Source organism: Aquarana catesbeiana, linkage group LG13 (genome assembly GCF_042186555.1).
Source record: "Aquarana catesbeiana isolate 2022-GZ linkage group LG13, ASM4218655v1, whole genome shotgun sequence".
In the NCBI taxonomy this organism is placed as follows: Eukaryota; Metazoa; Chordata; class Amphibia; order Anura; family Ranidae; genus Aquarana; species Aquarana catesbeiana.
The window spans coordinates 189,086,296-189,158,384 of record NC_133336.1 but is presented as its reverse complement, the minus strand read 5'-3'; the positions used below and the strand labels follow the sequence as shown (position 1 = coordinate 189,158,384).

The following is a 72,089-nucleotide window of genomic DNA, read 5'->3' as shown; positions in this document are numbered from 1 at the left end:
TGTTTTCTTTCTTATTTTCGGATTTTCAAATTTACGAATTAACGAAATTACGAATTTTCGAATTGTGATCATAACGAATGACCCGAAAAACGAAAAGAAAAAAAAGAATGAAATTAGATCAATTATGTATTAATTAAAGCCTTTGAAAAAAAAAATTATGTTTTTTCTACATTTTGGATAGTGTGGGGAAGGTTTAGAACCCCATTCAGGTTTTTATTGCTATTCCCCTCCTTTCCTGTCTTATGGATGACATATGATTTCCTCCCTGTCATGTGCCTCGTGCATGCCCTAGGGACCGTGCTACGGCACAATCTGTCACTACGGGACACAGCGGATGACAGACCAATTTACCTATTTGGTTAAATATGGTGTTGCGCCAGGTAAATAGATACCAAACTTATCACACTTTAAAATTTAGCACGCTTGTGAAATGGCGACTCTTTATCAGCCTTTAATGGTTACCAGTTTAGAGTTACACAGGAGGTCCATGCTAGAATTATTGCTCTCGCTCTGACATTCCTGGCGATACCTCATGTGTGGTGCTATCGCTGTTTACGTATAGGTATGGGATCAATGTGTACGCTCGCCTTTGCACGCGAGCATGAGGGGGACGGGAGCGTTTTACATGTTTTATTTATTGGTGGGACAATGACAGATCAGCCACCGGCGGACACTGACAAATGTTAATGTCACAATGGTACACTATTACACTAATACAGATTTTTGTGTGCACTGGTACAGATGTGATGGGACACTGACAGATGTTTTGTGCACTGGTACAGATGTGATGGGACACTGACAGATGTTTTGTGCGCTGGTACAGATGTGATGGGTCACTGACAGATGTTTTGTGCACTGGTACAGATGTGATGGGTCACTGACAGATGTTTTGTGCACTGGTACAGATGTGATGGGTCACTGACAGATGTTTTGTGCACTGGTACAGATGTGATGGGTCACTGACAGATGTTTTGTGCACTGGTACAGATGTGATGGGTCACTGACAGATGTTTTGTGCACTGGTACAGATGTGATGGGGACACTGACAGATGTTTTGTGCACTGGTACAGATGTAATGGGGACACTGACAGATGTTTTGTGCACTGGTACAGATGTGATGGGGACACTGACAGATGTTTTGTGCACTGGTACAGATGTTTATGGGGGCACGGTGACAGATGTGTATGAGGACAGGGACAGTGGTGCTTAGTGTATTGTGTGGGGGGGATCTGTGACAGCTCTGTTTGTAAAATCATCCTTACACACAGAGCTATCACATACCTTGAATATTCCCTCGCTCCCCCCTCCCCCTCCCCTCGCACTGAGCTGTCACTGAGCTCAGCGGGGAGAACTGACACAGAGATACGTGTCTCTGTTTACACTGTATAGGCTGTGATTGGACACAGCCACCATGTGATCAGGAGGGCCAATCACAGCATCCATATCCGATCCTGTCTAGGCTGTGTCCTGTGATCAGCCTTGGGGCCACGCTGTGGGCACTTGTTCTGAGGGACGTTCCTGAACATCCACTCAGAAGGGTGAAAACCCACCTGACTTTTTATGTACAGTGGCCGGGTGGGGAGAAGTTAACTGAGGGAGGGCCAAGCCCCTGAAACATATCATTGTGATGGCATTATCTCCTTTGGTTTGACATGGTTTAAGTGCTCTCCAAGACCTCCAGTTTGCCCTCACCAGCCAACATTCTAGCGCTCTTCTGCCAGATGTATGACATCACATCCGGTTCCTGGACACGTGACTTTCCGATGCGCGTGCCATCTCAGTGATCTCATCGGCTGTAATGCACACACTTTCCCATTGTCCTGAGGCTCCTGGGCAGTGTAACCTATTCTTGGGTCCAGGATCATGTGTCATCACGTGTTTCTCCTCTTCACTGGTTTGGAGATGTATAAGTCTGGGCACTCCTGCATGTTATGCTTATTAACATTACATTAAAGTGAATTTAGATGTCATCTATTCCTGGGCTTGTGGCTCTACTGACTGCCACAGGGCTGGGAGCGCTCTTTTATTTGTTGTTTTGTGCTCATAGCTTATTGCTGGTTGGATGAGTAGTTGGAGCTGCCCTTACTGTGGTTACCTACATACATAGTTACATAGTTAGTCAGGTTGAAAAAGTCCATCTAGTTAAACCAAAAAAAAAATACAATTCCATATACACAATCCTTCACTCACAGTTGATCCAGAGGAAGGCAAAAAACCCCAGCAAAGCATGCTCCAATTTGCTACAGCAGGGGAAAAAAATTCTCCCTGATCCCCATTGCACTTGGTACTTGCATTTTTTTCTGTAATATTCTTTACAGCAGAACACACCCTGAGGGAGTGAATAAATGAAAGGTGGGGTAAGACGGTCGCTGAGGACGCCAATGACAAAACGCGTATGACAGAGCCACGCAATAAGGAGTCTGCCTGCTTGCAGTTTGTGACAGCGGAACTTTAATTCCACTTAAAGCCTTTCTCTTCCGGGTATCTAAAAAAAAAATGCAAGCCAGCTTGAAATGTTTTATCTTCCACAAAATTGTCATATTAACAGGTTATTTCTCTCACATGGCATATGCATACTTGCAACTACATCCCAAAATACATTCTTTTCTTTTCAATCTTATTTTAGTGAAAGGTGAGGGATTAACAAATGTATTAATCAAGTTACAAAATATAATACACATGTAGGTTACATACAGCAGTGAGGTAAACTTTTACGGATTATGTATAATCTAATGCATCCTAACTTTAGTATTCCTGTTGTAATAGTGGTGCATGGTAATATAATAACATGTTACATAGAAGAATGAATAACAACATGTGAGCGGGTTCCAACCTACAATTCTATACCGATTGTACACTAATCGGGATGATATGCTGTAGGGATCCCTCATTGTCTTAGGGTAAATATCTAGTTCACGGTTCTATACTGGGTATATGACCTCAGTTCATATGCTTGGGTGTTAGGTTCAATGCGGGAAAGAGAGCAAGAAGGTAAAGAGAAGAAGGGTTACATCAAGGAAGGGGTAAGGGAGGTTAAGGATCACTCCAGCATGGCTAATCGGTAGATGAGATTGGGTCCTCAGCAGCCCATAGAGTAAGGTCTTCGGAGTAACGAAACATTGACCATGATGTCCAGGTGATGGAGAACTGTTCCTCCTTCCCGGTTTCCTGCGGCAACAGACGTTCCAGATCTTTTATCCGATCCACTCCAACAGCCCATTCTCCCAAGGTAGGTACGGCCACTGTTCTCCAATGATGGGGAATCACCGTCCTATCTGCAGCCAGAAAGTGACGCAATATATCTTTTTTAATCGACTTGAGGGGTCCTGGGATCATAGATAGGAGGGCTACTTCTGGTGAGGGCTTAATTGAGGTCGCCATCAGCCTGCTGTATAAGTCAAAGACCTTTTGCCATAGTTTGCCAATAGAAGGGCAAGCCCACCAAATGTGGAGCATTGTTCCTCTAAAGGACAGGCATCTCCAGCAAGTGTCTGGCAAAGAAGGGTTAAAGCGTTGTATAGTCGCAGGGCACCTGTACCATCTTCTCAACAGTTTAAACCCTTTTTCTTGAGTCTTAGTTGCTAGGGAAATCTTATGCGTCAGGACGAAGCACTTTTGCCAATCAGCAGGTGAGATAGAGTGTTGTAAGTCTACTCCCCATTTCTGCGTATATGGTGGAAGGTCAGGGATAGATATGTTCAGTAGCAGGGAGTAAAGTAGGAATACCACGTGCGTCGGCAGGTCGGGTTGTAACAGCAGTTCATTGAAATTCGATGGGTCAGATAGGATATCCGATAAGGAAGAAAAGGTGCTTATGTATGACACAACTTGGCTTCTCTGTAGCCACATTGTTGGGTGTCTCAAAGCTGTCCGGGGAGGCGTGTCCATTCTTAGAGATGGGTCCGCATGAAGGGCCTGGTTCTCCCTATTCCAGGGTCCGAATCTCCTCCCACTGACAGCTGGAGGGAAAGCTGGGGTCCCAAAGAGAGGGGTTATAGGGCCCTGTGGGTTAGATATTTTACTAGTTGAAACTATATCACCTGAAGTGTCTGATGAGTAAGAGCAGTAGAGAGCGCAGCGTCTTTACGCTGGGCCATAGATGTCCACGGCAAAGCGCAAAGATCAATCTCATTTAGATGACTCTCCAGTTGAACCCAAGGTTTGGACAAGGGGTGATGAAACCAATCTATGATACGTGTGAGTACCGCCGCCTTGTGGTATACGGAGGCGTCTGGGACCCCTGCTCCTCCCCGGGCCTTCGGGAGAACCGTGGTATCATATCGTATCCTGGGATGGTCCACCTTCCATATAAACTTGGAGAAAATCTGACGGAGTCTCTTAAAGAAAGAGGTGGGGATGGTTTGAAAGAGGTATAAGAATCGAGGAAGAACATCCATTTTCAAGGCATTTACCCTACCCAACCAAGAAAGCCATTTGGAAGCGTAAATATTCAGATCTGCTTGTGTTCTGAGGAGTAGAGGGGTAAAGTTACTGGAAAAGAGTTGAGATGTGTCTGTTGGGATGTGGATTCCTAGAATAGAGGTGGAGCTTGTCTTGAAAGGGATGGAAGATGAGAGTTGTTGAAGGGCCTCCTTTGGAAGGGAGATATTAAGGATTTCTGACATATAATGGTTAACTTTGATGTTACTTACGTCTTCATATCTCTGGAGCTCCTGTATAATTGAGGGTAGAGATACTTGCGGTTGGGTCACAAACATTAGCAAGTTATCCACAAAGAGAGCAATTTTTGTATGGACAGGACCTACCTTAATACCATGGATAGCTGGGTTGTTCCTAAGGGCAATGGCCAGATGTTCCATGACAAGAACGTAGAGGAGGGGGGATAAGGGGCATCCCTGTCGTGTTCCATTGTGGATAGTAAACTTTGGAGATAGGGATCCATTTAGTCTGATTCTAGGGGAGGGAGAAGAATAGAGGGACATTATTCTGGAAATCATATTGTGGCCCAATCCTATCTGTTGCAGGGATAGGCAGAGGAATTGCCAGTCGACACAGTCAAAGGCCTTCTCCACGTGGACTGTAAGAAGGCACAATGGGATATTGTGAGTGCGGGCATGATCAGTGAGAAGTGTTTTCAGGGTATTGTCTCGTGTCACTCGTCCACTCACAAAGCCAACCTGGTCCAAATGTATTAGCTGGGGCAACAATGGCTGCATTCTATTTGCCAGCACCTTAGCAAACACCTTCAGGTCTACTCCTATCAACAATATAGGCCGATAGTTCGCACACAAAGTTGGGTCTTTGTCCGGCTTTGGAATGAGGGAGATGTGTGCTTCTAGTGTTTGCAGAGGGAACACTGATCCCTCGGAGAGGGAGTTAAACACTTTTGTTAAGATGGGGATGAGAAGGGGAGCAAATTGTTTGTAAAATTTTGGAGTAAAGCCATCAGGGCCCGGGCTTTTACCAGATGGGGTAGCTGCGATGGCACAAGCAACTTCGTCCTCCGAGATTGACGCTTCAAGGTCCTCTATCGTTCATCCAAAGTAGGTAATGCAGTCTGTGAAATATACAAGGCCTGGGCTTCTGCCGTAGTAGAGGGAGAGTCAATAGGGCTTGCTGCAGGTATGTTATACAGGGATTGGTAAAAATCTCTGAAAACCTGGCCCATTTTAGAAGGCGAGGAAACGGTTTCCCCAGATTTGTCCTGTATGTGGGATATAAAGGTGGTAGGTTGTTTAGTATGTAGTGTACGAGCCAACGATCTACCACATTTGTCCTGGAATTGGTATTGATGAAAGGCAAGTTTGTTCGCAAACGTACGGGCTGATGCTTCGTATAATTCCCTGAGCTGGGTGCGGGTGGCAGAAACCTCTGTAAGCTTTTCCACCATTGGAGAGCACTTATGGGTAGTCCCCAGTGTCCTAAGCTTATGTACTGCAGTATCTATCGCAGCCGAGCGTTCTCTCTTCAGGCGAGCTCCCATTTGTATAAAGCTGCCCACAAAACCGCCTTTAATGCCTCCCATTTAATGGGTGGTAAAGTGTCATCAGAAGCGTGATCTGCAAGGAAATTTGATATGGTCTCCGAGATCCGCTCGTCACACCCTGGATCTGTTAGTAGCGAGTCGTTTAGCCGCCATGTCCACTCTTTTACTGGGGTGGAGGGGATCGAGAGTATCAGGTATATGGGAGAGTGGTCCGACCAAACCATAGGGTCAATTTCACATTCCGGGGACCAATCTAGACAGCCATGGTCGATCAAAAAATAATCAAGGCAACTGTATGATTGGTGGACGTGAGAGAAGTGGGTGTAGTTTCGGGATTTAGGGTACAGTATCCTCCAGACGTCAATAAGATGCATATTATAGATGGCACGTTTCAGAGCCCGCAACTTAGGAAAGGATATAGAACAACGGGAAGTCGAGGAGTCCAGAAGTGGATCTAGAGGAGCGTTAAAGTCTCCTCCAAGCATGAGCTTGCCTTCCATGAAACCCGCCAAGGTCCTTAAGTATTGCAAGACTGATGGAATTTGGTGAGTATGAGGCAGGTATATGTTGGCTATTGCAAATTTAGTCCCCCATATGGAAATTTTCACAAAAATGTATCTTCCCTGGGGGGTCTGTCATATGATCGAGTAATTCGATAGGGAGTGACTTGTGGAAAGCAATAGATACTCCCTTAGATTTTTGTGTTGGGTTGGTGCTGTGAATCCATCTATTAAAGTATCTGTTGGAGCAGGAAGGGGTGGAGTCAAAGTGGAAATGTGTCTCCTGTAATAGAAGCACGTTAACCTGACGTGTGTGCATTTGGTAAAGGATTTGCCCGTGTTTGTTGAGACCGTTTACATTATATGAACAGAATTTCAGTTGTGGGCGAGAAATCACTGTGTGAGCCATGCTGGAGTGTGAAAAGCTATAAAAAAGGGGGGAAAGGGGGTAGAATATAGTGGGTTAGGGAAGAAGGCAGTAGGGGAGAGTATAGAACAGAAAGTGGAATGGGGAAGGGGGGGAGGGGAGAGGAGAATGTAAGGATACAGGAGGATGTAGATTTTAGATGGAAAGACACCTAAGAAGAAGCGTCCAGGGGTGCTCGCAAAGGCGAAGCACTGCGTGAAATGTCATGCTTTAGGCACAAACTGTGCCAGTCCTACTGTGGGAGAAAGGTTGAGATGGGTTGACCTGAGTCGTGATCCCGACAGCATATCAGGCATAGGTTTCGTGTATTTGGCAAACCTAATATATGACCCATATATGAGGCATATGGCAGCCGCTTCCGAGTGAAGTCTTCCTAAAAAGACGGTGTTGGCTCCCACCGTTACAGAAAAGGGGATGAGGGGAGATCCCTGTCATCTATGAGGGAGTATCAGGCTCTTATTCCCATTAAATAGATTGACCCAGTGTTACAGGGATTGCATATAGGATCCTATTCAATTACTAGCATATTATAAATATATAATCTCAGTCATAGGAAGAACAAATAAAAACATTCAACAAAATATGAGTGTTAATTCCGATTGTTTAACTTAGGAGGACATACAATATGTAATTATGTTGGCTCCATCTGACAGATAAAAAATAAAAGGAAGAAAGGGGTATCGGAGGATCGATCCTGGGAGGCACTCTAGGCCCAAGTGTGGTGCGTGCCTCACTTGCAGCTGAAAATTATCAGGACCGGAGGCCACGTCCCCTTCCTGAGTCGACCCCACAACTTCAGTTAACATCAACAGTCATGTATCACATAGGGGTTGGGGGGAGAACAACCTGAAACTGAGCGGAACATCATATGTAAAACATTTAGTGTATTCTGGCATGACCTGACGCCCATCACAGTGTGAAACAAAAAGTGTCAATTACCTGCATTCTCTCCCGAACCCCAGCCAGGCAATTGTATTGGAAAAGGGCAGGAAAAGAACTGATAGTTCCGTCTCCATGTAGTCAAACAATACCTGACCAAGTATGTTGGAGGGCATGGATCTCAGGCCTGCCAGGAATGCATCAGAGCCGTTAGGATCCCACGGTGAAATAAATGGTGTGGAGGAATGGGATAAGGCAGTTGTCTCCAGTGTACTATCGGGTCAATCTTCTGGAGAGGTAGGTTGCCTTATTCCAGAGCCAGAGGATACTGATCTAGACCTAGGATGTCTACGGCGTTGCGGGAATGGGCCAAGTCCCATCTGTCTTGATCGGTCGTCTGGGGGGTCCAGCCAGTTCAGGACATCAACCGATCTTCTTCAAGGAAGAGGAAGAAGTCAGGCAGCTGGTCTGGGTCTGATAGCATGAAGGGGTGACCCCAGGTATAGGAAGCCCCAGCTTGCCGTATGAGGTCAAGTCAAGTATTATATATATATATATATATATATATATATATATATATATATATATATATATATATATATATATATATATATATATAACACACACACATTTGTTATGTTTTTTTACTTTATTTCAGAGCATAAATATATATATATATATACACACACACACACAATCTGCTTTGAAGTAAAACAATTAACAAGTGTATATGCTGACATCTCACCAAAGCCCCCCCAAAAATATAAAATATATAAAAAACAGTGTAAAAAATTAAAAAGTAATTAAAAAAAAAAAAGTGTAATAAAATACTACTGACACCACTCTCCCCTGCCCTACCAACACTGTCCACTGTCCCAACCCTCACCCCTCAAAAAGCATTGTGAAAAAAAATTAAGAAACATATTAAATTGTAGAAAAATCAATTATTAAAAATAAAAAAAACTACTGACACCGTCCACTGCCACATACCACCCACCCCTTTCCCCAGAAGCACTGTGGAAAAATATTAAAAAGGTGATTTAAAAAATATTTTGCAGGGGGGGGGGGTTGGGTTGCGGGCGCGAAGTGCCACCTCCCTGAAATGAGTTTTTGCAGGTTGAGATGTCTGCATCCTTGATACTATTTTGATGTTACATTTTGAAAGAAGATGGACGCCAGCAGTAGGAAGGTGGCGGAGGCCATGTTGGTACACCCCGCACTGCTCAGCACTAAATCTTTAGCCTTTGGGTACTGAAAATGAACTCAGAGCCACACTCGGGATTACCGCCAGGGAGGTTAAAGCCTATGATGATGGACTTTTTGACATCCAAATACCTAATTACCAAAACATCAGATTAGGGAAGGTTTTCACAACAGGAGAGATGTGTAATTAACCATCTCTGGTTTTCAATACTCTGGCTAAGTGCTGATATGCCTTGTTTATTTTACTGCTAAAAAGCCAATATTTTGATGCTGACAGGTTTGGTATTCACTATGATTTAGTTCATTGTAAACTGTGGGGTTAGAGAAAGAATGTCTGGCACAAGTAATGGAATTAAATCCAGATGGTTTATCGCAGATTGGCAAATGAGGGTGACACCGTGTGCAACCGGACTTCCGTCCTCCATTTGGAGCCTTCAGAACTCATTATGTTAACATGTTTCCTTGCCTTAGGTCCTGGTACCGAGCCTGTTATTTATTGATGATATGAACATTTTTTGTAAGAATCAGCAACTCTAGCAGGAAGAATTCCCCGCCGGAGAGATTATAAAAATGCAGTATAGACCAATTTCCGCTGTTACTGAGTTGGCTAAAACTATTTTCTTGGGAAGTCTTTTCTACATTTTTGCGGCTCTTACTGTAAAGAAGTCTTTTTGTGTGCGGAGGTTAAACCTTTTTCTGCAGATACAAACTTTACTGCCACTGACTACCAATGCAAGGAAGGTGGTGTTCGGGTTAAATTTCACTGCCACTGACCTTTCACTGACACTGACTGCACTGACCACCTAGGGTAGGGGGGGTTACATTTCTGTGCCACTGCCCTGACCACAAATGGTTGGGGGGTAGAGTTAAAAATTACTGACCACTAATAGGAAGGTTAAATAGCATTCTTACTAAGCACCAGTGCAGGGAAGGTAGGGTGGGGGGTTAACAGCACTGCCACTAATACTGGAGGTTATTATTGCAGACACTGACACCAAACCATGAGGATAATAATTGTGGTCTATGACACCAATACTGGTGGTATTATTGCAGACATTGACATCAATGCTGAGGATTATTATTGCAGTCTCTGGCACCAGTGATGGAAGTTATTATCACGGCCACACTATTGATTGCATTGATTGCACTGATGCTGCGGGCATTAGCGGCTGGTGCTCAAAATTTTTTGGGGGGGGCGCAAACAAACTGAAAAAAAAACATCAATTGCAGCCACTGTGTCTAGCAAATGCAGCCACTGTGACATAAATTGCAGCCACTGTGCCACCCCACCCCCCTGCTCGCTGTCTGATCAGCACTTACCCCATCTTGGTGGCGGGTCAGGCAGCGGGTGATGGCGGCGAGCTGTGGGACAGGCAGCGGGTCAGGCAGCGGTGAGCTGTGTCCTCCATGCATCTCTTCTTTCTTCCTGCTAGGCATCCTATAGGAGCACCTGTCCTTTCAGCCAATCAGGTGATGGGTATTAGACCCACGCTTCCTGATTGACGGAGAGGTGGTTCAGTGTTAGAAAAGCAAATATTAATTTGCTTTTCAACACACCTGGGTGGGCTCCACCCTATTTTGAAGCCTATTAGAGCCTATGGCTCTAATCAGTTGCTTAAAAAAAACACCCCCGCCGCTGCAATTCAGGTGCCAGACACCTGAATAAGGGTTGGCCGTGGCGGCCATGGATAGATTAATGCTATGCATGAGTCTATCCATGATACATATAGGGGGGTGGCGTGATAGAGGGGGCGGCGCCCATGAACCCTTAATGGCGCCCACTGCTCTCACTCTGTGCCAGTAATCCAATGCAACAGGTAGCAACTGTACCGGGCTCCCCAATGAGACGAATCTTCCGCCATCCGCAAAAGTGATCGAGCTGCTGTATAGGCATTCAGATCAATTTTACCTTGTGGGAAATTGCAGGATCCTATAATAGAAAACTCGATTATTGCTGCAGGGATAACCAAGATATCACCCTTCACATCCAAGGACGTATAAATACCGTATTTATTGGCGTATAACACGCACTTTTTTCCCCTGAAAATGAGGGGAAAATCGTGGGTGCGTGTTATACGCCTATCGCCGATTGTAAGCTTTTCGGCCGCTCTCAGCGGCTTTTATCTTTTCTCGGCGGCTTTGAAAATGGCCCGCCTTCAGCAATTCTCGGCGGCTCTCGGCCATTCTCGACGGCTTTCGGCCACTTTCGGGCATTCTCGGCGCCTGTCGCAGTCCCGCGGGAGCCGCCGAAAGCCGAGTGCGTCCGAGAGCGGCCGAGAGCAGCCGAGAATGTCGCTAAAGCAGCCGAGAGCCGCCGAGAATGGCCGAAAGCGCCCGAGAACGGCGGCGCCATTTTTAAAGATGCACAGACTACAGATGGACACTAACAAGGCTGCAATGGGGACAAGGCTGCAATGGGGACAAGGCTGCAATGGGGGACAAGGCTGCAATGGGGACAAGGCTGCAATGGGGACAAGGCTGCAATGGGGGACAAGGCTGCAATGGGGACAAGGCTGCAATGGGGGACAAGGCTGCAATGGGGGACAAGGCTGCAATAGGGGACAAGGCTGCAATGGGGGACAATGCTGCAATGGGGGACAAGGCTGCAATGGGGGACAATGCTGCAATGGGGGACAAGGCTGCAATCAGGGACAACACTACAGATGGACACTGACAGTTGACAGCAGGGCAGGAAGTGAGGTTAAATCTATCTAACAGAGCCCCCAGATAACAGTTAAGGGAAGAATATTTACCTAGGTGGATGCTGCATCTGTCCCCCGCTGACTCTGTAGTAGGAACTGAGCGCTCAAACACCCTTTATCGCTCAGTTCTCCCTCTCCGCTCTAACCAGAGACCTGGAAAAGGTGTGTGTACCGCTCAATCTCAGTAGAGAGGGGGTATGTAAACGGTACATCCGAAGCTGCTGTTAGAGTGCCTGTCCTGGCTCCTGCAAGGGTTCAAGAAAAAAAGGGGTAGCCCCTGGGAGTTGCACATCTAAGGTGTCCTAAAGAGGTGAATGGAGTGGCAACCTCAGCCGGGACTTCAAACAGGTCATGACCCCAATGCTCTTACATTGAAATATACACTATAATACCAAAAGTATTGGAACATTGTTTTGTGCACTGGTGTGCAGTCATGTTGGAACAGGAAGGGGCCATCCCCAAACTGTTCCCACAAAGTTGGGAGTATGAAATTGTCCAAAATGTCTTGGTATGCTGACATCTTAAGATTTCCCTTCACTGGAACTAAGGGGCCAACCCCTGAAAAACAACCCCACACCATAAAACCCCCCTCCACCAAATGATTTGGACCAGTGAACAAAGCAAGGTCCATAAAGACATGAGGATGAGCGAGTTTGGGGTGGAGGAACTTGACTGGCCTGCACAGAGTCCTGACCTCAACCCGATAGAACACCTTTGGGATGAATTAAAGTGGATACAAGGTGAACTCAGCCTTTAAGTGTTTTGGGGAATTTTTTGTTGTGTGTTGTATTGAACTGGTCCACATAATGAGTTCAAACAAAAAACTTTAAGATTTACTATATTCTACCTAATTCCTGTTCTATTCAAAACAAAAAAATAAGTTTTGGCTGGAGTTTCAGAACCCAAAGATAGTTAAAACAGATCATGTATAAGAAAAAATAAAGTTTAGATGGAAAAATGTTTTCTTGCAACACTTAGCAAACAGCTAAGACTCTGAATTATTTACAAAGGACCAACTCCACTGGGGAGCTAAGAATACAACATCAGAGCCGAGGGACCAAATGAGTGTTATATAAGGCTGCATCTTACCTGTTTCTAGTTGCCTTCTAGTTGACTATTCTCCAATAGTCATGGAAATAAGGATATAAAGAAGATAGAAATTCAAAGCTGGCCAGTGATTAGTGTTCTCAAGCATATTATCTTTACCAATCTAGAAAGCTAAGATAAAATACAGATACTGAGTTGAAATAACTTTTCTAATTTCGATAACAACGTTCTGTGTTGCTTTTTTGATACGAAATTATAAGGTATTATTTTTATAGTATTATTTTCAAATAATTATATTTAATATGGATTTGAAAAGGGAAACATGAATTTTACAAGTTTATATATAGTCCTAATGTTTTCATTTAGTTAGGGTGAATTTATCTTCACTTAATGTTCTGGAGACGCAAAAAGAAATGCGAAAAGGAAATGCAAGAAGATTTCTGGAATGTTAATGGAATTCTTTACTTAGAAAGTTGTCCCTGTAACAAGGGTGGAATTGGAAGAATGGTCCTCTTTTCCCATTCAAATATGAAATTCTGGATTAACAACCTATAGAAAGCAGAAGTAATAGAGACGGTTTATCTATCCAGCTGCTACACAGATAGCATTAAGATCTGTCTCTTACACAGTACACAGATTGAGGAGTCAGGTCAGCAGAACTTTTCTTTGGTCTCAATTTCAACTCCCCCCCCCCCCCCCCCATGCAGTCTCCAGTACAGGTTCCTCTCACTGAGCTGTCATCATCCTTGCCATTGGTTACTAGGACCACTGATGGCAGTGCTCCTGCATTCACAGTTAGATGGAACTTCCTCTGTTTTACGTACCTGGTTGGAGGCCGGAGAGCTGAGAGGGCTTCCCTTGCAGCGAAAAGGTTTTGATAGGAGGTGCTGTGGCCAAAGAAGCACAGGTTGTCAGCTGTGCTAGTCTGAAGAGCTGAGATAATGATCACCTGATGAGGGCAGGACAGAGCAGGAATGACTGCAGGGCAGGTGTCTCTCAGAAGCAGCAGGTGGGTCTTGACAGCAGGGCAAGATGGAAAGCAGACTCAGGATCAAGGCTAAGGGTCATGCATAGTAGGTCAGTCAGGAACAGAGACAGATTGCAGAATCAGGAACAAGCCGAGGTCATACACAGGTAATCAGGCAGTAGCGAAGTCAGTATACCAAGCTGGGTCAGAGCCAGGAGTGGAGACAAGACAGGTCCAAGGCAAGCCGGGTCAGTAACAGGAAATCCAATAACAGCATACACAGGAACACAGGAGGGCTGACGGTCATCCAGCAACCAGTGAGCAGGGTTACCATACTTATAAAGGCCAATAGGCGCTGGAACTTATCACGTCCTGCGTGTGCCACCAAGCAGGGGAGCGCGAATAGTGCTGTGCAAATTCCAGTTCTTCTCTGGTTAGTCCCCTGACGCTCAGTCGAAACCTTACCAGCATCTTGGCTTCCACCCTGCTGTCACAGCTATGCTGTAAAGTAAGGACAGACTCTGATGGAGACTTTGATGTAAGAGGGAATCTTATGGGGACCCTGATGAAAAGGCAAACTCTGATGAGGACTCTGATCTAAAGGGGGGTCTCTGATGGGGATTTCAGTGTAATGCCCTATACACACGGTCGGACTTTCCGATGGAAAATGTGCGATCGGAGCTTGTTGTCGGAAATTCCGACCGTGTGTGGGCTCCATCGGACTTTTTCCAATGGAATTTCCGAGACACAAAGTTTGAGAGCAGGCTATAAAATTTTCCGACAACAAAATCCGTTTGCGTAAATTCCGACCGTGTGTGGACAATTCCGATGCACAAAGTGCCACGCATGCTCAGAATAAATTCCGAGACGGAACTGCTCGGTCTGGTAAAATTAGGGTTCGTAATGGATATAGCACTTTCGTCACGCTGCAATGTTTTAAATTGTTTAATGCAGCACATTCTCTTCCTCTTTATAATGCTAGAAGAATGAAGTTGTTTTGCTGCTTATATTCACACAGACGTCTCACAAACTTCTTTCTTTATTATTTGTCATGATTTCATGAATATAATATTTGTATTGTTCAGATCTAACAAATTTTTTGGGGGTTTTATGTTTTTATATTTTTGATAATTTGGTGTTTGTTTTTTTAATCAACATCTCTTGTTTTTGTGAGATTTTTTTTTTTTTTGGTGATCTCCATAATTATTTTTGTGGGTTTTGTGTGTCAAGTTACCACAACACCATTATTATATTGTATTTTAGAATCTCAAGAGTCTGCGTCTTTTGCCAGACCAGACTGAACCCAAGGCCATCACTCTCTGGTCTTCCTTAGACACTTCCTTCCAGGCTGTGGCTCTGGTGTTGGAAGTGTGGCAGGAGGTGGAGGAGGAGGACCTGGAGGAGGAGGAGGACCATGGTTGAACTCACAAACATGGCTTTGTCTTGTGAGTTCGCCCCTCAACCCCTTATTTAGGGATTGTAAGATGAGATACTCACACATTAGATGTTGGCCCTCCTCCATTTCCAGCATTTTGCATGTTGTAATATAGGCAAAGTCCTCTTGAACACTGTGGGGGGTTCTGAGGGCCACAGTTGCCTTCATAAATAGGCAAATTGCTGCCCCCTTAACATTACTGCTCTTCCTGTCACTTTTTTGTGGAAGGCGGAGGGGAGGGACCTGGGTATCGGGCAGGCTACTGTGCCAGGCCACCTCCTGGCTGCCATTTACCCCCGCCACCTCCTGGCTGCCACTTATCTCCACCACCTCCTGGCTACTACTTTTCTGTGTATGAAAAAGGGACATCGTTTTAGTTTTTGGTTCATCAATCACACACAAATTTCATCTCATGACTGTTGCAAATAGAATGTTAATAAATAGAAAAGACTATCATTCTGAGCCCAGCATTTTTCATTCTTGTCACAATCATTTGTGGCCACTACTGTCTATTGATATGTAAAACACTTTGTGAAATCAGAAATTAGTTATCAAAACTAACATATATTTAACATCATTAATTTGACAGCCAGAAATATTTAGAAGAATTCTATACCTGGCTCAAGCTGGGCTCCTCCACATGTTGCTGCCTGGAAGGCCCAGGTTGGGCATCTGAAGCCTCAGCTGGGGGGGGGGGGGTGTGGAAGGAAGACTGGAGAGTGCTGGCCTGGGTTCTCTCTGGTCTGCCAGAAAATGCTGTCATAGTACCACAGCCTGGGGACATAAATGTCATCTGCTGCAGCTGCTGATCTCTGGGAATCCTGGACCTTCTTGCGCTCCCTTAGATAAGTGCTCCTCAGGCCACCAATTTGGGCCTTCAAATAGGGGATGTCTGCTGTGGGGATCACTGGCTTCACAAATTCCACCAATTGATCCAACGCTGCCTTCCTCTTTATTTTATTGTTATAATAGGGGTGGTTTACCTGCCACAGACAGGGCAGGTCCCTGAACATATCAATGAATGTTGGCATAAAGTCATGATCATTGACTAGATCCATTTTCTCTGCAAGACACAACACAAGACAAACCCTAATGTCAGGCTAAACTCTCCTAATCTTGTCCCAATATAGGCCTCAATCTATAAGTAGTATAGGCCCAAGTTCAAAAGTTACCTTAGTTATCACGATCGGCGCTTCCGATACTCCTTCCTCCGCTCACAGATCATACGTATGACGCACGCGTGTTATGCTTTATATACACTGCGCATGCGTGAAACTCCGTCTGCCCCTGACGTTCTTTCTAGTCTATTCCCCGCCCCTTCTCTTTCGGCGCAGTGGGGGAGAGCACATGGTGGAGAGACAACAGGTGCATGATAATAGCAGCAACGAGGAGGAGGAGGAAAGCCCGGAGCCAGAAACGTCTGGATCCCGGAGGAGAAGATTTAAGGCCTCATATATGGCTTTTGTTGAGATGGTGGAGATGATGGACATCTTGAAGAGGGCCGACTATGACGAGAAGTATGGACCTTACCCCAACCCAAATGTCAGAAAGGCCAAGATCATCATCTAAAGTTGTGAAGAGTCTGCACAGAAATTTTGGGGTACGGCGATCCAAGGATCAACTGAGGAAACGGTGGTCGGACCTCAAATTAAGGGAGCACGATCAGTATAGAAGGATCAGGAGAGTGCTGCAAAAAAGCAAGTAGTTGTCCTGTGTTCCTATTCTTTCTTTTTATTACGTTCGTGCTGCTCCATGTGCTTTTCTTTACTGTTGTACATTTTAAAATGGCAACTTTCATGTTCATGGACACATTAATCATTGTTCGTTCAGCCACTAAAATACGATGTTTTGGGCAGATGCAGTTCTATACGGTTTTTCTGGCCTACTTCTATTAATAAAAGTTTGTTGTCTAGATGGGTTTGTAACTAGAATGAAATGCTAACTAGATTCTGTGTAAGGAGAGGACACTCAGCAGCTGTTTACACATCTGGACACTGGAGCACTAGTGTGGGACAAAAGAACACCCTTTTTTATTAGGGGGCCCCCACAGGTGCTCCAGTGAATAATATAGGGGTGTCTCCATCTGTGAAGCTTGCACAAAACAGGTATGTATTCAAGCTTTACAAAGGACAAAAAAATGTCTTCAGCTTGGAACTCTGACAAAACAGACAATTGTACAACACTTCCATGTAATGTTTCATATTCCTATTTCTGCCATCAAATATCTGTGTGCTAAGTATACCTATTTTTGTTCACATAGGGGAGAAAGACTCGGAGGACACCCGAGGAGACCACGGACCCCCCACCTCAGGAAGAAGGGGAAATCCCCCAAACCCAACCAGAGGAGGAGGAGGGAGACATTGTAAAAATTGTCACAACAGGTGAGTGTCTGCGACCACAGTTTCAGGTAAGAGATGGATGCCTGCATATTTATAATACATGGTGTTTTTTTTGGGTTTTTTTTGTAGGTAATCGGGATGTTGTGGAAGAGGAATGTCATTTCACCAGTGAAAGTGCCCAGATCCTCATCGGGAAGATAATGGGGTGTAATAGAGATTTAGAAAACCTAAAGCAAAACATCAATGATGTTCAAAACAAAATGAAGAACATCATTGATGTTTAGGGAGAATCTAAAACACCCAGAAATTCCTAAATTTCTTCTCTTTTTTTGACCAAATTTTTTTACGTATGTTAAAAGCCAAATTTAGAAGATGCGCACAGTGTGTCAACATGTGCTATCTGCTATTTTGTGGGTGCAACCCCTTCCTCAATAATAAAGTAGCTGAGAGGAAGGGGTTGCACCCACAAAACACGTCCATTGATCCCCCATGATGGCAGCTAGCACATGTTGACATTAGGCAATTTGTGTGCATCTTCTAAATTCGGCTTTTACAGGGGTGACATCGCCCCATCTACTGAACGCAATATCAAACATAGTTTGTACATACTCATGTCTGATATTGCCTTCATTTTATAAAAGTGGAACACATGCCTGTTTTACTTTAAAAGGCAATTTATGTGACCTAAAAAAATGTTATACGACAAACATGTTGGTTTGTTCTAAAACCCTTTTATAAACGCACATGTGATTGTGCTTTGATTAAAAAGATTGATAATCAATAATGTGTGGCTTCTTCTTTCAATGCTCAAAAGCATTTTTTTGGAGTAAAGTTTTCAGTGATAATGGGAGTTATTTACTAAAGGCAAAACCACTTTGCACTACAAGTGCAGTCTCAACTGCACTTGTAGTGCAAAGTGTAGTTTCTTTTAGTAAATAACAGCCAACAGTGCTTTCTAATTTTACACAATCACGCCATTTTTATGACTCCCCAATTTTTGGTCATGGTGTTGAAAATTATTAATATTTTTGTATGTGTGTGTGTGTAGCAGACCCCCAACATAATAATAGTTAGCCGAAGAAGAGATTGTCACCTCATGTGTCAACGAAATTTCGTTTGCACTGTTGAAGAAAAAGTCCAAAAAATTAGAACATTAATAAAAGATAACCGAGGAGACAGCTAAAAGAAAGCCAAGCAGTAAATCAAAGCAAATATTTTTTCCGTTTCAAATATATTTTTATATTGTCTGGCATATCGATGGCCCCCCTACCCGCAAAGTATTCCATGTATCTTATACGGACCTCGCGGGCACTCTGGGGGGGCAAGCCAGGACGGCCAGTTTCAAGCGCTGTCAAGGTTGGTTCATTAATATGAATTCCGGCCTCAGGCCCAACTGACGCAGCATAGTTTAAAAAATTTCTCCTTAAAAAGTTGTGGAGAACACAGCAACACAGGATGATGTGATTGAGTTTATATTCCGCCATGTATATGGGTGTAAGAAATAGGCGGAACCGGCTGGCCATTATTCCAAACGTATTCTCCACCACTCTTCTGGCTCTGGCCAGCCAGTAATTAAAAACCCTCTGGTCCAGGGTGAGGGTCCTCATAGGGAATGGCCGCATAAGATGGTCCCCCAGCTCAAACGCTTCATCCGCAACGAAGACAAATGGGAGTCCTTCCGCATTGTCTTCTGGAGTTGGCAAGCCCAAGCTGCCATTCTGGAGACACCTGTAGAACTCGGTCTGGGCGATGACTCCACCATCCGACATCCGGACATTCTTCCCCATGTCCACATACAGGAACTCGTAAGTAGCCAAAACCACCGCCTATATCACAATACTATTGAACCCCTTGTAGTTGTAATAGTATGACCTCGAGTTGGGGGGTGGGATTATGTGGACGTGTTTCCCATCAATTGCCCCTACACAGTTGGGAAAGTCCTACCGCTGGGCAAAGTGGGGGGCCACAGTCTGCCATTCCTGTGGGTTGAAAGAAAACTGTCAAGTCAAAATAAGAATAAAAAAATTTGAAATTTTGCACATAAACATTGAAAGCAGATTAGACACAAACATTCTTGGCCAACATTAGTATAACATTTATTTTAGGGAGTATTTAAAGACGAAAGTATAAGGTCCACCTATCAGATTCCTCACCCCCTCTGATGGCCGATTGTTAAAATTTTAGGGGGGGAGATGTTTTGGACAAGTAACCCTCTCCACTTCATTGAGAGATGAATGCCTAAATAATGCGTATTACTTTGGCCAGCCCCTCCTTACTTACACTATTGGCAGCCCACTGGACAGGTAAGAAGTGTCATAATAAATTGAAATACACACTATCCAAATTGGAGCACAATTTTAACATTCTGCAATTGCCTATCAAGATAATAATAGGATACAAAAACTTTAAACAGTACCATTTGAAAGTATTCAGGTAGGCCCTTGCACTACATGCTTTGGGGAATTCATCTATATATCTGACCACAAAAGAGGTATAGTGTGTATGGGTTTGGCAAAGTCAGCAGATAGAGGATTGTTATGGGTTGACTTAGCGGTTGGGGGGAGGGAGGGTTCCAAATGAGTTTGGGACTCAAAAAAAAAGCCTCTGGCACTCTGCCAGAATTTAAGGACACAAATAACATTTGTACACATTTTAGGGGGTGTTTAGGGTAAAGCACTATTATGGAGCTGACAAAATACATTGTTAAGTGAGTAGGCGAGGTGGATATAGGCCCAGGAGAGCATGCTGGGGAGGTAAGTGAAGGCAAATATGTATGAAGGACAAAAAAAAGTTAAAAAATTCCAGCATGCATGAGGACAAAGGGGACATTCACAGCATATTACAATCATGGTAATTAGGGAATGATGAAAGAAATACAATATATTATCAAACATTAAATACAACAAAATGTGATGTTAAAGGATAACAATCTTACCTTAATATAGTCCTTCTGCAGGACCTGGATGATGGCAGAACAGGTCTCTGGAATAATGATCCCCAGACCCTGGGGGGAGATGCCTGTCGAGAACTTGAAGTCCTGCAGCCTTCTCCCTGTCGCCAAGTACTGCAATGTGGCGACTAGCCTCTGCTCCGGAGTGGCTTGCCTCATGCAGGTATCCTGCCTGCTGATATAGGGGGTCAGCAAAGCCAACAAACGGTGAAAAATGGGGTCCGTCATCCTCAGAAAGTTCCTGAAATCGTCACGATTATTCTCATGGATCTCACGGAGCAAAGGCATGTGACAGAATTGGTCACGCTGGAGTAACCAATTCTTGGTCCATGAACTCCTCCCCATCCTGTTCATGGACTGGGCTTGTGTCAAAGTAAGAACCCCAACACCAAGCCCCCGCATAGTACAAACTCTACGATGAGCATGTACACGCAACATGGCTTCAAAATGGTTGGCTGGTCAGAACGAAGTAACAGAAGGCACTGAAAAACAGCAAGGCCTGTAAAGAGCGACCTGAAAATCAGCAACGAGCGGACAAGAACACAATGATAAATCAATGCGAACTCACTACACGCACTGAAGACCAGATACAAACCCACAAGCACAAACTGAACAACAGAAAAACGCTCTGAAAACCACGAGTCTGAAAAGCGCAAATCGTCTCTCACCAAACTTTTACTAACACCAGATTAGCAAAAGGAGCCCAAAGGGTGGTGCGCTTGGTATTGAACTGCCCTTTTATAGTCCCGTCATACGTATTGTACATCACCGCGTTCTTCACGTTCGGAAATTCCGACAACTTTGTGAGACCGTGTGTATGCAAGACAAGTTGAGCCAACATCCGTCAGAAAATATCCAATGGATTTTGTTGTCGGAATGTCCGATCAATGTCCGATCGTGTGTACAGGGCATAAGGCCGACTCTGATGAGGACTCTAATGTGAAGCCAATGTAGCCAAGGTGTGAAGTAACCTTGTTGCAGGCTCACAGGGAGCCCAACTTATCTTACACATAGGCTCGCTGCATTCAGAAAATGTCCCTGAACAGAGAGTCTAAACCTTCCTCATGCCATCCAAAAAAAAAAATGTTTTGAATCTACAGAACCACACAAATGTTTATGCAACTCTTAGCAAGTAGTGTAGACAGATGCTGAATATTCACAAAGGACCAGAAAATAGAGACTAGAAACAACCTGTCCACCTGTGGTAAATTCAGTTGATTGGACTTGATTTGGAAAGGCACACACCTGTCTATATAAGGTCCCACAGTTAACAGTGCATGTCAGAGCACAAACCAAGCCATGATGTCCAAGGAATTGTCTGAAGGCCTCCGAGACAAGATTGTATGGAGGCACAGATCTGAATAATTGTACAGAAACATTTCTGCAGCATTGAAGGTCCCAATGAGCACAGTGGCCTCCATCATCCGTAAATGGAAGAAGTTTATAACCACCAGGTCTCTTCCTAGAGTGAGCTGCCTGGCCAAACTGAGTGATCGGGGGAGAAGGGCCTTAGTCGGGGAGGTGACCAAGAACCTTATGGTCACTCTGACAGAGCTCCAGCGTTTCTCTGTGGAGAGAGGAGAACCTTTCAGAAGAACAACCATCTCTGCAGCACTCCACCAATCAAGCCTGTATAGTAGAGTGGCCAGACGGAAGCCACTCCTCAGTAATAGGCACATAACAGCCCTCCTGGAGTTTGCCAAAATGCACCTGAAGGACTCTCACAGCTAGCAACACAATTGTATACAATGAACAGCATGAAAGGAATCCATTCATTGTTTACAACTGTAATGTGATCTGCTGTGGTCCCAGCGATCACGTGGTATCGTCAGCGGGCCGGTACGTTGATCAAATCGCGCTAGAGTGCAGCCTGGAGGGGCCACGTGAGGCTCATTCTCTGGAAGACGTCATATGACATCCTCCGAGAACAATAGGGTTCCTACCTGAACGTCATTTTACAATGGCCCGGGCAAGAAGCAGTTAAAGGATAATTAAACCTACTATATATTGCAGCAAAACAGCTCCTAGATGTGATGACTTAGATTTCTTTTTTCAGGCTAAGAACATATTCAGCAAGTAATGAAATATCATAAATGTCCTTGTCTTTTCCTGAGAGCTGAACTTAAAGTGTTGTTTCCGCCTGTAAACTACTAGCCCAGCCTAGGTGGATACCTCCAGAGATACAATGGTAGAGTGAGCATAGCCACTCAGGGAGAGGAAGTGTGTTAAGTACACAACCACCAACAGTAAACAAAGGGAAAAAAAATGTCTGAAACAAAAAATCAAATGCAACCATTTAATTTAACTGGCTCCCGACCGGCTCGTGTACATATACGGGGGCAGAATTGCTCCCCTGTGCAAAACCCTGTACAGGTACAGGGTTCCTTTAAGAGCTGCTAGAGGGCACGTGTGCGCCCGCTGTACAGCGGGGGACCCGATGCGTGTGGCTGTCGGTTGCAATCGCCACCGGCCACACGCGATCGTGTGCACGAGCGCCAGCATGGGGATTTGTCCCTGTGCTGTCAGAGGAGAGGAGACATGTCGTTTGTTCCCACTATGTAGGAACAGAGAAATGTCTCCTCTCCTACTCAGTCCTATCCCCATACAGTTAGAACACGCTGAGGGAACACACAATTAACCCCTTGATCGCCCCCTAGTGTTAACCCCTTCCCTACCAGTGTCATTTACACAGTAATCAGTGCATTTTTATAGCACTGATCGCTATATAAATGTCAATGGTCCCAAAAATGTGTCAGAAGTGTCCGATGTATCTGTCGCAATGTCGCAATACCGCAAAAATTTGCAGATCACCTCCATTACTAGTCAAAAAAAAAAAAATTATAAAAATGCCTTAAAAATGCCATAAATCTTTCCCATAGATTATAGATTGTAGATATATATATATATATGCGCATATCTTTTGCGCAAACCAATCAATATATGCTTATTGCGATTTTTTTACCAAAAATATGTAGAAGAATATATATTGGCCTAAGCTGGTGAAGAAATAATTTTTTTTTGGGGGGGGGGGGATATTTATTATAGTAAATAGTAAAAAATATAGTTTTTTTTTTCAAAATTTACACTTTTTTTGTTTATAGCGCAAAAAATAAAAACCGTAGAGGTGATCAAATACCACCAAAAGAAAGCTCTATTTGTGGGGAAAAAAGGACACAAATTTTGTTTGGGTACAACGACTGCCCAATTGTCAGTTAAAGCGGTCTCCTGATGAAGTCATGTGCTGTGACGTAACGCGTAGGGAGTGGTCGGATGTTGAAGCAAACCAGAAGTGACGTAAATATGCACTGCATAAGCCTGTTTTATTTGCTCTTATGTAAGGATCCACTTGGCGTTTTAATAAACTGAAACTGTTTATACATATTACACTATGGGAGGCAATTCTTTATTCTCTCTTTAATGGTTGGAACCGCTAAATAACTGTATCTTTGGGAGGCCTGAAGGAGCAATGGATTATCAGTGGAGGGAGACTAGAGCCCGGGCGAGCACCATCAGCACTCTGGAAACCCCCCATATGGTCACCAAGTGGAGATCCGCTGCTGTGCACCCACTCCCATTATAAGATATCTTCAAGGCTAACCATACTCCATATGGAGGTAAGCGCTCTGTGAGCATTGAGCTTTTGTGAAAATCAGTATTAAGAAGAACCTGTTTTCATTTCTCAGAAGAGTTACTTCACTTTCACATGTTTGGACACATGTTTTTGTGCTATTTTATCAGACTTTAATACTGAGCATATTATTTGTATAGTTCACACCATGTATTGTATTAGTATCACCTCGAAATTTGATCATTTTTCCTCATTTATTTACTGTTTTGTGCATTGTGTTACACTTTAGGTCCAGCAGCATTTTCACATTATTTAGTTAGTTTGTTATTGTTCACGTAGTAGCGTGAGGGACCACACTTTGCATAAAGCGACGCAGTGCCAAATTGTAAAAAGTGCTCTGGTCAGGAAGGGGGTAAAATCTTCCGGGGCTGAAGCGGTTAAGGACTCATAATCTGTAAAATATTAAAATGTTATTTTTTGGTTTAGATACTCTTCAAAAGAATTTGGTAGATACTGAAAATTGTTGGGCAAGTCATGAATATTATACCATAAAGTTCAGTATTCTCAGTATGTATGACAAAAAATGGATTTTAAGGTGCATCCTCACAGGGTGACACTGTGGATGCACTGATAACAATATGCCAACGTCCCAATATTAATTGGAAAAGACTAAGAAATTACAAAAATGGACTTTGTAGGCACACAAATAAGATAAAAAGTATTGAAATGTAATACGTTTTACCTTATATGTGTGCCTACAAAGTCCATTTTTGTAATTTCTTAGTCTTTTCCAATTCTCAGCATGTAGCTGAGATCAAGAACACAGGAAAACTCAAAACAAACCTAAAAAAGTATTTTCCTGATAGAGTAGAAGATGGTTGGAACAGACTTCCATCAGAGTTAGTGAGTCAATAAGTAATAAATTAACTTAAACACTGGAATAAACATACAGTAGGCCTATACTCAAACAAATAGGTTATCAAGTAAAAACATGCAAAAATTAAAAAGGGCAAACTTAATTAACTAATCAATATTTGGTGGGCAGGAATAATTTAAACTAACAAGGTGTACAAAAACAGAGTTGAAGTTTTAAAGACATACAGTACATGGGCGTCCGCAGAACTTTTTTCAGAAGGGGGGCATCATTTTAAGGTCACCCATTCTCTGCCCTTTTTTGACAATGTAATGAAGGGGGGGGCTTACTCATTCATTATCACATAAAGCGCAGCCCAGGGTTCCCCATATAGATCCCCCTTTAGAGCAGGGCAAGTCACCCATAGAATAGACCCCTCTTTACTTATTCTTCTTACTCTTACCTTTTTTTCACCACTCCGCATTACATGGTGGGCACTGTACATTACACAGTGGGCACACCACACCTCACGTGGGCACAGCACACCATATGGGTACACCACTCCACATGACATGGGGGGCACAGCACATTACACAGAGGGCACACTACTCCGCATTACATGGTGGCAACTTTACAGCACAGCACATGACATAGTGGGCACAGCACATTACACAGAGGGCACACTACTCCGTATTACATGGTGGGCACCGTACAGCACAGCAGATGACATGGTGGGCACAGCACATTACACAGAGAGCACACTACTCCGCATTACATGGAAATGGTGGGCACTGTACAGCACAGCAGATGGCATGGCGGGCACAGCACATTACACAGAGGGCACACTACTCTGCATTACATGGTGAGCACTGTACAGCACAGCAGATGACATGGTGGGCACAGCACATTACACAGAGGACACGCTACTCTGCATTACATGGACATGGTGGGCACTGTACAGCACAGCAGATGGCATGGTGGGCACAGCACATTACATAGAGGGCACACTACTCTGCATTACATGGTGGGCACTGTACAGCACAGCAGATGACATGGTGGGCACAGCACATTACACAGAGCGCACACCACTCCGTATTACATGGTAGGCACAATACATGATATGGTGGGCACAATACATAACATGGTGGTCACTGCACTGTATATGACATAGGGGGAAGTAGCAGCCTGCCCCCCAGTACAATCATTTCACCCCCAAAGGCCAGTTTCTACACACACCCCCTGTTTACTGAACTCATTTTAGCAGCATGGTAGATCTTCTTCCTCCTGGGGTCCTGCAGAAGGGGGTGACATCAGCGCCCCTCCCCCACACAGCTGCCTTAAGCTCCCAGAGACTGAGAGGATCTGTGTGTGCAGATCCTGTGATAGGAGTCGGGCAGCACTGACAGCTTTAGCTCCCCTCCTCTGCCTCAGATTGTGGCGCCTGGGTGTAGTGCACCAGCCTCCGGGGGGGGGCACTTGACCCCCCTTGCCACCTCCTGCAGATGCCCATGATACAGTAAAAAGACGCCAGGGGTTAATGCACTCCATTGGTAACCAAAATATCACTATTGAGTGGATTGGCCTTTTAAAGAATACCAATATAGATGCATTTGAATTCTTAATCTCTTTCTTCTCTTAGAATGTTATGGAAGAAGTCAACCAAACCTCTACAGGAAACTTCATCCTCCTTCGCCTATCTAACATCCCATCTCTCCAGGCAATTTATGTCCTTGTGTTTTCGGTGATGTACATAATCACATTGTCAGGAAACTTTCTACTGATCATTGTGGTGAGGATTAACCCAAAGCTACAGACCCCCATGTACTTCTTCCTAAGCAACCTCTCCGTTATTGACATTGGTTTCTCGTCCACTATTGTTCCCCTAATTATCATAAACACTTTGGTCAAGGACAGAAGCATCTCCTTGTTGGAATGTGCAGTGCAAATGTTCTTTCATTTGGGTTTAGGAGCAACAGAGTGTATAATTCTAGCTGTCATGGCGTATGACAGGTTTGCTGCCATCTGTAGACCATTGCACTACAACACCATAATGAATAAGATGTTGTGTGTTAGATTAGCAGCAGTGTCATGGAGTATTTGCTTTCTGAACTCTGCCATCCATGTTTCTCTCACCTTCCAACTCCCCTACTGCAAGTCCCACCATGTCAACCACTTCTTCTGTGAGGTACCACCTTTTCTTCGAATGTCCTGCAGAGACACTTCACTTAATGAGATAGGCATGTACATCTCCGCAGTAATTCTTGTCTTGTGTTCCCTCTGCCTGACTGTTATCTCATATGTCCAAATAATTTCCACCATCTTGAAGATCCGTTCCTCACAAGGAAGACGTAAAGCTTTCTCCACATGTGGTTCCCACCTAACTGTGGTGGTTCTCTACTATGGGACCATTCTTTTTATATATCTGAGACCCCGTTCTATATACTCTCCCGCAATAGACAAAACTCTGTCCATTGTATATACGGTAGTAACACCAATGCTGAACCCCATGGTCTACAGTATAAGGAATAAGGATGTGAAAAACACAGTTAAAAGAACACACATAGGAATTGAAAAAAATATGTAAAACTAAATGTTGATTTGCATTACAAGACATCATTGCATAAACGATGATTAAATATTTCTGGAGTCTGTATCATCCTTAACCACTTCAGCCCTGGAAGGTTTACCCCCCCCCCCCTTTCTGACCAGGCCATTTTTTTGGATACAGCACTGCATTGCTTTAACTGACAATTAACGCTGTAACCAAATAAAATTGATGTCCTTTTTTCCCACAAATAGAGCTTTCTTTTGGTGGTATTTGATCACCTCTGCGGTTTTAATTTTTTGTGCTAGGAACAAAGAACGACTGACAAGTTTGAAAAAAAAACTATATTTTTTACTTTCTGCTCTAAAACACATCCAATAATTTTTTTTTTTTTTTAAATCAAATTTCTTCATCAATTTAGACCAATAGGTATTCTTAACATATTTTTGGTAAAATAAATCTCAATACGCCTATATTGATTGGTTTTTGCAAAAGTTATAGTGTCTACAAACTATGGGATATTTCTAGTTTTTTTTTAATAAAAATTCCTAGTAATGGCGGCGGACCAGTGACACTAATACTAGTGATCAGTGCTAAAAAATATACACTGTCACTGTACTAATGACACTGTCAGGTTAGAGGCGATCAAAGAGTTAAATGTGTACCTAGGGAGTGTTGACTAACTGTGGGGGAGATGCTTTTACTACTGGAAGACATAGATTGTTTTTTCTGCTTCACAGGAACACAGGATCCATGTCTTCTGTACTCATGGAATGACAGTCTGCCTTGTTTAAATAGACAGACTGTCATTCTGTCAGAGTACTGAACAGTCCGCGGGTCCCGGCATACATGGGGTCCATGGCTCCCGCTGTGTAAAATCACAGTGGGAGTGAGCGGCCGGCAGCGCACGCTCGCGCCCAAAACCCAGAAATGCAGAATCACGTATATATAGGTGATTCTGCACAGAGAGGCCGCCTTGTAGCAGTAAATCTGCTATGGGGTGGTCGTAAAGAGGTTAAAGGATTAGTTCACTTTTTTTTTTTAAATTATAAATGCACATGCGGTAGAAACTTCTTTTCATTCGGAATTAGTCTTTTAACAAATTTCGACAAACTTAATGAATTTTTCCAAATAATCGTAAATTTGAATATACGAAAATTCGAAAATTCATACGTTCGTAAATTCGTAAATTCGTAAATTTGAAAATTCGGAAATTCGAAGATTCGAAAATCGGAAATAATAACTAACTAATAATAACTTAACTATTACTAACTATAAGTATTGGAATTTCCTTTCAAATTTGACTGTTAGTAAATGTAACGAATACAAATTTATCCGAAGTTACAAAATATCCAAAATAACAAATGCCACATCTAAACAAATGGAACATAACAAATTAATAATAATAAACAACAATAATAATAATAAAAACTTTTTATCATTATTAATATTATTATTAATTTGTAACTTCGCATATATTTGTATTTGTTACGTTTACTAACAGCCAAATTTGAAAGGAAATTCCAATACCTATAATTTAATAGTTAGTTCTTATTAGTTAGTTAGTTAGTTATTCTTTATAATTTTCGTATTTTCTTTCTTATTTTCAGATCTTCGAATTTACGAATTAACGAATTTACGAATTGCGATCATAACGAATGACCCGAAAAACGAAAAGAAAAAAAAGAATGAAATTAGATCAATTATGTATTAATTAAAGCGTATGTAAAAAAATAATGTTTTTTTCTATGTTTTGGATAGTGTGGGGAAGGTTTAGAACCCCATTCAGGTTTTTATTGCTATTCCCCTCTTATGGATGTCATATGATTTCCTCCCAGTCATGTGCCTTGTGCATGCCCCAGGGACCGTGCTGCGGCACAATCTGTCACTACGGGACACAGCGGATGACAGATCAGTTTACCTGGTCGGTTTACCTATTTGGTTAAATATGGTGTTGCGCCAGGTAAATACTGTAGATACCAAACTTATCACACTTATGAGCATGCTTGTGAAATGGCGACACTTTATAAGCCTTTAATGGTTACCAGTTTAGAGTTACACATCAAGTCTGTGCTAGAATTATTGCTCTCGCTCTGACGTTCCTGGCGATACCTCATGTGTGGTGCTATCGCTGTTTACGTATACGTACGGGATCAATGTGTGCGCTCGCCTTTGCACGCGAACATGAGGGGGACGGGAGTGTTTTACATGTTTTATTTATTGGTGGGACACTGACAGATGTTTTTGTGTACTTGTACACTGACAGATGTTGATTGGCCACCGGCGGACACTGACAGATGTTAATGTCACAATGGTACACTATTACAGATGTTTTGTGCACTGGTACAGATGTGATGGAGACACTGACAGATGTTTTGTGCACTGGTACAGATGTGATGGAGACACTGACAGATGTGTTGTGCACTGGTACAGATGTGATGGGTCACTGACAGATGTTTTGTGCACTGGTACAGATGTGATGGGACACTGACAGATGTTTTGTGCACTGGTACAGATGTAATGGGACACTGACAGATGTTTTGTGCACTGGTACAGATGTAATGGGTCACTGACAGATATTTTGTGCACTGGTACAGATGTGATGGGACACTGACAGATGTTTTGTGCACTGGTACAGATGTGATGGGACACTGACAGATGTTTTGTGCACTGGTACAGATGTAATGGGTCACTGACAGATATTTTGTGCACTGGTACAGATGTGATGGGACACTGACAGATGTTTTGTGCACTGGTACAGATGTGATGGGTCACTGACAGATGTTTTGTGCACTGGTACAGATGTGATGGGACACTGACAGATGTTTTGTGCACTGGTACAGATGTGATAGGGACACTGACAGATGTTTTGTGCACTGGTACAGATGTGATGGAGACACTGACAGATGTTTTGTGCACTGGTACAGATGTAATGGGACACTGACAGATGTTTTGTGCACTGGTACAGATGTGATGGGGACACTGACAGATGTTTTGTGCACTGGTACAGATGTAATGGGACACTGACAGATGTTTTGTGCACTGGTACAGATGTAATGGGACACTGACAGATGTTTTGTGCACTGGTACAGATGTGATGGGTCACTGACAGATGTTTTGTGCACTGGTACAGATGTGATGGGTCACTGACAGATGTGTTGTGCACTGGTACAGATGTAATGGGACACTGACAGATGTTTTGTGCACTGGTACAGATGTAATGGGACACTGACAGATGTTTTGTGCACTGGTACAGATGTGATGGGACACTGACAGATGTTTTGTGCACTGGTACAGATGTGATAGGGACACTGACAGATGTGTTGTGCACTGGTACAGATGTGATGGGGACACTGACAGATGTTTTGTGCACTGGTACAGATGTAATGGGACACTGACAGATGTTTTGTGCACTGGTACAGATGTGATGGGACACTGACAGATGTTTTGTGCACTGGTACAGATGTGATGGAGACACTGACAGATGTTTTGTGCACTGGTATAGATGTGATGGGGACACTGACAGATGTTTTGTGTACTGGTACAGATGTAATGGGACACTGACAGATGTTTTGTGCACTGGTACAGATGTTTATGGGGGCACGGTGACAGATGTGTATGAGGACAGGGACAGTGGTGCTTGGTGTATTGTGTGTGGGGGGGGGATCTGTGACAGCTCTGTGTGTAAAATCATCCTTACACACAGAGCTATCACATACCTTGAAGATTCCCCCGCTCCCCCCTCCCCCTCCCCTCGCACTGAGCTGTCACTGAGTTCAGCGGGGAGAACTGACACAGAGATACGTGTCTCTGTTTACACTGTATAGGCTGTGATTGGACACAGCCGCCACGTGATCGGGAGGGCCAATCACAGCCTCCATATCCCGATCCTGTCTAGGCTGTGTCCTGTGATCATGCCGCAGCCTTGGGGCCACGCTGTGGGCACTTGTTCTGAGGGATGTTCCTGAACATCCACTCAGAAGGATGAAAAGCCCAACTGGCTGTTTATATACAGTGGCCAGGTGGGGAGAAGTTAACTGAGGAAGGGGCAAGCCCCTGAAACATATCATGGTGATGGCATTATCTCCTTTGGTTTGACACGGTTTAAGTGCTCTCCAAGACCTCCAGTTTGCCCTCACCAGCCAACATTCTAGTGCTCTTCTGCCAGATATATGACATCACATCCGGTTCCTGGATACGTGACTTTCCGGTGCGCGCCATCTCAGTGATCTCAGTGGCTGTAATGCACACACTTTCCCATTGTCCTGAGGCTCCTGGGTAGTGTAACCTATTCTTGGGTCCAGGATCATGTGTCATCCTTCAGCTTTTGGGATCACATGTTTCTCCCTCCACTTGGACGGAGAAACATGTGATCAGTCTGAGCACTCCTGCATGTTATGCTTATTAACATTACATTAAAGTGAATTTAGATGTCATCTATTCCTGGGCTTGTGGCTCTACTGACTGCCACAGGGCTGGGAGCGCTCTTTTATTTGTTGTTCTGTGCTCATAGCTTATTGCTGGTTGGATGAGTAGTTGGAGCTGCCCTTACTGTGGTTACCTACATACATAGTTACATAGTTAGTCAGGTTGAAAAAGTCCATCTAGTTTAACAAAAAAAAAATACAATCCCATATACACAATCCTTCACTCACAGTTGATCCAGAGGAAGGCAAAAAACCCCAGCAAAGCATGCTCCAATTTGCTACAGCAGGGGAAAAAAATTCTCCCTTCTCCCTTATCCCCATCGCACTTGGTACTTTTTTTCTGTAATATTCTTTACAGCAGAACACACCCTGAGGGAGGGTTGGCACTATGAGCCATTCAGAGCTCTACTCCATCACAGCCCAACATTGTGAATAGAGCTGGGCGAACAGTTCGAGCCGAGCAAAAGTTCAGCCCAAACATCGCCTGTTCGCCCATTTGGCGAAAACCCGCACTGCACAATGCATTCTAAGCCCTGATTGGGCAAAGCTTTGAACAGTCAGGGCACAGCGAATAGCTAGTTGTAAAGGAGCGGGCTAGGAAGCTGGCCGCTGCATCCTTGAATCATCAGCTGTCAACAGGCTGTAGCCAGAGCTACAATGGAATTTAGATCAATGCATATTCATATGTTAGAATGGCCCAGTCAAAGGCCAGACCTAAATCCAATTGAGAATCCGTGGCAGGACTTGAAAATTGCTGTTCACAGACGCTCTCCATCCAATCTGACAGAGCTTGAGCTATTTTGCAAAGAAGAATGGGCAAAAATGTCCCTCTCTAGATGTGCAAAGCTGGTAGAGACAAAAAGACTTGCAGCTGTAATTGCAGTGAAAGGCGGTTCTACAAAGTATTGACTGAATACAAATGTACCCCACACTTTTAGTTTAGTTTTTTCTTTGGAAAAAATGTTGAAAACCATTTTTCATTTTCCTTCCACTTCACAATTATGTGCCACTTTGTGTTGGTCGATCACATAAAATCCCAATACATTTATGTTTTTGATTGTAACATGACAAAAAAGTGGCCCCAAGATCCACACCACAGGAGGAGGAAGAAAGCTGCCGTACATGCTGCACATCTGCTTCCTAGATGGGGCAAGTGCAGGGCTTTCATGTCCCGACTGTCCTCCGGGGGGGGGGGGGGGAGGGGGGGGGGTTGCCGCCAGCCGACCTGGGGGGGTGCCTGTTTGACCGAATGACGTCATTTCTGCGCATGCACAGAAGTCAGCCATCCCTGCACACAAGGACTGTGCTAGCGATGTAGGCTGCGCAGCTCAGTTTACAGTGCCTTGCAAAAGTATTCACCCCCCTTGACAGTTTTCGTGTTTTGTTGCCTCACGACCTGGAATTAACATGGATTGTTTGAGGATTTGCATCATTTAATTTACAGAACATGCCCACAACTTTAAAGATTTTTTTTTTTTTTTTTTTGAAGCAAACAACATTTAGGACAAAATAACAGAAAAAGTCAATGTACATAACTATTCAACCCCCTAAAGTCAATACTTTGTAGAACCGCCTTTTGCAGCTATCACAGCTCCAAGTCGCTTTGGATAAGTCTCTATGAGCTTGCCACATCTTACCACTGGGATTTTTGCCCATTTCTCCTTACAAAACTGCTCCAGCTCCTTCAAGTTGGATAGTTTGCGCTTGTGAACAGAAATCTTTAAGTCTGACCACAGATTTTCTACTGGATTGAGGTCTGGGCTTTGACTAGGCCATTCCAACATATTTACATGTTTCCCCTTAAACCACTCAAGTGTTGCTTTTGCAGTGTTTTTGGGGTCATTGTCCTGCTGGAAGGTGAACCTCCATCCTAGCCTCAAATCACACACAGAGTGGTACAAGTTTTGCTCAAGAATATCCCTGTATTTAGCACCATCCATCTTTCCCTCAACTCTGACCAGTTTCCCGGTCCCGACTGCTAAAAAACATCCCCACAGCATGATGCTGACACCACCATGTTTCACTGTGGAGATGGTGTTCTTTGGGTGATGTGATGTGTTGGGTTTGCTCCAGACATAGCTTTTTCTTTGATGGCCAAAAAGTTCAATTTTAGTCTCATCAGACCAGAGCACCTTCCTCCATACACTTTGGGAGTCTTCCACCTTTTAGCAAAGTCAAAATGTGCCATTTTGTTTTTTGCTGAAAGTAATGGCTTTCTTCTGGCCACTCTGCCATAAAGCCCAACTCTATGGAGTGTATGGCTTATTGTTGTCCTATGTACAGATACTCCAGTCTCTGCTGTGGAACTCTGCAGCTCCTCCAGGGTTACCTTAGGTCTCTGTGCTGCCTCTCTGATTAATGCCCTCCTTGCCCATTCCATGAGTTTTGGTGTGCCGGCATCTTGGCAGGTTTGCTGTTGTGCCATGTTCTTTCCATTTGGTTATGATAGATTTGATGGTGCTCCTAGGGATCAAAGGTTTGGATACTTTTTTATAACCTAACCCTGACTTGTACTTCTCAACAACATTGTCGCTTTCTTGCTCGGAGAGTTCCTTGGTCTTCATGGCAGTGTTTGGTTAGTGGTGCCTCTTGCTTAGGTGTTGCAGCCTCTGGGGCCTTTCAAAAAGGTGTGTATATGTAATGACAGATCATGTGACACTTAGATTGCACACAGGTGGACATCATTTCATTAATTATGTGACTTCTGAAGGTAATTGTTTGCACCAGAGCTTTTTGTGGGCTTCATAACAAAGGGGTGAATACATACGCACATGCCAATTATCAGTTTTTTATTTCTGAAAAATAGTTTTATGTATATATTTTTCTAATTTTACTTCACCAACTTAGACTATCGTGCCCCATGGGCCATCGTGACCCAGCGGGGGGGGGGGGAAGGGGTGTGGAATCCAGAGATTAGCTGACCTGTCATGGAGGAGGAGCTGGAGGAGGTCTCCCCTGCGTGAACTGTGACTCACAGCCTGTAGGAGACCCCATCTCTTGATCTTGGAACAGGTGACACAGACTGCTGCTGCCTAACACAAGGTAAGAGCCCCCCTCTCCTATCCACCTGGCTCTGTCCCCCCCACATGTCTGCATATCCCCTCTCTCCTGTCCACCTGGCTGCACCCCCCCCTCCTTTCCACCTGGCTGCACAGGACAGGAGAGGTGGGGGGAGGACAGAGTCAGGTGGACAGGAAAGGGGGGTGCTGCCAGGTGGATAGGAGGGGGGTACAGACAGGTGGGGGAGGACAGAGTCAGGTGGACAGGAGAGGGGGGTGCAGCCAGGTGTACAGGAGAGGGAGGGTGATCAAGAGATGGGGGATCAAGAGATGGGGTCTCCTACAGGCTGTGAGTCACAGCTCACGCAGGGGAGACCTCCTCCAGCTTCTCCCCCATGACAGGTCCGCTGATCTCTGGGTTCCGCCCCCGGGTCCCGATGGCCGGTGTTCCATCAGAGTCGGTGACCCGCCAGATTAGGTAACGAAAGTGACATTCCGTCAGCTGCGCATACGCCCACTGCTACCAGGTTTTCTCATCTGACAGAACACCTGCAGTCAGAAGAAGGCAGCAGACATCTTACTACACTCAGCTACATCTTGAATTTCACAGTAATTTTAGCAATAAAGGGAGCGTATATAAATAAATATAGTATGTTGACATCCTCAGACATCTCAAGTCTCCCGCGAGGTGCGGGAGACTCCTGCATCTCTGCGGCAGCTCCTGCACACCCGCAAGCGCTTCCCGATCTCCCAGGAATGATCGGTGCGGCGGGGAACAGCTGTGAAGACCGACTCTGTCACCGCAGACGTTTCTGCAAACAGCTTCCGCTCCTAGCATCCCCATCAACACTAAACAATCTGTCCTTGTAATTAGGGCTCCGGCTGGAGGCCATTTTGTGGTGGACCAAATTGCATTGATTTTAATGGGAGAATTCTCAAACGCTAGAGAACAATCGTTCTTCAAGTGTTTGAGTCTCCGACCATTTTCTAAGAAAAACACCTCCTTACTATATATATATATATATATATATATATATATATATATATATATATATATATATATATATATATATATATATAAATCCAAAAACAAGGGATTGCTGTACAAACCATATTTATTTTGAAATCTTCAAAAGGACATAACCACGACATCCATAAAATCAGGCATCCATAATAAACGTTTGCGGGCTATTGTAGATAACGCCCTTCATCAGAAGATCGTGTCTTCTGATGAAGGGCGTTATTGGATTTTTTCTATGTCGAAGCCTGTGGGAAGGCTTGATTGCTAAGCACGGCCATCTGAGACTGTAGTGCACCTCACCCTTCTGATTATATATATATATATATATATATATATATACACACACACACATACACACTGTTTGTTTATTTGTTATGTTTTTACTTTATTTCAGGGTATATATATATATATATATATATATATATATATATATATATATATATATATATAATCTGCTTTGAAGTAAAAAAATTATCAAGTGTATATGCTGACATCTCAGCAAAGCCCCCCCCAAAATATAACAAAAATTGTAAAAAAATTAAAAAAAACTAAAAATTGTAAAAAAATAAAATAAAAAACTACTGACACCACTCTCCCCTGCCCTACCAACACTGTCCACTGCCCCAACCCCCACCCCCCAAAAAGCATTGTGAAAAAAAAATAAGAAACAAATTAAATTAAAAAAAACAATTATTAAAAATAAAAAAAAACTACTGACACCGTCCACTGCCACATACTACCCACCCCTTTCCCCAGAAGCACTGTGGAAAAATATTAAAAAGGTGATTTAAAAAATATCTTGATACTGTTTTGATGTAACATTTTGAAAGAAGATGGACGCCAGCAGTAGGAAGGTGGTGGAGGCCATGTTGGTACACCCCGCACAGCTCAGTGATAAACCTTTAGCCTTTTGGTACTGAAAATGAACCCCGAGCCACACTCTGGATTACTGCTAAAAATCCAAAGCTTTGATCGCCGCGGGCATACCCGCGATCGCCTCACGGGGAGGAAGAACGGGGAAATGCTGATGTAAACAGCATCTCCCCATTTTGCCTAGTGACAGTGTCACTCGATCTCTGCTCCCTGTCATCGGAGCAGAGATCAGTGACGTCACACACACAGCCCATCCCCCTGACAGTTATAAAACACTCCCTAGTACTCATTTAACCCCTCCCCGCCCCCTAGTGGTTAACCCCTTCACTGCCAGTGTCATTTACACAGGAATCAGTGCATTTTTATAGCACTGATTGCTGTATAAATGACAATGGTCCCAAAAATATGTCAAAAATGTCTGATGTGTCCGCCATAATGTCGCAGTCACGATAAAAATCGCTGATCGCCGCCATTTAAAAAAAACAAAATTATTAATAAAAATGCCCTAAAACTATCCCCTATTTTGTAAACGCTATAACTTTTGCACAAACCGATCAATAATCGCTTATTGCCATTTTTTTTTTTTTTTTTACCAAAAATATGTAGAATATGTATCGGCCTAAACTGAGGAAAAAAATTGTTTTTTTATATATTTTTGGGGATATTTATTATAGCAAAAAGTAAAAAATAATGCGTTTTTTTCAAAATTGTCGCTCTATTTTTGTTTGTAGCGCAAAAAAATAAAAACTGCAGAGGCGATCAAATACCACCAAAAGAAAGCTCTATTTGTGGGAATAAAAGGACTTCAATTTTGTTTGGAAGCCACATCGCACGACCGCGCAATTGTCAGTTAAAGCGACGTAGTGCCGAATCGCAAAAAGTGCTCTGGTCAGGAAGGGGGTAAATTCTTCCGGGGCTGAAGTGGTTAAAGTGGTGTTCCGGCCAAAATTATACTTTTTAAATAAAAATACCCCTATAATACACAAGCTTAATGTATTCTAGTAAAGTTAGTCTGTAAACTAAGGTCTGTTTTGTTAGTTTATAGCAGTAGTTTGTTATTTTATAAACTTACAGCAGGCCGTGGCCATCTTAAGTGTGGGCATCTGAAGCCAGACTGTATTTCTTCCTGGAGCTCATCCTTGCAGATCTCGCACATGCTCAGTGCAGCACAAGCAGTGTAATAGGTTTCAGGTCAGGTTTCCATAGCAACGGCAGTGTCAGAGGAAGTTGCCGCCCCTTCCCAGAAGGCATTGCAAACAGGAAATGATGCGATGGGCCACGGCCAGGGAGGAGGAAGTGAAAAATGAATACAGAAGATATACAGCAGGTGCTGAGAAAAAAAATATCCAATTTGTTTACAGTGCACAGTTTAGTGAGGGATGCTGAAGAGTTGTAAAAGTGGGTGGAACGCCACTTTAATAAATGACGAGACGCCAGACGCAATCACCAGGGACACATGAGACGCCTCACAGACACGTTATAATGTTTGTACCTACCATGTCGTATCTTGCGGTTAGAAATGTTGTTCAGTTTGATATGATATCATAGATCAGAGATATGCAATTAGCGGACCTCCAGCTGTTGCAGAACTACAAGTCCCATGAGGCATAGCAAGACTCTGACAGCCACAAGCTTGACACCCAGAGGCATGATGGGACTTGTAGTTTTGCAACAGCTGGAGGTCCGCTAATTGCATATCCCTGTCATAGATATTAATCTTTTAATCTTTAAATGTGATGTTATATTGCTCAATGTATTACCCTGTAACATGTCGGCCCATGTGGATCTTGTCCCTGTTATAAATAAATAATTAAAAAAAAAACAAAAAAAAAAAACTGTAGTAAAATAAGCCTATACTCTCTTTAGATTTACATAATTAGCTCTCTGGCTGTGTATTGGGTACTGTAAGGTCCTTTTAGTTTCTGTACCAGTATTTTCTTGATGCAGTAAAGCACTTTGTATTGAGAATAGAATCAGCAGCTGCTTCTCATAATTTAGCACTCACTGCCTAAGCAGCCAATCACCAGGCCTGAACGTGGTCAAAATTAAGCACTTGCTGCTTGAGCAGCCAATCGCCGGGCCTGCATGTGGTCACATGGGGGCAGAGTGGGCAGCAGGGGAGGGTTGGCAAGGTAAATATAAGCACCTTGGGATGCCTGCTACTCAGACTGATAGCTAATTAAAGTGGTTCCAAAGGTAAAAGTTTATTTTTTACCTTAACGCATTCTATGGATTAAAGTGGTTGTAAAGCCTGACATATTTTTACCTAAATGAATTCCTTACATTAAAGTGGTGTTCCCATTATAAAAACAAATTAAAAGTCAGCAGCTACAAATATTGCAGTTGCTGACTTTTAATAATCGGACACTTACCTGTCCCAGGGTCCAGCGATGCGGAGGGATCGAAGCCCCACTCGTCTCCCCCTCCGTTCGGCGGCGCCGGCATTGTAACTGTGGGTGCCCGGCTGTGCACCGTGATTGGCCGCGCAATCATCTGGGACCTGTCATGTGTCCCAGATGATTGACAAGAGGGAGGGGGCAGAGCTGATCTATTACAAGGGATGATTACATTCCTTGTAATAGGAATAAAAGTTATCCAAATTTTTTTTTTTTTTAAACAGTGAAAAAATAAATAAAAGTAAAATAAATTAAAAAAAAAAAAAATATATATATTTCTAAAGCGCCCTGTCCCGACGAGCTCGCACGCAGAAGCGAATGCATACGTGAGTAGCGCCCGTATATGAAAACGGTGGTCAAACCACACATGTGAGGTATCGCCGCGACCGGTAGAGCGAGAGCAATCATTCTAGCCCTAGACCTCCTCTGTAACGCAAAACATGCAACCTGTAGAATTTTTTAAATGTCGCCTATGGAGATTTTTAAGGGTAAAAGTTTGATGCCATTCCACGAGCGGGTGCAATTTTGAAGCGTGACATGTTGGGTATCAATTTACTTGGCATAACATTATATTTCACAATATAAAAAAAATTGGGCTAACTTTACTGTTGTCTTATTTTTTTATTCAAAAAAGTGATTTTTTTTCCAAAAAAAGTGCGCTTGTAAGACCACTGCGCAAATACGGTGCGAAAAAAAGTATTGCATTGACCGCCATTTTATTCTCTAGGGTGTTAGAAAAAAAACCCCATATATATAACGTTTGGGGGTTCTAAGTAATTTTCTAGAAAAAAAAACTGTTTTAAACATGCAAACACTTAAAATCCAAAACAAGGCTGGTCCTTAAGTGGTTAAGGTAAAAAATGTTTAGGTGTCAGCATCCCCCCTCACCCCCCCCCCCCCCTTTTACTTACCTGAGCCTTCATTGTGTTTAGCGCCATGCACCACTTGCAGCTCTTCTCACCCCTCAGGGCCGCCATCAGAGGGGTACAGCCCATACACTTGTAAGGGGCCCCAGCGTCTGGAGGGGCTGACTGGCTGGGATGTGAGGGGGCGGGGCAGGTGCAGAGGAGCTCCTGTATGTGGGAGTCGGCAGGCTGCTGCTCTTCAATGAGCTGACATTGGGCTCTTTGCTGCCACCTCTGGCCATTTCCTGCATGTGCATCCCTCTGCATGTGGAAACAAGAGCTGGGACTAGGACCACCTTACAAATAAGGGCTATGTGTGTGTCTGTGTACATGTTTGTGTGTACATGTCTGTGTGTATGTACATGTCTCTCTGTGTGTACATGTCTCTGTGTGTGTACATGTCTCTGTGTGTGTACATGTCTCTCTGTGTGTACATGTCTCTCTGTGTGTACATGTCTGTGTGTACATGTCTCTGTGTGTGTACATGTCTCTCTGTGTGTACATGTCTGTGTGTATGTACATGTCTCTGTGTGTGTACATGTCTCTGTGTGTGTACATGTCTCTCTGTGTTACATGTCTCTGCGTATGTACATGTCTCTGTATGTACATGTGTCTCTGTGTGTGTACATGTCTCTCTGTATGTATATGTCTCTCTGTATGTACATGTCTGTGTGTGTACATGTCTCTCTGTGTGTACATGTATGTACATGTCTCTGTGTATGTACATGTGTCTCTGTGTGTGTACATGTCTCTGTGTATGTACATGTCTCTCTGTATATACATGTCTCTGTGTGTACATGTCTCTGTGTATGTACATGTCTCTCTGTATGTACATGTCTCTGTGTGTACATGTGTCTCTGTATGTACATGTGTCTCTGTGTATGTATATGTCTCTCTGTATGTATATGTCTCTCTGTGTGTACATGTCTCTGTGTATGTACATGTATGTACATGTCTCTGTATGTACATGTGTCTCTGTGTATGTACATGTCTCTCTGTATGTGTATGTATGTCTTGTATGTACATGTCTCTGTGTGTGTACATGTCTTGTATGTACATGTCTCTCTGTATATACATGTCTTGTATGTACATGTCTCTGTGTGTACATGTCTTGTATGTACATGTCTCTCTGTATATACATGTCTTGTATGTACATGTCTCTGTCATAGTTGCCAACATTGGAAAAAACATTTTTGGGACACTTTTTATGGCTGTAGGCGGAGTCAGCCTATAATTAGGGGGCGGGACATGCGTTAGTAGGCGTGGCATGGAAAATGGGCGTGGCTTACGTGAAACAGTGGGCGTGGCTTACATGGGCGTGGCTAAATGGGGTGTGGTTAGAGTCTGAGATGAATGAGGGATGCAGAGAGAAAGGGGGAAAGGGGGGTAGAGGGATGGAGGGACAGCAGACCCAGATCCTACACTACAATAGCAATGTGTATTCCAGAGTTTAACCATCAGCAGATAAAGATACTCCAAACACCTGGTGTTAGCACTTCAATCATCCCGGCACCATGGTTGTTATGGTGTCAGGATGATTGAAGTGCATTATTTTTATTATTACATTGTAATATAAAATGAAATCATTCAACTCACCATAATGCAGAATCAGTGCGACCACTGTGCGTGTCACCAGCCACGTCGCCTGCCACCAGATGCCATCAGGTTCCCCCAGCAGAGTCTGTCCTTACATAAGGTGCCCCCAGCAGAGGGGGGAGAAGGGGGTGCAGGTATGTTGGTGACACAGGGGGGAGGGGGGAATCAGGTATGGTGGTGACACGGGGGGGAGAGGGGGGTGCAGGTATGTTGGTGACACAGGGGGGAGGGGGGAATCAGGTATGGTGGTGACAGGGGGGGAGAGGGGGGTGCAGGTATGTTGGTGACACAGGGGGCAGAAGGGAATCAGGTATGGTGGTGACACGGGGGGGAGAGGGGGGTGCAGGTATGTTGGTGACACAGGGGGGAGGGGGGAATCAGGTATGGTGGTGACACAGGGGGGAGGGGGGAATCAGGTATGGTGGTGACACAGGGGGGAGGGGGGAATCAGGTATGGTGGTGACACGGGGGGGAGAGGGGGGTGCAGGTATGTTGGTGACACAGGGGGGAGGGGGGAATCAGGTATGGTGGTGACACAGGGGGGAGAGGGGGGTGCAGGTATGTTGGCGACACAGGGGGGAGGGGGGGAATCAGGTATGGTGGTGACACGGGGGGAGGGGGGTGCAGGTATGGTGGTGACATGGGGTGCAAGAGGGGAGCCAGGACCATCAATGTCCCCAGCCAGCGGAGCCCCGGTCCTTCCATGCTGGACCTCAGCCTTTGAGAAGTGTACTGCAGGGAAAGCTCCAAGCCTCCCATACACTGAGTACACCCCCCCCTATCTCTCCTCTCCCCTCCCCCACTACACTGACAGGCCACTACTCACAGGTCAGACAACTCCTGAACAGCCAGATGAAAGCCTCCCTTCTTCCCTCCCGTCACTCCCACTATTCCCTGAGCCCCGTCGGACACACGGGGTGGAGGCTGATCACATCTTCCTTGTGTGCAGTGTAGAGCGGGGAGGGGTTGCCAATCCCTCCAACCAATAGGCTTCAGTGTACAATAGAATTTTCTATTTGTACACTGAAGAGAGAAGCGGATTGGCTGCCCCTCTCCCCTGCACCGAACACAAGGGGAACTTTGTGACTGACTCGTGGAGGCAACGGCGGCCATTTTTGTGGAGCCATTGCCGTTTTTTACAAAAACACTCACGATTTTCTCGGGACAAACCCAAAAATTCGGGAAAACACCCAGGACAAAATTAAATCGGGACAAGGGTCCCAAAATCGGGATTGTCCTGGGAAAATCGGGACTGTTGGCAACTATGCTCTGTGTGTGTACATGTCTTGTATGTACATGTCTCTCTGTATATGTCTTGTATATACATGTCTTGTATGTACATGTCTCTCTGTGTGTACATGCATGTCATATATACATATGTGAGTGGTGCTGAGAGCGTACAGGTGGGGGGGGGGGGGGGCTGAGGCACTGAAGGACTTGGTGGGATGACTAGTGGGCAGATTCCATGTGGGCGGGACCCTGGGGAATGTTGGTGGTCAGGCTCGGTCAAGCTGTGTAAAGGGGCCCCACAATTTCTGATGGCTGCCTGTATATATATATATATATTGAAGTAGGACTATCTGTTGTATAAAAATATAAGAAGCCTGTACTGTGTACACAGGAAGACACACACACTGAATGGTTTGTGATAGAGTTATCTATTCAGAAAGTTACTATATATATATTTCTATACTATATCACCTGCCTTTACACGCACATGAACTTTAATATCATCCCAGTCTTAGTCTATAGGGTTTAATATTGAATATTCAATATCCATGTCTTTATGGACCTTGCTTTGTGCACTGGTGTACAGTCATGTTGGAACAGGAAGGGACCATCCCCAAACTGTTCCCACAAAGTTGGGAGCATGAAATTGTACAAAATGTCTTGGTATGCTGACGCCTTAAAGTGGAGGTCCAGCCGTTTTTTGTTTTTTGTTTTGTTTTTTTACAAACAGTGTAGCTGCTGACTTTTAATAAGGACACTTACCTGTCCAGCGAGCCCACGATGTTGGCCCCCCGAGGCCAATCCGTCCATCGGATCGGGTGGCGGCGCCGCCATTGTAACTAAGGGAGACCGGCAGTGGAGCCTTGCGGCTTCACTGCCCGTTTCCTACTGCCCATGCGCGAGTCGCGCGGCGCTTTGTGAATGGCCCCGTCATCTTCTGAGACACACACGGGTCCCAGAAGACAACGGGGGAGCTGGGCGAAGAGGAGGAAGTGACGGAACAGCTCTGCGGACTAGGAAGAGGCAGATTAGGAAGACTGCCTAGCAACAGGGGTTTCTGCTAAGTAAAAAAAAAAGTTTCTATGTTTTTTAATTTATTTCAAAGAAAATTTTAATTTACAAATGTTTTTTTAGGGTGGACCTCCGCTTTAAGAGTTCGCTTCACTGGAACTAAGGGGCCAAGCCCAACCCCTGAAAAACAACCCCACACCATAATCTCCCCTCCACCAAATGATTTGGACCAGTGCACAAAGCAAGGTCCATAAAGACATGGATGAGCGAGTTTGGGGTGGAGGAACTTGTGTGTGTGTATGTATGTATGTATGTATATATGTGTGTGTATATATATATATATATATATATATATATATATATATATATATATATAATATATAGAGAGAGAGAGATAGAGTTTTTAGGCGAGGCCGAAGCCGTGGCCTCACCTAAAAGCTCCTGCCCGCAGCTCCTCAAGACCGGCGCGGTATCCCAAAAAAAAAAAAAATTGTTGTGAATCGAGTTTTTTTTTAAAAATCGCAGATTTTTTGGGGGGGAAAATCTCCCAGCCCTAATATATATATATATATATATAAATAAAAAAGAGAAGCTGCGCTGTGTGAAGATTCGATCCAACAATGGCTTGTAGGTATCAAGATATGGATGAGTAACAGTTCAAATGCATCCAAACAAACACCCAAGTGAGACTGATCCACAAATATGTGCCACCACAGTATAAAGAACTTGCTTACCAGATGGTAAGCGTAACCCAGCAGACGGCTATAGCCCAGCCAAGGCCTTTACTTGTATGGAAAGATCGCCTGGACAGGTATGGCTATGGATTGGTTGCCTATATACTCCACACGCCCCGATACCTTGGAACTCCGATAGATCTCAGTATGTGCCACCACCGTATAAAGAACTTGCTTACCAGATGGTAAGCATAACCCAGCAGACGGCTATAGCCCAGCCATCCCCCAGCCATCCTGTGCATACCCCTGCGCTTAGTGTTAAGAGGAGTACTGGGGCCAGGCCACCCGGCCTCAGTACTCCTCTTAACACTAAACGCAGGGGTATGCACAGGATTGAAGCAAGTCAATGGGAGAACAGAGATACTGAGTTTTTTCGGAGATATTTGTGGATCAGTCTCACTTGGGTGTTTGTTTGGATGCATTTGAACTGTTACTCATCCATATCTTGATACCTACAAGCCATTGTTGGATCGAATCTTCACACAGCGCAGCTTCTCTTTTCCATTCTGTTTTTGTGTACCTCGCAATAAGCTGCTGCTTTTTGGACTTGTTTTAATTATTACTGTCAATTTTGATCTAGCGCATTTTTTTCTTTTTTAAAAAAAAAAATATATAGATATATATCTATATATATATATATATATATATATATATATATAGATATATATCTATATCTATAGATATATATCTATATATATATATATATATATATATATATATATATATACCGTATTTATCGGCGTATAACACGCACCCCAAGTTTAGGAGGGAATTTTAAGGAAAAAAAACTTTTAAATGCCCATCATTGCAGCCTTGTCAGTGCAGCCTTGTCCCCAGTGTCCATTACAGCCTTGGACAGATTTAAATATGGCGCCGCCGAGATCGTAGGGACTCGGCGGAGCGAGCACCGCCGCCAACTTCACAGGGACTGGGCGGAGCTAAGATGCACATAGTCGTGTGTACTCAACTCTTCTTGGCTCCGCTCACAGTCACACCCAGTCCCGCCCTATGATGGACATAACACAGGTCCAATGGCGGGACTGGGCGTGACTGTGAGCGGAGCCGAGAAGAGCCGAGTACACTCGGCTATTTGTATCTCGGCGGCGATCGCTCCGCTCACAATTAGCGGGGATCGGTGTATAACACGCACCCACGATTTTCCCCTGATTTTAAGGGGAAAAAAGTCTGTGTTATACCCAATAAATACAATATATATATACATATATAATCTACACATTTTAGTATAACTGCTATATCAGCACCATACTTTCAGTGCCATGTACAGGCCCCATACACACTGGGCTGGACGGTGCGCAGAGCAGAACTTTCATTTAGTGCAGTATGTGCCCAGGGACAAAATCCCAAAATTCAGACTGCTTGTGTTCTAAGCATTCATCCCTGAGCACATACGGCCCTAACATTCATACCACTAGGGGCACCGTCCAAGCCGCCATCAGCCTCTCATAGAGCTGGACATGCTGCCGGTAGCTGAGCTGGATGGTGCACTTGTGCCTTGGGCGGGACACAGCATGGGAAAAATATTACAGCTAAAAATAAACTTTTAAAGGGCCAGTGCACTTATAAGTAATATTGTAGGTAAAGGTGGAGCTGCGTGAGTCATGCCTTTAATACTCCAGCAATGACATCTCTGTAATTCTATTTATTGTTAGGAAATGAATTCCCCTTTTTCCTTGTAAATGTTGGTGTGTAAGGTTTCCATATACTGAAGGGATTCAAATTAATAAACACTTGTTGATCCTGCCAGTTTATGATCTCCCTGAGGCCATCTTTAATAGTGTGACCCCCAGCACCCAATGTACAGCATGGTTGTCACCCTCCAGGCAGCTGTGCTTTTCCAATTTACTGCAGTCAGTGCCCCCTGCTGGTTGATAAACAGCAGCTCTTACCTTGTAGCAGGCGGGGGTGGGGCACCTTGTAAAATGTAACTGTAATTTCTGCTGGACAGCTGGGCCAGTTACAAGGAGAGAAAAAAATAACAGATCTCCTGGCAGGATCAACCAATCATACAACTGTTACCGGGCAGACTCAGAAAACCCAAGGCTGCTATGTGAATGTTATTGACAGACAGACATCATAGATGTCATTTTGTATTTGGTCCAAAGCTCCACTTTAATACGTTTCCTATAAGACACACACAGCTCCATTTCTGTACATAGTAGTGTCTGTAAATGTCACAATTCAAACTGAATTACTTCGTTTGTCGGCGTTGCACAGGCGTGCACAATTTTAAAGCGTGACCTGTTCGGTATCTATTTACTCGGCATAACATCATCTTTTCTATTTTACCATACAATTGGGTATCATATTGTGTTTTTGTGCATTAAAATTCCAAAAAGTGTATATTTTCCAAAGAAAATTGTGTTTCAAGAACCGCTGCTCAAATAACGTGACATAAAAAAATGCAACGCCCACCAATTTATTCCCTAGGGCCTCTGCTTTTAAAAAATATATAACCTTCTAGAAATTTTCTATCAAAAATTACTGATTGTTACATGTAAACAAAAAGTGCTAGAAAAGTGGAAGTGGTTCATTTCAATATGTTTGCTAGTGCGCATTAGAAACAATTTTGCTGATTTATCCGCATGAAAATTGAGCAACCGTTCCGAAAGCGAACATATTTCAAACAAAATTCTACAGGTATAAGGCCAGCTTTAGGATTGTAGTAAACCCTTTACCCCTGGACTCTGTGATAAGGCTGTGCTAGTTATCCCTGTTGGTGAGACAGATTTACTTTCTGTTGTGTCTCCGGGGCAGGAAGTGAGGGGAAATCTCCCATATGGAGACACAGACAGTGATAATAACCCAGAAGAGGTTTTTACATACAGTACAGCAGATTCTGGCAGAGCCCTGATAGGAGATGATTTATGATTTGTGGTTTTAGGAGTGTATCTAAAGATATGTAAATAGATCCGTTTTTTATATTGGGGGAATAAATGTTTAATGAATACCTATTGGGAAGCCCCCCACTTACTTCCTCTCTTCCTGAGATGACGGGAAGTGAGAAGACATAAAAGATAAAAAAGAAAACCTTGCAAAAGATTTAACTCTTTTCCCACTCTATCCAAGAAAAAAAAGAAATGGGTGGAGTTTCACTTTAATATCTGTACTTTAACTTACCTTCTTTTTTTTCTTTATAGAGGCGCAAATTTGGTTCTGAGGATGAAAGAGCGAAATTATTGGAACATATGGAGGAAGAGGAAAGGCAAGAGGAGGAAAGAATGAGGGAGGAGGCCAGGATAAAGGAGGAGGCCAGGATACAAGAGGAGGCCAGAAAAAAGGAGGAGGCCAGGATAAAGGAAGAGGCCGTAGTGAGGGAGGCAAGGTCAAGGGAGCTGGCCAGGATAAGGGAGCTGGCCAGGATAAGGGAGGAGGCCAGGATAAGGGAGGAGGCCAGGTTAAGAGAGGAGGCCAGGTTAAGAGAGGAGGCCAGGTTAAGAGAGGAGGCCAGAAAAAAGGAGGAGACCAGGACACAAGAACAAGCCAGGATAAGAGAGGAGGCCAGGATAATAGAGGAAGCCAGGACACAAGAACAAGCCAGAATAAGAGAGGAGGCCAGGATAAGAGAGGAGGCCAGGATAATAGAGGAGGCCAGGACACAAGAACAAGCCAGAATAAGGGAGGAGGCCAGTATAAAGGAGGAGGCCAGAATAAAGGAAGAGGCTATAGTGAGGGAGGCAAGGTCAAGCGAGCCGCCCAGGATAAGAGAGGAGACCAGGATAAGAGAGGAAGACAGAAAAGATATGGGGGCTGTACTGAGGGAGGCAAGGGAGTGGGGGCCACAGCAGTGTCTGATAGAGGGTGAGGAGTGGAAAGAAAAGTGGTGTTTTATGGGGGTGAGGAGTGGGAGGAACAGCAGTGTCTGATGGGGGGTGAGGAGTGGGAGGAACAGCAGTGTCTGCTGGGAGGTGAGGAGTGGGAGGAACAGCAGTGCCTGCTGGGGGGTGAGGAGTGGGAGGAACAGCAGTGTCTGCTGGGGGGTGAAGAGTGGGAGGAACAGCAGTGTCTGCTGGGGGGTGAGGAGTGGGAGGAACAGCAGTGTCTGCTGGGGGGTGAAGAGTGGAAGGAACAGCAGTGTCTGCTGGGGGGTGAGGAGTGGGAGGAACAGCAGTGTCTGCTGGGGGGTGAAGAGTGGGAGGAACAGCAGTGTCTGCTTCGGGGTGAGGAGTGGGAGGAACAGCAGTGTCTGCTGGGGGGTGAGAAGTGGGAGGAACAGCAGTGTCTGATAGGGGGTGAGAAGAGGGGGGAAGAGCAGTGTCTGATGGGGGCTGAGGAGTGGGAGGAACAGCAGTGTCTGCTGGGGGGTGAGAAGTGGGAGGAACAGCAGTGTCTGATAGGGGGTGAGGAGTGGGGGGAAGAGCAGTGTCTGATGGGAGGTGGGGAGTGGGAGGAACAGCAGTGTCTGATTGGGGGTGGGGAGTGGGAGGAACAGCAGTATCTGCTGGGGGGTGAGGAGTGGGGGGAACAGCAGTGTCTGCTGGGGTGGTGAGGAGTGGGGGGAGTGGCATGTACACTCACAGTGCCAGCCTGCAGTGTCACTGATCGCTGCTCCCAGTCTGCTGGGGGGTGAGGAGTGGGGGGAGTGGCATGTATACTCACAGTGCCAGCCTGCAGTGTCACTGATCGCTGCTCCCAGTCTTCTGGGGGGTGAGGAGTGGGAGGAACAGCAGTGTCTGCTGGGCGGTGAGGTGTGGGGGGAGTGGCATGTACACTCACAGTGCCAGCCTGACCCAGTGTCACTGATCGATGCCCCCAGTCTGCTATGGGGTGAGGAGTGTAGGGAACAACCGTGTCTGTTGGGGGGTGAGGAGTGGAGGGAACCCCCATATCCCATCACCGCCATACCCCATACCAGCATCCTGATCACCGCCATGCTCCATACCAGCATCCTGATCACCGCCATGCCCCATACCAGCATCCTGATCGCTGCCATAGACCACACCAGCATCCTGATCACCACCATACGCCATACCAGCATCCTGATCACCGCCATACCCCATACCAGCATCTTGATCACCGCCATGCCAGCGCCCTGTCTACTGGGGGGTGAGGAGTGGGGGGAGTGGCATGTATACTCACAGTGCCAGCCTGCAGTGTCACTGATCGCTGCTCCCAGTCTGCTAGGGGGTGAGGAGTGGGGGGAGTAGCATGTATACTCACAGTGCCAGTCTGCAGTGTCAGTGATCGCTGCTCCCAGTCTGCTGGGGGATGAGGAGTGGGGGGAGTGGCATGTATACTCACAGTGCCAGCCTGCAGTGTCACCGATCGCTGCTCCCAGTCTGCCTCGGGGTGAGGAGTGGGGGGAACAGCAGTGTCTGCTGGGGGTTGAGGAGTAGGAGGAACAGCAGTGTCTGCTGGGGGATGAGGAGTGGGAGGAACAGCAGTGTCTGCTGGGGGGTGAGGAGTGGCAGGAACAACAGTGTCTGCTGGGGGGTGAGGAGTGGGAGGAACAGCAGTGTCTGCTGGGGGGTGAGGAGTGGGAGGAACAGCAGTGTCTGATAGTGGCTGAGGAATGGGAGGAACAGCAGTGTCTGCAGGGGGTTAAGGAATGGAGGGAACAGCAGTGTCTGATGGGGGGTGAGGAGTGGGGGGAGTGGCATGTACACTCACAGTGCCAGCCTGACCTAGTGTCAATGATTGATGCCCCCAGTCTGCTATGGGGTGAGGAGTGGAGGGAACAGCAGTGTCTGTTGGGGGGTGAGGAGTGGAGGGAACCCCCATATCCCATCACCACCATACCCCATACCAGCATCCTGATCACCGCCATGCTCCATACCAGCATCCCGACCAGCATCCATACCCCGTACCAGCATCTTGATCACCGCCATGCCAGAGCCCTGTCTACTGGGGGATGAGGAGTGGGGGGAGTGGCATGTACACTCACAGTGCCAGCCTGCAGTGTCACTGATCGCTGCCCCCAGTCTGCTGGGGGGTGAGGAGTGGGGGGAGTGGCATGTATACTCACAGTGCCCTCCTGCATAGCATAGCATAGCAAAGCTTTCCTTGGTGGTATTTTTATCCCCCCAAAAAATTCTATGTGTTTTAACAACTTCAGCCCCAGACTATTTGGCTGGCCAAAGACCAGAGCACTTTTTCTGATTCAGCACTGTGTCTTTTTAACTGATAATTGCGCGGTTGTGCGACATCGCTCCCAAACAAAATTGACGTCCTTTTTTCCCCACAAATAGAGCTTTCTTTTGGTGGTATTTGATCACCTCAATATTTTTTACTTTTTGCTATAATAAATATCCCCAAAAAATATATTAAAAAAACATTTTTTTTCCTCAGTTTAGGCCAATACATATTCTTCTACATATTTTTGGTAAAAAAAATTCGCAATAAGCGTTTATTGATTGGTTTGCGCAAAAGTTATAGCGTCTACAAAATAGGGGATAGTTTTATGGCATTTTTATTCATAATTTTTTTGTGGTGGGGATCAGCGATTTTTATCGTGACTGCGACATTATGGTGGACACATCGGACACTTTTGGTGCTATTTTGAGACCATTCACATTTATAGAGCGATCAGTGCTATAAAAATGCTATAAAAATGCAATAAAAATGCATTGATTACTGTGTAAATGTGACTGGCAGAGAAGGGGTTAACCAGGAGGGGGCGCTGAAGGGGTTAAGTGTGTCCTAGGGATGTGTTCTAACTGTAGGGGGGGGATGGGCTACGTGTGTCGCGACACTGATCACCGCTCCCGATCACAGGGAGCGGTGATCAGTGTCCTGTCACTAGGAGGAATTGGGAAATGCTTGTTTACATCAGCATCTCCCCGTTCTTCCTCTCCGTGAGACGATCGCAGGTATCCCCACAGAGATCGAGTCCACGGGACCCGCGATCACACTCACGGAGCTCGCGGCAGGCACGCGCCCACAATGCCGCATCTCAAAGGCATTGTACAGGTACGTTAATATGCCTATCTGTGCCATTCTGCCGACGTATATCGGCGTGAGCCGGTCGGCAAGGGGTTAAAACATATCTAAACTTAAGAACAATTATTTATTGTATTGCAAAATTTCTATTATGCTTCTGCTACACATGAACATAGTTAAACCTAAAATATATATATATTTTTTTAATTTTTTATATTTTATGTAACAGTGTTACAAGAAAAATATGTGATATGAGCATAAACATAAAAGGTTAACTTTTTGGGTGCTCAGTTACTACAAACGCTTAAAAAATAATATTCTATTTTACTTATTCCATTAAAAACCAATAGCCATATCCTGGTTTAATTCAACAGTGCATGGCTAAATCAACATATTTCAACATATTTCATTCTAAAACAAATGTTACATTCTCAACATGTTTCGCCAAGTCTGCGGCTTCTTTGGGAGTTTTGGAGCAAAGTAAACTGTACACAAAACAAAATAGAAAATAAGAATCTATACAACATAATAGCACATTAAACTTGAATTTTCATTTCATTTTAATTTTACATTAAGCACATGCAGTTAGCTGAATCAACCCTGGAATATGCCATGAACACTTACCCAGTTTTCAAAATATAGTACTCTCACATAGAATGAAAAGGACCATCTGTGTCAATATTGGATTGTAAGAACCCATCAAGTTAGAGAACAAAAATGCAGCTCCACAGGTGGCCATAGGAGAGACAAAAGGTCCTAGCTTAGGGATGGCGAACCAGATGTTTTGGAACTACATTTCCCATGATGCTCAACTACACTGCAGAGTGCATGAGCATCATGGGAAATCTAGTTCCAAAACATCTGGGGTGCCGATGTTCGCCATCACTGACCTAGTTGAATAAAAATAAATATAGAAATAAAAAATTGCTATTTTATAATGGCTACTTTTGCCCTATATATCTTTATTAGTATTGTAGCTATGAAGGCCAGCCATAGTCAGGATACTTACATGAAGACCCTGTGACCCCTTGTCTCTGCTGATAGATGGTATAACTAAACCAAAAACAACAAAATGTTGTATGGTTAGTGAGGTATACTGTATTTGGGAGAAATTATATATCAATAAATCAGTCCTAATTGCCCATGAATAATATTAGCAATGTAATGTTGCCACAGAGTCTGAGAATGATCGCCATTCATTATCCTTTATAGATTTATATATACAGTGAAACCTTGAACGAGTAACGCGGTTAACGAGCGTTTTGAAAGACAAGCAACTTCTTAAAAAAAAATCCTGACTCAGTTTGCGAGTGTTGTCTCGCAAAATGAGCAGAGTTCAAGCTAATGGGGTGTGCAGTACCGCATTTGGCCAGAGGTGCGAGGGCGTCGGGGACACTCGGAACAATTTGGAGCCGTTCGGAAATACTCTGAACCACTCGGAAATACTCTGTTCCCGAGTGTTTCCGAGCCTTTCCGAGCTCAGTCAAGCTGTCCCCAAGTATTTCCAAGGCACTCCGGCGCCCCCCACCTCTGGCCACATGCGGTATTGCATGTAATAGAAGTCAATACGGAACAAATTATCTTCGTTTCCATTGACTCCTATGGGGAAACTCACTTTGGATTACATTCTCCTGGAATGGATTATGCTCGTAATTCAAGGTTCCATTGTACAGTAGTTGTCGAAGCATTGTATAGTTATATAGGATAGCCCTAATACATCAACCGCCCATGGGGATTGGCCATCCACAACTATGAAGTAGATATTTAATTAAAGGCTGCATAAAAATATGCATAATAATGCAACAATCTGGCTTGTATTACTTACAAAGACACAGTGTAGGTATATATGGCAGTCCTCCTCGTGGCTCTGGCAAAATGGCCACCCAACGAATAGCCTTTTATCTCTTCCACCCTGTCCGACATGTGGCATCATGGGAGGGGAGCGGATGCTAATGGGTCCCAGTGTGAATGCGCAAAATGTCAGGGCCCCGGACACAGAAGCCGACAGGAGGCCCAAGCTGGATAGTGTCTCTGTCATTTGCACTGACACTATACTATACCGATTCCTAAAAATGACCAAATCATACCAAAGCAAAAAATAAAAATGTATCAGTCGTTCATTTATTAAAGTTATGGTCAAAGTTTCTTTTTGAAGAAATATGAGAAAGTGTTTAAATGATGGTTAGAGGTGGAATAACCCTAATTATAATTAAAATGGAGAGGTGTGTGGAGGGGGGAAGGAGGTTAGAGAGTAGGGATGGGCCGAAAACCCCCCCTGTTCGTTTCGTATTCAGAACATGCGAACAGGCAAAAAATTTGTTCGAACATGCAAACCCCAGTAAAGTCTATGGGACACGAACATGAAAAATCAAAAGTGCTAATTTTAAAGGTTAATATGCAAGTTATTGTCATAAAAAGGGTTTGGGGACCCGGGTCCTGCCCCAAGGGACATGTATCAATGCAAAAAAAAGTTTTAAACACAGCCGTTTTTTCAGGAGCAGTGATTTAAATGATGCTTAAAGTGAAACAATAAAAGTGAAATATTCCTTTAAATTTCATACCTGGGGGTGTCCATAGTATGCCTGTAAAGTAGTGCATGTTTCCCCTGTTTATATCAGTCCGAGAGCAAAATGACATTTCTAAAAGAAAAAAAAAGTAATTTAAAAGTGCTAGCGCTAGTGCTGGCTATTCATGAATTCTCGGTCTCGACAATACACTTGTAAGCATTGAAAAATAAAAATGCGTGGGGGTCCCCCAAAATGCCATTATCAGACCCTTCAGGTCTGGTATGGATATTAAAGGGAACTCCGCACCAAAATTAAAAAGAAAATGGCGTGGGGTTTCCCCAGAAATCCACACCAGACCCTTATCTGAGCACGCAACCTGGCAGGCCGCAGAAAAAGGGGGGGAGACGAGAGAGCACCCCCCCCTCCTGAACCGTACCAGGCCACATGCCCTCAACATGGCAACACTCCTTTTTTTTTTTTTTTTTTTTTCTTTCTTTTTTTTTCCACTTCAGCGAAAATTTTTCTGAGAGACATTATTTCAACTTTATATGTCAAACTTTATCTCTTCTCATTTTTCACATCATTGTGGATTGTTTCCGTCACATCTTTATTGTTTTTCCCTTCTAGGATATTATTTAATAATTTTAAAAATCGACGACAAAACGCCTCCTATAATTTTGAACCCACTATTATCTTATTCTCTCTCAGTCCCTCTTATTTCCCCCCACCCCCCCTCCCCCTCCCCTGTGTTTGGTCCGTTCCTTTATGTTATTTATTTATCCACTTGGCTCTGCACCTATTCTTTCTTTTATCTTATCTAAATAAATGTCTGAGACTTTGTATTTTTTCCAACTTTCCCATCTACTATTATCCCTTTTCTCTCCTCCTTCCATTTTGTAGTGATAATCTATTTCCTTTAGCCAGTTTCTAATGTCTGGTTTTCCACTTTTTAGCCAATTCTTGGAAATTAAGGCCTTGGCCGCATTCAGGAGGTTAGGTACTATTGATTTTCTATATTGTTTCTTAGGTTTATTATAGATATGGAAGAGGCAAGTCCAGATGTTTTGTTCTATTTCTTCTTCAGTTATTTCTTTTATGTTATTTAACACTTCCTTCCAGTACTCCATTATTATTGGGCATTCCCACCATATGTGTATGATCGTTGCTATTTGGCCACATTTTCTCCAACACAAAGAGGTTTTGTCTTGATGAAATCTGTGTATTCTTACTGGGGTCATATGCCATCTTGATACTAGTTTATAATTCATTTCAATAGTCTTCATGTCCCAGGCCTTATTATATCCCATTTCTATCATTTTTTCCACTTTTTGGTTATCTATTTTTATATTCATTTCTTTTTCCCATTGATTTATGTATTCTGGTCTTTCTTGTGCTTCCAAATCTGTCAGTGTACTATAAATTTTTGATGTTCCGTTTTTCAATGGTATTTCATTGCTACATAGCTTTTCCAGTGCGGTTAATTTCGTTTCGTCTCTCAGTGGGTGTGGTATTGTGCTTACTAAGTGCCTTAGTTGATTATAATTCCATTCATTCATCTTCCATCCATTCCTTTCCTCTATTTCTACTCGTGTTCTTATTTTGCCATTTCTAGTGATATCTTTCAATTGTGGGTTACGTATTCCTTGAATTCCAAATATTTCCTTCCCAGGGGTGAAGAAATTCGATCCTGTGAGTGCTAATAGTGGTGAATTATATTTCCATTCATTCTTTAAGTGAATGGTGTCCCAAATTTTAAATACATTTTTTGTTATTTCGTGTGTGTCAGTGTCCAATGTTCTATATTTCCGTGGAATCCAAATATTCTTATGTAATGTGACTCCGCTTATTATGTTTTCCATTTCCACCCATTTTTTTTTAATTTTTCTCATTTGTCCACTCTAACATTCGTGTTAAAACTATGGCTTTATAGTACCTACTTATATCTGGAGCGGCCAGACCTCCGTGCTCCTTTTTCCTTGTAATCAGCGTGTATTTGATTCTTGGTTTTTTATTAAACCATATGTATTTTAACAAAATTGTTTTAATTATTTTAAAAAAGCTCTGCGGGATCTTTACTGGTAACATCTGTAATCTGTAATTTATTTTGGGTAGTATCATCATCTTGAACATATTTATTCTTCCAATCCATGAAAGTGGCTGTATTCTTAACTTTTTCATTTCTTCTTTGACCTCATTGATCATTGGGATAAAATTTGCCTGGTAAAGTTATTTTAATTCCAAGGTAATTTAGTTCTTTTACCCACGTAAATGGGAATTCTTTTTGTAAAAACAGAGCTTCCTTTTTCTCTAGTCCTATGTTTAATATTTCCGTTTTTATTGGATTAATTTTGAAGTTTGACAGTTCTCCGTATTTTTTTATTTCTTTCAATATGTTTGGGAGTGACACTCTTGGGTTGGATACATACATCAAGATGTCGTCCGCGTAAGCTGCGATCTTATGCTCTTTTCCTCCTAGTCTCGCTCCTTCTACCTCTTTGTTATTGCGGAGTGTTGCTAATAATGGTTCTAAAGCCAATACGTATAATAGTGGAGACAGTGGACAGCCTTGCCGTGTTCCGTTCTGCATCTTAATTTTTGGAGAGAGTCTACCGTTTACTTTTACGACTGTTGTCGGGCCATTATACAAATTTGTTATCCACTTCATCATTTTTGTCCCGATACCCAAGTGCCGCAATGTATCCATCATGAAACCCCAGTCTACCCTGTCGAATGCTTTTTCTGCATCCAATGACAGGAATAGAACTGGGGTCTCATTCTGCACCTTCTTGTGCAACATCAGTAATGTTTTTAGGCTGTTGTCCCGCCCCTCTCTCCCCGGGACAAAACCAGTCTGGTCCGGGTTGATCCACTGTGGGATTAGTTTTTTTATCCTAGTGGCCAGGATCTTGGAGTACAGCTTCGTATCAGCGTTCAATAGGGCTATTGGCCTGTAGCTTGAGCAGTTAACTTTGTCTTTCCCTTCTTTTGGTAGTATTGTAATATGAGCTAGTAGCGATTCACTTCTTATTTCTTCATCTTCCCCTAAGGAATTCATATATTCTAATAGTTTTGGAGTCAGCTGTTCTTCAAATTTTTTATAGTATTTGACCGTGAACCCGTCTGGTCCTGGACTTTTTCCTACGGGAGTTTCCTTTAATGCCAGTTTTACCTCTTCTTGCGTAATATTTTTTTTCCAATTCTTCTAGTTGGTCTATTTTTATTTTTGGTAAATTTGCTTTTTTTAGATATTCTTGTATCCTCTTTGTTCTTGTATTCACTTCTTTCCAACTTTCCTGTCCTTTTATTGCATATAGGGAGCTGAAGTATTTTTGAAATGTTATCGCTATATCTGTAGTTTTATTTACCACTTCTCCTTTTTCATTTTTGATCTTCTCAATGTAATTCAAAGACTTCTTTTTTTTTACCAAATTTGCTAGGTATTTTCCTGGTTTGTTACCCCATTTGTATTTTTCTTGTACTACTCTGTTGTACTCCTTCCTTTCTTCTTGTTCCATCCAGTCTTTTAATTGCTCTCTCTTTTGAGATAATAGGCCGAAGATTTTGTTGTTTACTTGATTTTTGTGTTTTCGTTCCAATTCATAAATTTCTTTAATTATTTGTTGCATGTTTGTTTTCCTTTCCTGTTTTTTTCTTGCCCCTATGGCTATTAATTTGCCCCTAATAACAGATTTATGCGCCTCCCATATAGTTGCTTTCGATACCTCTGGTGTATCGTTTTCCTCAAAATATCTTTTCATTTCTTCTATGATACTTTTTTCGGTCTCGCTGTCTTCTAATAAAGTTTCGTTGATTCTCCATGGACCCCTTTCAAAGACTTCTCCTTTTATTTTCATTCTCAACGTTACTGGGCTGTGATCTGAGGCGGTTATTATACCTATTTTTGTTTCTTCTATTTCTTCCAGGTTTCTATGTTCGACCATGATGTAATCCAATCTGGAGTAACTTTTGTGTACTGTTGAGTAGAATGTGTAGTCCTTTGTGCTGGGGTGCTGAATTCTCCAAGGATCTATTAGTTGCTGTTCATATAGTGTTCTGTTTAATTTCTTTAGTTGTTTTACCTCTTTGTCCCTTACTATTGAGGTGCTGTCCATTTTGTTATCCATACTGAAGTTGAAGTCTCCGGCTAGTATTAATTTTCCTTGTTTGAATTCCATTAGTATTTTAATGATATCCATCAAATATTTCTTAGGGTTCTTATTAGGCCATTAGCCAATGTATATTTTACCCCTTGTATAGTTCCTGTAATAAAAAGATATCGACCCTCCGGATCTATTTTCCTTTGATCTATTAGAAAACGTAAATTTTTCCCTAAACCGATGGCTACTCCTTTGGCCCTTCTTATTGGCGAGTCTCCTTGATACCATGTTGGTATGTTTCTTGAATAAATTTTGGTATTTGAGTTTTGGGTTATATGCGTCTCCTGTAGGAAAATTATTTCTGCTTTACTTTTTTGTAGTTCTCGGAGAATGATGTTTCTCTTCCCTGGGGAATTTAGTCCTCGGACATTATAGGAGATTATTTTTATGCTGTTTACGTTTTCCATTCTTGTGCCTTTTCTTCCCCGCCCGTCCTCCGGCCCTCCCCCCCACCCGGTCCTCTTAGAAGGCCGGGTGGAGGGGACACCCAGCGGACGCACGGGGTCTCCTCATCTCTTGTCTCAAAATAGGTGCGCCTATGTAACCACTCATGTGGATCAGTGACCTTTCCCTCCCCTCCCTCCTTCCCTCCCTTTTCCCTCCTCCCACCCTCCCCCTCCCTTTTTTCTGATATGGGTTTTTTACCCCCATATTCTCTAGAGCTGAGAGCATTTTACTTTGTTTTGTGGGGCACACCCTGCCCCCTCTGCTCTATTTATTGTGAGGTGGAGCTCTGTGAGACACCCTATTCCCCCCTCGCCTAAGCACTAATAGGGCGACCCCCTGTCCACTCTGTGAGTCCCTGTCTTCCTATCCCTGCATTTTTGTTGTGTTTTACCAATCCTTTCACTTTCCTTTTTTCCCATCCCATCAACCCCAGCCCCCCCCCCCCTTTCCACTCTAAGGCCCCTTGCACTAATGTGTGGTATTTTCTCAGTTATTAATTTCCTCGAGATTCCACATCTTGATGTCTGTTCCTTGAATTTAATTGCCATTGCAGGTCATCTCCTGCCGTTATTCGCTCCTGTCTATTTGCATATTTTTCCAGTTCTGGGGAGGGGATTTCTAGTTTGTTGCAAAAGTCCGGAATCTCCTCCACATATCTTAGCCTCGCACTTATTCAGTTTTTCCTTACTATTAGACATGCTGGAAAACCCCAGTTGTATTGAATTTCTTGCTCCCGGAGGATTCCTAATAGTGGTTTTAATGTCCGTCGTCTTTTCAACGTTTCTTGAGACAAATCTTGAAATATTTGTAATTTACCTTCCGCAAACTCTATTTGTGTTTTCCTCTTTAGGTTTATCCAGATCTGTTTTTTTTCTTCCCATTTTTCGAAGCGTACTATTACATCTCTAGGTGTTTCCCTTGAGAACCTTTGAGGTTTTTTTACTCGAAAGACACTTTCTATTCCTATTATGTTGGTTGCATCCTTTCCCAAGATTTGGTTGAAGAGATTGTTCATTTTTTCTATTAGGTTTTCTGCTTGTTCTGTTTCCGGTAACCCGCGTATTCTCAAGTTTTTCTTTTTATCTCTATTTTCTTGCTCTTCTATTTTATATGATTGTTCCTGTTGTTTCCGTTTTAGTTTCTTTATTTCCTCTTCCAGTTCCTTTATGTTTTTTTGATGTAGGTCTACTTTGATCTCTACTTCTTCCACTCTGTTTAACATATATCCCATGTCTTTATGGAGTGTTGATATCTCTGCTTTTAGGGAATTCTCTAGTGCCGCGAACATTTTTTCCATATCCTGTTTTGTTGGCAACTGTGGCCCTTGTTGTCCTTCCTCCTTTCCTCTGTCTTCCTCTCCCATTTCTGGCTCCATTCTGGGTTCTGAGAGGTGGCTGGTTTCTGTTTGTACTTTATACTGGCCTTTTTTATCCTTGTTGTCCTTCTCTTTTGTATCTATTTGTCTGCCCTTTGAACCCACTTGTTTCTCTCCTTCTCCGATTCCTTGCTGTATATACCTGTTCATAGGGCCTGGACTTGGGCCTAGGCTGGTCCTAGGTGATTTCGGTATTGCTCCCGCACTTCTTGTTGTTTTCCCCTTCATGTTTGTTTCTATGGCTGGATTTATAAGATCTTCGAAGCTGCCTTCCAGAATACCCCTTGGTTGGGGTCTCTTCATGATGAAAAAATCTCCCAGCCTTCTTAAATTGACTTATTTTTACTAATATTTCTTTTGTTCCGTTCTCATACCCACCATCCTCCCCACAATCCAATAATAGAGATAATTAATGAGATATGAGTAGTCTCCGTTTCCCAGAAGTTATGTTACTACCTTAAGTACATTAAGCATTCCTTGGTGCTGTTCAATTGTTTAAACCATAGTATTAAGTCCCCATGCACACGGACATCTCTACAGCTGCTTTTCTAAGCCCTTTCTGCAGCTCAAAAAGGCCTGTCTATGTTAGTCTATGGCTTCATGCCCACCTAGGCGTCTCTGAGCTGCAAGTGGCATAGGCGTTCCTAAGCTGCAAAAAAAAAAAAAAAAAAAAAAAAACCCAGGCCCAATGGGTTCTGAGAGACGTTTTTCAGCTGCAAAAACGCTCCAACGCTAAAAAACGCTCAAAAACGCCCAAAAACATCATTCTCCAACATCCTCCAGCGTTTTTGATCCATTGAAGAAAAAAAAAAAAAAAAAAAAACGCTCAAAAACGCTATTGCAAAAACGCTGCAAAAAGCTGAAAAAAGTTAAAAAAAGTCACTGCAAAGACACCGGCGTCTTCACAGCGCTTTTCTAACAGCCCGTGTGCATGAGGGCCCAGGTGCTCAGCAAAATAATTCAAATGTTTTAGCGATATAATGCAATCTAATTCAAGTATTCAGCAAGATGATTTATATATTCAGCAGTATAGTTCCAGTATGAGCTTATATGTTCCACATTTTTGTTACTATGAAATTTCTTCTTATTCTATAGTTTGTACTATCAAGCCTATAGTTAGTACCATTTGCAAAAAAAAAAAAAAAAAAACAAAAAAAAAAAATCACAAGAAAGGGAGATACTGCAGCAGCAGCAAGCAGGTGGGGGCTGGGAGACAACTCTTCCGTTGGCTTGTCTCTCTTTCACCTTCTCCTTCTCTTCTCCCCTGTTCCCCCCCCCTGTTTTTATTGTTTTTCTTAGCTCACTTGATTCAACTTTTTCAGCTCTTTCGCCTTCATTTACTTTCACTTTTCATTCCATTTTATTTCAATGTGTTCTTTCCCTTTCCCTTTCTTTTGTTCTATTACTTTTCCTTTGCTTGTTCACTTCAAAAAAACAATTGCAATAGAAAAAAGCCAAAAGAGGAAAAAAAAAAAAAACGCTATTGCAAAAACGCTGAAAAAAGCTGAAAAAAGTTAAAAAAGGTCACTGCAAAGACACTGGCGTTTTCACAACGTTCTCCCAACAGCCCGTGTACATGAGGGCCCAGGTGCTCAGCAAAATAATTCAAATGTTTTAGCGATATAATGTAATCTAATTCAAGTATTCAGCAAGATGATTTATATATTCAGCAGTATAGTTCCAGTATGAGCTTATATGTTCCACATTTTTGTTACTATGAAATTTCTTCTTATTCTATAGTTTGTACTATCAAGCCTATAGTTAGTACCATTTGCAAAAAACAAAAACAAAAACCAAAAACAAAAAAAAAAAAAAACAAAAAAAAAAAAAATCACAAGAAAGGGAGATACTGCAGCAGCAGCAGCAGCAAACAGGTGGGGGCTGGGAGACAACTCTTCCGTTGGCTTGTCTCTCTTTCACCTTCTCCTTCTCTTCTCCCCTGTTCCCCCCCCCTGTTTTTATTATTTTTCTTAGCTCACTTGATTCTACTTTTTCAGCTCTTTCGCCTTCGTTTACTTTCATTTACTTTCGCTTTTCATTCCATTTTGTTTCAATGTGTTCTTTCCCTTTCCCTTTCTTTTGTTCTATTACTTTTCCTTTGCTTGTTCACTTCAAGACAATTGCAATAGAAAAAAGCCAAAAGAGGAAAAAAAAAAAAATACGGTACTTATCTTTTAGTTGTTGTTGAAGTTGGGACACAAAGGGAGGCTCACTACTGCTTGCTGCTGCTCTCTGATGCTGCGAACGCTCAGGTGCTGTCTCTGATGTTATCAATCTGCCCAGGTCTGTCTGACCCGCTGAAGTCGCAGCTGTTCTCCGCTCTCAGCTCTTCAGTGTCCGCTGCCGCTGCTCCTTGCTCCGCTCACCCACCTTCCTGGCTCTCTCCTCCGAAATTCCCCGGTGCACTTCAGCTGGTTCCTCCGCTCTCCGCGGCCGGCAACACCGCTGGGGACTTGAAACAGCCCCCAGCAGCGCACCGTTTTCCCTGCTGCCATCGCTTCCGAAGCGCTCCGATCTCCGCGGTTTTCCAGTTCTCCTAACCCCCCGTCCTCGATGAGCCTTCTAGCCCGTCCGACTACGGAGGGGTGGGGGGGGGGGATGCAGGCAGACGCAGGTAAAAACTTCCTCTGGCTTACACCGCAAGACAGCTCAGAGAGTGATGAGCAGGGGGGGCGGGGAGGGAAGCTACCTACACCTTCTCATCAGGCCGATCATTCCTCTCAGCTGCAGGGAGAGGGTTCTCAGGATCCTCACGCCGTGCACAGAGCCATTACCAGGCTCCTCCCTCCTATCAGAGAGTGATGAGAGTGATGAGGCGTCGGGGACACTCGGAACAATTTGGAGCCGTTCGGAAATACTCTGAACCACTCGGAAATACTCTGTTCCCGAGTGTTTCCGAGCCTTTCCGAGCTCAGTCAAGCTGTCCCCAAGTATTTCCAAGGCTCTCCGGCGCCCCCCACCTCTGGCCACATGCGGTATTGCATGTAATAGAAGTCAATACGGAACAAATTATCTTCGTTTCCATTGACTCCTATGGGGAAACTCACTTTGGATTACATTCTCCTGGAATGGATTATGCTCGTAATTCAAGGTTCCATTGTACAGTAGTTGTCGAAGCATTGTATAGTTATATAGGATAGCCCTAATACATCAACCGCCCATGGGGATTGGCCATCCACAACTATGAAGTAGATATTTAATTAAAGGCTGCATAAAAATATGCATAATAATGCAACAATCTGGCTTGTATTACTTACAAAGACACAGTGTAGGTATATATGGCAGTCCTCCTCGTGGCTCTGGCAAAATGGCCACCCAACGAATAGCCTTTTATCTCTTCCACCCTGTCCGACATGTGGCATCATGGGAGGGGAGCGGATGCTAATGGGTCCCAGTGTGAATGCGCAAAATGTCAGGGCCCCGGACACAGAAGCCGACAGGAGGCCCAAGCTGGATAGTGTCTCTGTCATTTGCACTGACACTATACTATACCGATTCCTAAAAATGACCAAATCATACCAAAGCAAAAAATAAAAATGTATCAGTCGTTCATTTATTAAAGTTATGGTCAAAATTTCTTTTTGAAGAAATATGAGAAAGTGTGGAAATGATGGTTAGAGGTGGAATAACCCTAATTCTAATTAAAATGGAGAGGTGTGTGGAGGGGGGAGGGAGGTTAGAGAGTAGGGATGGGCCGAAAACCCCCCCTGTTCGTTTCGTATTCAGAACATGCGAACAGGCAAAAAATTTGTTCGAACATGCAAACCCCAGTAAAGTCTATGGGACACGAACATGAAAAATCAAAAGTGCTAATTTTAAAGGTTAATATGCAAGTTATTGTCATAAAAAGGGTTTGGGGACCCGGGTCCTGCCCCAAGGGACATGTATCAATGCAAAAAAAAGTTTTAAACACAGCCGTTTTTTCAGGAGCAGTGATTTAAATGATGCTTAAAGTGAAACAATAAAAGTGAAATATTCCTTTAAATTTCATACCTGGGGGTGTCCATAGTATGCCTGTAAAGTAGTGCATGTTTCCCCTGTTTATATCAGTCCGAGAGCAAAATGACATTTCTAAAAGAAAAAAAAGTAATTTAAAAGTGCTAGCGCTAGTGCTGGCTATTCATGAATTGTCGGTCTCGACAATACACTTGTAAGCATTGAAAAATAAAAATGCGTGGGGGTCCCCCAAAATGCCATTATCAGACCCTTCAGGTCTGGTATGGATATTAAAGGGAACTCCGCACCAAAATTAAAAAGAAAATGGCGTGGGGTTTCCCCAGAAATCCACACCAGACCCTTATCTGAGCACGCAACCTGGCAGGCCGCAGAAAAAGGGGGGGAGACGAGAGAGCACCCCCCCTCCTGAACCGTACCAGGCCACATGCCCTCAACATGGCAACACTCCTGAGGAAGTCACGATTGCATGATGTAACCTGTAGGACACTCATGATTAACGCTACCGGAAGTTGTTACTTTGAACCGGTTGTTGTGATTGTGGACCGGAAGTGACGTACTAGGTGGCTTAGAACGCCGTTTTTATGTTTGTTAACTTTTTGCTTGGCTGAAACTGCTTACATTGAAGCAGTTTTTTAATATATAATTTTTATTTTTTAAATAAACTTGGTATATTTGCAATAACGCACTATTGGAAGCCTATTTAATTTTCCATGTGGATTCGCTCACTGGGGTGAGGCTGACCCTGTTCATCCTTCCAAGTGGTCTTCTTCCTCCCGGACGGATTCGGGGACGAGGAACTTTGGCAACTATCCATTTGGAGTAAGGCATTTGTTTTTTACCTTTAAGGTAAGGGCTCTGTGAGCATATTGAATGGATGTCAGCATACTACAGTCAACTTGACATGTCCTGCTTCTTTCTATTGTGAAGATCTATGAACTGTTCCCATCATCATTCCATTATTATTTTTATTATTATTATTTTTATTGTTATTGTCATTTTTTGGGACTTTTTTTTCCTATTTTCCTTGTTCTACATGATTTATTGTTATTGTTGGGATTGTTTTTTCACATTTTTTTCACACACTTTTTGACACACATTTTTTGTCATTATGATCACATTTTTTGTCCCTAAGATCTCATTTGTCTCACAATGATTATATTTTTCACTTAGTTGGGCATTACGTTCACGGTAGAGTTTATTACTCACACACTCATATATTGCTCACTATTTCTGTTATCTTTTGCACTTTGGTTTGCGACCATATGGAGTTGCATATGTTTCAATACACATTTATTTAGTGTTTTACACTGGCATTTAGGTTTTGCGCAAGATCATTATATTTTATATATCTCCTTGTTTTCTTGTGGGTGATTTGTGACCACCATTAGATTCTGCAGCAATTCCATCACATTTACTCCCATTTATATTCACATTAGATTCATATGTAATAGCACAGAAGTTCTTTTCATTCATCTGTAACAGAACCACACACAACCCAAAGGCTGTCCTGAACAGGAGCAGGAGAGGACATTGGGGAACACTGCCGGGCAAGTCTTCAGGAGGGATCCATCAGGTGTCGGTGAGTGACAGGCACAGTCTGGTGAGCTATGCCAAGAGTGGATGTAAGGCCAGCGGGAGAGACTGATGTTACTGGCGTTGAAGTCGGGGGGCTGTCAGAGTCTGCACAGGACTGACTGGAATCAACAGTCCACCTAAATATAGCTAGCACTAAAAGATTTTCTTTCATCATTGGTTGCTACACCAAAGGGGCCCGCGGCCCCGTCAGCAAATTGCAATTTCTCAGGTTTGACTAGATTAGAGTTGGGCCGTGCTAGCTGTGCCAGGAACCAAGTATTGTACAGGAGAGAGAGAAACAGTCTACAAATAAGCGTTGTGCTGGAGGAGGCTGGAGCTCTAGAAAATGTAAATAGAGTTGACTGATCATCATATTGATTTCTGCTATTGATTCTGGGCATCCCGTAAACCCCTTACCCCATCCAAGTTTAATCCCCCAATAAAATAACAAAAACAAAGCTGATGGTCTGTTCATTGTTTTGGAGTGTCTGAAAGTGAATGCCAGGTTGGGCAGGTAGACAGGTGGAACTACAACTTTCTGCAGCCCCTACGGGTGTACCGCTACATTATCAATACTCTTATTGGGATTTTTTTTCTACCATGTCATGTAGCAGAACACATTTTGGCGTAAATGTATGAATAGATTTAATTATTTAAATTTTTATTGGATATGTAATCTATCAAAAAGCAAAAAATGTAGTTCTTTTTTGTTTTTTAATTTTCTGTCTTTGTGTTGCACCAGGGGGGTGTTCCATTATTTTTGTACCGTTGTATATCTGGTTGTAACAGTAACTATGGTGTTTTTTGTTGTATTGTTTTGGTATTTTGTGATACCTTGTTTTGTATTTTTTTTATCTGCCAAAATTAATAAAAATAATATTTGACCACTTCAATACAAGGCACTTGTACCCCCATCTGGCCCAGACCAATTTTCAGCTTTCAGTGCTCTCATACTTTGAATGACAATTACTCAGTCATGCAACACTGTACCCAAACAAAATGTATCATTTTTTTCATACAAATAAAGTTTTTTTTTTGTGGTATTTAATTACCACTGGGTTTTTTATATGTTGCTATAAGTAAAAAAAGAGCGAAAAGTTTGAAAAAAAAAAAACTTTTTTAGTTTCTATTATAACATTTTGCAAATAAGTCATTTTTGTTCATAAATGTGGGCCAGAATTTATACTGCTACATATCTTTGGTAAAAATAACCCAAATAGTGTATATTAATTGGTCTGTGTGAAAGTTATAGAGTCTACAAACTATGGTGCAAATCACAAATCTCATTTCTTGAGGCCCTGAAATGTCAGAACAGTACAAATACCCCTCAAATGACCTCTTTTTGGAAAGTAGACATTCCAAGGTATTTAGTAAGAGGCATGGCGAGTTTTTTGAAGTTGTAATTTTTTTCCCACAATTCTTGGGAAAATTAAGAAATTAATTAAATATTTTTTTACACACAATTGTCATAATTTTAACAAATTTATTTTATTATTGTTTATAACAGAGGTACTTATATAGCGCTGTCAATTTACGCAACATTTTACATATTTATTGAACATTTACATCAGTCCCTGCCCTCAAGGAGTTTACAATTTAAGGTCCTTAACTTACATACATAAATACACATACTAGGGCCAAGTTAGAGAGGAGGCAATTAAATTGCCACCATGTCTTTGGAGTGTGGGAGGTAACCAGAGTACCCAGAGGAAACCCACGTAGGCACAGGGAAAACATGCAAACTCCAGACAGGTAGTGCCATTCTTGGAATTCGAACCAGCGACAGCAAATCAGGTTTTTGACTGCTTTGCAGAGCCCTGTCAGTCTAATATTGTGAATATGCTAAATTTTATGGCAAAAATAAATAAATATTGGTACTACTTTAACTTATTAAGATCAGGTACACAAAGCCAACTCCATAAAGACATGGTTTGACCAGTATGGTGTGGAAGAACTTGAATGGCCTACACAAATCCTGACCTCAACCCCACTTAACTCTTTAATTGGAATGCTGATTTTGAGCCATCTCTTCTCATCCAACATGGGTCCCTGACCTCACAAATTCCTTTTTTGGCTAAATGGACACAAATTCCCAAAGACACACTCCAAACCCTTGTGGAAAGCCTTCCCTGAAGTTTGAAGGCTGTTAAAGCCTAACGGGGCAACTCTATAATAATGACCATAGTTTTGGAATGGTATGTCCAACAAAGCTCATATTGATGTGATTATGATATCCTTAACTCACATACATAAATGCATATACTAGGGCCAAGTTAGAGAGGAGACAATTAAATTACTACCATGTCTTTAAAGTGTCCGAAGAAACCAGAGTACCCAGAGGAAACCCACGCAGGCACAGGGAAAACATGCAAACTCCAGACAGGTAGTACCATTCTTGGAATTCGAACCAGCGACAGTAAATCAGATTTTTGACTGCTTTGCAGAGCCCTGTCAGTCTAATATTGTGAATATGCTAAATTTTATGGCAAAAATAAATAAATATTGGTACTACTTTAACTTATTAAGATCAGGTACACAGAGCCAACTCCATAAAGACATGGTTTGACCAGTATGGTGTGGAAGAACTTGAATGGCCTACACAAATCCTGACCTCAACCCTACTTAACGCTTTAATTGGAATGCTGATTTTGAGCCATCTCTTCTCATCCAACATGGGTCTCTGACCTCACAAATTCCTTTTTTTGGCTAAATGGACACAAATTCCCACAGACACACTCCAAACCCTTGTGGAAAGCCTTCCCTGAAGTTTGAAGGCTGTTAAAGCCTAACGGGGGCAACGCTATAATAATGACCATGGTTTTGAAATGGTATGTCCAACAAGCTCATAAGCTTTCTTACTAGGAAATTTCCTGAAGGTGTAAAGTTTGAAAATGATTATCAAAACCACATCACAATGATTAAAACATAAGAGAATATGATGTTTAGAATAATCAGAAAACACCAGAGACTGTTCAGTTGGGAATCTAGGAAAATAACAACTTGCTGCCATGCTCAGGGACTATAATGTGTTTATAATATAAAGGAGCACCTTCCCAGTCTTTAAACCTCAACATTGAGTTGAGGAAATGAACATTTAGCAAAATAATCAATGTGCAACATCTGATAATCTTTTTTTCAAGAAGGAAGTGCTGTCTAAAATATTTTCCCTGACCTACTGTATGAACAGTTAAACACTAAGTACTAAGGTGAGACTGAAAAGTATGAATTTTGAAATAACTCCTAGGATAAGGATCATTATTTTAGCCATGTGACTGTAATTTTCAAATCTTTTTGAAGTCAACTAAAAATAACTGTCACCTTTTAAAAAATAAAAAAGGATCCTTATTCTGGTATCTAAGGTTTGCGATTGGAACCTACAGTACAACATACAGTTTTTAAAAGAGGAAAGGTGCATAGCAAAGCTTTCCTTGGTGGTATTTTTATCCCCAAAAAATTCTATGTATTTTAACCACTTCAGTCCCGGAAGGATTTACCCCCTTCCTGACCAGAGCACTTTTTGTGATACGGCACTGCGTCACTTTAACTGACAATTGCGCGGTCGTGCGACGTTGTACCCAAACAAAATTGACGTCCTTTTTTTCCCACAAATAGAGTTTTCTTTTGGTGGTATTTGATCACCTCGACGGTTTTTATTTATTGCGCTATAAACAAAAAAAAAAGAGCGACAATTTTGAAAATAATAATAACTTTTTGCTATAATAAATATCCAAAAAAAAAAAACGAATTTCTTCATCAGTTTAGGCCAATATGTATTCTTCTACATATTTTTGGTAAAAAAAAAAAAATCGCAATATAAAGCGTATATTGAGTTTGTGCAAAAGTTATAGCGTCTACAAAATAGGGAATAGATTTATGGCATTTTTACTTTTTTTTTAAATGCCGGTGATCAGCGATTTTTAGCGGGACTGCAACATTTCGGTGGACAAATTGGACACTAAAAACTAAGAACTAAACTAAAAATCGCCACTGATTACTGTATAAATATCACTGGCAGGGAAGGGTTTAACACTATGGGGGCGATCAAGGGGTTAAGTGTTCCCTGGGAGGTGTTTCTAACTGTGGGGGGAATGGACTGACTGGGAGTAGTGAGAGAACGCTGTTCCTGATCACAAGTAACAGACAATCACTCAGTACTCCCCTGGCAGAATGACAGAACGGGGTTCTGTCTGTTTACATTGACAAATCTCCCGCTGCTTAACAACCAGGTAGTCTTCACACAGAATTGGCCGATCATTTTTTGACCGATCCGACTTTGAACCATTCTAAAAATTTGGAATTCACTAGAAAATTAATAAAGGGAACAAAATTTACAGAATTTCGAAACTATGCTAAACGAATTCCGAAATGAAATGAAATTAGTAACATAACGAATATATACAAAACAAAACACATTTTTCCTTTCTGCAAATGTCTAGTCTATGCGCACATGTGTGACTCTATAGTCACATGGGCTCCTCAGATGTGATAGGAAGGAAATGGTCAACACAGAAACTCAATGAAAACTGAGCATGTGCAGAGCTGCCAACACAAAATCTCTAGCTGAATTGGGGACTTGGACAGAAGTGGGAAATAGAGAGCAGTAGGATCAACCAGGTTTTTTGCAGAAAAGAGCTAATGAATCTCATAGTGACTGAGTGAGTATGAACAGCATGTAATACACCATTTATTGGGTTTAGTGACACTTTAGGTCAGCTTGCCATTGATCTAGACCCAGATATAAAGAGATGTTATCCCTAAAATTATGAATATCCAAAATAAAATTTAGGGATCCCAATTACAGTAAAACCTTGGATTGCGAGCATAATTCGTTCCAGAAACATGCTTGTGATCCAAAGCACTTTTATATCAAAGCGAATTTCCCCATAACAAATAATGGAAACTCAGGTGATTCGTTCCACAACCATTTATTCATAGGTCCTTCAGTTTATAGTCCATATAAAAAGATTATAGCAATGTAACCATAAAATGTCCATCCACAAATGGAAGCCTCCACAGGGGGATTAGAAGCAAAAGCCAGCAGGAGCTACAGGGTATAAAAGAGAAGAGAGGCGCCTCTAAGTGTAGCAATATGGTTACATTTAATGAAGGTACAACATTTAGCAACGCATATGGTTGATGATTAAAAGAAGCACATCTAAGTATGCAGGCATCCGGGGTAAAGCTGTCCACATAGACCATCCTCCACACCGCTGGCTCTCATCATTGTCAATCTGCTATCGTGACTAGACTTTGATCCCACCGATACAAAAGCTGTATTTTCTATAGTAGAGCTTGCGATGTAAAGAGTTACCAATAACAATTTTAATAATATAGTGTAGAATGTTAGTCCACTCAGAACTGGAATTACAGTTTTTAACAGATGTTGAAGAGTTAAACCACCTAACAGTTTCTTCTACCTCTTATAGACTTTGTGTGATTTTTGTGTGCCGCGTTCCCAGCTGTGCCCATTATGAAGGGTTTCAACCATTTCTGCTGGATTTTTTATTTATTATATATTATGAAGAACGTAACCAAAGAAGCTAAAACACACAAGGTGGGCAAGAAACACCCAAATCATACTAGACAGGAATTATGGAAAGGAGATCTTGCAGACCTACAAAAAGCCAACTTATCAAGCTCAACCAATAATTAAAATATTACTTCTGGGTGAGTTGATCGTTTATAGGAAATAAACAAATACATTTTATTTGCATTTCTAAATGTTTTTCCTCTGCCAGACATGAGATCAATTTTATGGAAGGAGTAAACCGAACATCTGCAGCAAGGTTCATCCTTCTTGGTCTATCTAATGTCCCATATCTCCAGGCCATCTTCTTCCTCCTGTTCTTATTGATGTACATTATTACATTGTCAGGAAACCTTTTACTCATCGTTGTGGTGAGGATCAACCCAAAGCTACAGACCCCCATGTACTTCTTCCTGAGTAATCTCTCTTTTAATGACATCAGTTACTCATCCACCATCGTTCCCAAAATTCTCGTAAACACTTTGAGTCAGGACAGAACTATCTCCTTGATGGGATGTGCAGTCCAAATGTTTTTTCATTTGGCTTTAGGGGTCATGGAGTGTTTCCTACTAGCAGTCATGGCATATGACAGATTTGTTGCCATTTGTAGACCATTACACTATAACACCATCATGAACAGGAAGATGTGTGCCAGTTTAGTAGCAGGATCATTGAGTATGTCCATTCTGAACTCTGCTTTGCATGTTGCCCTCACCTTTCAACTCCCTTACTGCAAGTCCCACTACATCAACCACTTCTCCTGTGAGATGCCCCCTTTACTTCGACTGTCCTGCCAAGACACTTTGTATAATGAGATCATCATGTACATCTCTGCAGCAATCATCGGTTTGTGTGCTTTATGCTTGACTCTGACTTCATATGTCCACATCATATCCACTGTTCTGAAGATCCGTTCCTCACAAGGAAGGCATAAAGCTTTTTCCACATGTGCTTCTCATCTGACCGTGTTGGCTCTCTACTACGGAACCATCGTTTGTATATATCTGAGACCCCGCTCTACTTATTCTCCAAATGTAGACAAAAGCGTTTCCATTCTTTATACGGTAGTGACACCAATGTTGAACCCTATTAT

At 43.0% G+C, this 72,089-nt stretch overlaps 2 protein-coding genes across 2 annotated transcripts in view; both read left to right on the top strand.

The window, feature by feature from the left end:
- Positions 1–25,937: 25,937 nt before the first annotated feature.
- Positions 25,938–27,401, top strand: LOC141116623 (olfactory receptor-like protein OLF3). The gene is made up of 2 exons (XM_073609015.1): positions 25,938–25,961; positions 26,457–27,401. The coding sequence occupies exons 1-2, from the start codon at positions 25,938–25,940 to the stop codon at positions 27,399–27,401; spliced, it is 969 nt and encodes a 322-aa protein (XP_073465116.1).
- Positions 27,402–71,208: 43,807 nt separating this feature from the next.
- The window catches only part of LOC141117657 (olfactory receptor-like protein OLF1), a 951-nt gene continuing 70 nt past the window's right edge, over positions 71,209–72,089 (top strand). Inside the window, exon 1 of the mRNA XM_073610616.1 lies at positions 71,209–72,089. This exon is cut by the window's right edge and continues 70 nt beyond it. Within this exon, the coding sequence (XP_073466717.1) occupies positions 71,224–72,089 (866 nt within the window). The 5' untranslated portion in view covers positions 71,209–71,223.

What these genes read in the sequence shown, in the direction of transcription:
- LOC141116623 (XM_073609015.1), top strand. Translation starts at nt 25,938, where the DNA reads ATGGTGGGCACAATACATAACATG. An exon ending in TGGGCACAATACATAACATG is followed by an intron (nt 25,962 to 26,456) that starts GTGGTCACTGCA and finishes TTCTTCTCTTAG; the next exon opens with AATGTTATGGAAGAAGTCAA.